Raw genomic sequence first — 71060 nt, forward strand, 5'->3', positions numbered from 1 at the left:
AACAGGCTTTATGTGGTTCCGACCTTAATGGGAATAGTCATCCACTGGGCTCACACTAACCGGACTGTATGTCACCCAGGCATTGCCAAAACTCAATCTGTGGTCGAACAGCGCTTTTTGTGGCCCAATGTTAGAAGGGATGTTATCAACTATGTCAATGCTTGCCAGGTATGTGCTGCTAACAAGCCCTCTCGTAAACATCCTGGGGAGTTGCGACCCCTGCCAATGCCACAACGTCCTTGGTCAGACATCTCCATAGACTTTATGACGGGATTACCGGCCTCTAAAGGAAATACCACTGTTCTCACAGTCGTGGACAGGTTCTCTAAGATGGCACACTTCATTGAACTTCTCAAACTCCCCTCAGCAAAAGACACTGCCAAGTTAATGATACATCAGGTATTCAAGTTTCATGGTTTCCCCAAGAATGTGGTATCTGATAGGGGTCCCCAATTCATTTCGTGATTTTGCAGTCTCATAGGTGCTACCGTCAGTCTGCCATCTGGGTTTCATCCTGAAACCAACGGACAAACCGAGAGGCTGAACCAGGACCTGGAGAATGGGCTCCGATGTATCACTGCACAGGAGCCACAATCCTGGTCTCAGAAACTGGTTTGGGTTGAGTTTTCTCACAATTCCCTCACCTCTGCATCCCGTGGTCCATCGCCTTTTCGCTTTGTGCATGGTTACCAACCATCTCTGTTTCCTGCCATAGCCCCAGAGTCCACGGTTCCAGCTGCATTGACCTTGGTGAGACGCTGCAGGAGGACCTGGGAGCGAGCCCACCAGATGCTGCTGCGCCAGGGACGGTCCTACAAAACCGCAGCTGACCGTAGGAGGACACCGACCCGAACTACAAAGTGGGTCAGCAAGTTTGGCTCTCTACCAAACATATTCCACTCCGGGTGGAGTCCAGGAAGCTCTCTCCCAGGTTCGTGGGGCCCTTCCCCATCACAAAGATCATCAACCCGGTCACCATGAAGCTTGGGCTCCCATGGTCAATGCGGGTCCACCCTGCTTTTCACGTCAGCCTGCTCAAGGCCGCCCGGGAGTCCCCTCTGGTCCCGCCTTCCAGGCCCCCGCCTCCCCCCCGGTTCGTGGATGGGGGCCCTGTCTTCACTGTGAGGCAGCTGTTGTCGTCTCATCGAAGGGGGAGGGGGTTTCAATATCTGGTGGACTGGGAGGGCTACGGGCCTGAGGAACGTTCATGGGTGCCGTCTGCGTTTATTGTGGATGACTCACTCATTCGGGACTTCCACGTTGCGCATCCTGGGGATCCGGGGCCGTCTGGAGCCGGCCGTTAAGGGGGGTTACTGTCATGAGTGTGTGTTCTGGTTGTTGTCTTCCCCCTGTCTCGTACACACCTGCTCCTGAGAGCATCTTCACCACCTGTGCCTCGTTCACCCTAATTACCCCTTCCATTTAACCTCTTATCTCATTCGTTCAAGTCGCCAGTTTGTTGTACCTTGTCGTCGCGTTCCAGCATTCCTTGTTTCCACGTCACCGACTCACAGTAAGACGAGACCCTGTTCTGATTATCGACCTTGCCTTTTTGCCTCACGTTTTTGGATACTGTTACCTTTTCGGATTGCCTGCCTGTGTACCGACCTCTGCCAGTATATTAAACCTCTCTTTTTGAAACTGTCCATTTGCAGTAGAGTCGTGCATTTTTTGGGTGCTATCCTGTTCCGTTCATGACAAATAGATTTTTGGGAAGTGGAAGGAAACTGAAGTACCCGGAGAATACCTACGCAGGTACGGGGAGAACAAGAAACTCCACACAGGGAGGCCGGATCTGAGATTTGAACCCCAATTCTCAGAGCTGTGAGGGAGACCTGCTAACCAGTGGTCACCGCGCTGCACTGTCTTCACCTTCTTTTCACACCCAAATTAATTAATGTTCAAATGTGCATACATACCCACACTTCAATACTTTGTGAAAGCCACATGCTGGCTCATTTCCTATATGACATTTAGCATTGATGCCAAAGAGTTCAGTATTGCTTTCATAGGACTGGCTTCGGTCTAAGTCACTCTACCATTTAACACTGTTGGGTAGATTACTTTGGAAATGTAGTTGGTTACAATTAAGTTACCTTACTGAAAATGTAATAGTCGTGTAACTAGTTCACTTACTTTCTCAATGTAAAACAACTAATCGTATTTGATTACTTTTCAATGAATGCATCAACAGGACCCTTGGATGTTTCCTCTAAAAAAAGTGGATTCAAACCAGAGCTCATTATTTTGGAACTTAAACACATATTCGTTCTTTATACAAATAATAAACTGATAACAAAACATGATGAAATGTAAATACATGATACAAAAAAATGTGTTGCATTATATGTACAGTATACAACATGTGTAAAACCACCATGCCATACAATGTTGACCCAACGACAAATGTGGACAATTTAGACGTATGACAACACAGATAAGTAGATGTTCCATAAAAAGCCCAAAATGATATAGCTGAAACTGTTCAAAAGTCAATGTTCTTCTGTGTTCAAAAGAGTAACTATGAGTCTAACCTTTTCAAAAACTCTGACAAAACTAATAGATTACACCACAAGGTCATGTTTGAGACTACAGCAGAATGGCACATGATCAGCGAGAGCCAATCACAGGCGTCGGCTTGAGAAGGAGGCAGTGATATGAAAGAAATCTGAGCTTCTGTGGCTGTTTTTCAAATGTAACTAAATTTGTAATCATGGAAATTTCCAAAAGCAACTGTAATTTATTAGAGGGAATGTACATTTTCTCCAAGTATTGTAATGGATTACAATTACCTCACAGTTCTGAGCACTGGGGTTCAAATCCCAGCCCCACCTGTGTGGAGTTTGCATGTTCTCTCCGTGCCTGTGTGGGTTTTCTCCGGTTACTCCGGTTTCCTCCCACATCCCAAAAACATGCATGGTAGGTTGATTGAAGATTTTAAATTGCCCTTAGGTGTGAATGTGAGTGTGAATGGTTGTTTGTTTATATATGCCCTGCGATTGGCTGGTGTCCAGTTCGGGTGTACCCCGCCTCTCGCCCGAAGATAGCTGGGATAGGCTCCAGCACCCCCGCAACCCTAGTGAGGATAAGCGGATTGGAAGCTGAATGAATGAATGGTTACATGTAATAAGTAGTTTTCTCCTTAACTCAAACTCCATTTCATGATCTAATTTCCCCTCCTCCTCTCGTTATTGTCGATGACTAGAGTGTTAATGATTGCATCTGGCGGTGCCACAAATTAATTCCTGCCTCTCTGGCAAAAAGCTGTTCCCCACCTGATTATGCAAAGCAGGCCTATATTCTCTCTCTTTGAAGTGGTGGAAAAGCTGCTTAGAGATTCCCCTCTAGGAACGGTAGCAACATGGGGAACATCAACAAACCAGAGTTCACACAGAGGTCAGTAAAATGGCAAACCACTTTGTTCCCTCACTTCATCGCCTCATATCATCCACACACATGTTTTGCCTTCACGTAAGACACATTTGGACAAGATACGGCAGCCACATTTCAAAGAGGGTCAACAAAAGTACAACCCCAATTTCAATGAAGTTGGTACGTTGTGTTAAACATAAATAAAAACAGAATACAATGATTTAAAAATCATGTTCAACCTATATTTAATTGAATACACTATAAAGACAAGTTATTTGATGTTCAAACTGATAAACTTGATTGTTATTAGCAAATAATCATTAACTTAGAATTTTATGGCTGCAACACGTTTCAAGAAAGCTGGGACAGGGTCATGTTTACCACTGTGTTACATCATCTTTTCTTTTAACAACATTCAATAAACGTTTGGGAACTGAGGAAACCAATTGTTGAAGCTTTGTAGGTGGAACTCTTTCCCATTCTTGCTTGATGTACAGCTTCAACTGTTCAACAGTCCGGGGTCTCCGTTGTCGTATTTTACGCTTCATAATGCGCCACACATTTTCAATGGGAGACAGGTCTGGACTGCAGGCAGGGCAGTCTAGTACCCGCACTCTTTTACTACGAAGCCACGCTGTTGAACACCCACCTGTTCCCAATTAGCCTGTTCACCTGTGGGATGTTCCAAACAGGTGTTTGATGAGCATTCCTCAACTTTCTCAGTCTTTTTTGCCACCTGTCGCAACTGTTTTGGAACGTGTTGCAGCCATAAAATTCTAAATTAATGATTATTTCCTAAAAGCAATAAAGTTTATCAGTTAGAACATGAAATAGCTTGTCTTTGTGGTGTATTGAATTAAACATAGGTTGAACATGATTTGCAAATAATTGTATTCTGTCTTTATTTATGTTTAACACAACGTCCCAACTTGGGAATTGGGGTTGTAGAACCTACAATAAAAATAGCCAACGAAATGTACTCATTGGTGTCTGTTCACCCTTTGAAGGTGGATGGAACAGATACGGGGCAATTGTATTCAGCACACTATCCTTCTTCAGTAGGGTCTGCTTTATCACCAAGTGTCAGTGTCAGTTTACCTTTTGTTTGAAAATATTTAATTGGTAAGGCACCAACCACTTAGGCAGGCTACATACCAGGGGGGGGGAAAAAAAAAAAAAAAAAAAAAACACGACTGATTATCCCAGACAACTCAAATAATTTTACTTCATTGCAAAACTAGAAAAGGTCACTTAAAAAACAATACTACTTTAGCTAGTAGTAAACACAGCAATTTATTTTCTTATTTTGTTTGGTGTGCAGCCATGCCCACCAGGCTATTTGGTGTGAGGATTACAGATTTTTTCCCCCCCCATCTTTTTCAAACTTATATTCAGTACTTCAGGCGCTAATGCATGAATCTTAATCGCATGAATCAGCCACATCAAGGAGGTCAGCGTCTATAAAAGTGTAGTATTTTGTGCTTATTCAAATTTGGACTGTTTGGCCTCGTCCACTCTACCTGCTGCCATTTTAGTGCTGAGAAGAGTTGTATGCTGTAGTCAAGGCTATTTTGTAGTTAAGGACTGAACATTTCTGGCCGGGTAATTGTTGCACTGACCACTCTGGCATGACAGCACTCAGGTGATGAGCTTCTGGGGGATGATAGAACTTGATGATTTGTTGAAGGATGTATAATTTGATGTAGTGGTACTTAAGTGGTGCTAATCTTGTGTAGGACACCACAGGGGAGCTTTAACTTCAACTCTTACATTTTCTGGTAGCATAAGAGGACATGTTTTAGAAATCACATGAACAGCTTCACATATTTCCAAGTACTACGTTATTTTGATAAAAGTGCACCTCAGTATTCTGACTAAAGGCACAGACCCTAAAGAATCATCCTTCAAATTTAGTTAAATGATCAAAACAAGACATGTACAAGACAAAATCTCCATTCATTGTCTGCAGTTGTGTTTGACTTCTAATTGAGAGCAAAGGGAATTCATATAACAGCATCTCTAAATGATTGATTTGCCTTCAAATAATGAAACATTGCACAGTTGAAAATTGGATCTTTGTTATTGGTAAATGAATGAACTTGTTAATTGAAAGCCAGATGTAAATATTTAGCTTTTTAGGACGCATAAAAGGCGGCACCGTAGCTGACTGGAAGACTCGAAATTGTCCGTAGGTGTGAATGGTTGTTTGTTTATATGTGCCTTGCAATTGGCTGGCAACCAGTTCAGGGTGTACTCCACCTCCTGCCCGAAGATAGCTGGGATAGGCTCCCGCGACCCGCGTGAGGATAAGCGGTTCAGAAAATGGAATGGAAAGAACAAAAATGTAATTAAATACTTTCACAAATCTTTTTCTGAAAAAGACACATTATTTCCTCTTTTTAAGCCGAGACAAAAACATTGGCCCCCAGGTTTTACAAGGCTGGGGAATGACTAGAATGCCCAGTGTGCGGTTATATGAGGATACGCGGCCACACTGTGGCTGCACAGATTGGGTGTTAGATACCAGTCCACTAACACAGTGAGCAGGGCTAAATGTGAAGTAGCTCGATAAGGGATTTGCAATCTCCTCCCAAAGGTCCTCGGGTTCGGCTTCAGGACAGTCTTTGAGCACCGCCTCCACCACGGCAAAGTTCTCTGAGCTGGACATCGTGCATGTTGAATAGACCACTATTCCCCCTGGACGCACAGCTGACAATGCGGACCTGCAGGGACAGGACCACCACCGCACTTCAAGACAAATAGTCTGACAATAAACCTTTTCTGACATTTTGTCCTACGCTTACCAGCCACTGCATTAGGTGCATCGGATGCGATCTAACACAAGGGATAATAAGGCTCAGAGGGGTATTCATTTTCTAATGTTTATTATTGTGGTTGTGGTTTGACATTTAGAATTGCAATGCACCATACTGAGAGTTGTTTCTAATATTCTGACTCGTGTAGATAAATATTTTAAAACTCTCAGTATGATGCAGTGCAGTTGTACAGCATTGCAACTTCGAGAATAAAAATTGTTCAATTATTACCTCTCTGACACATTTCTAATTATTTTGATTAACCTAATGGCCAGTGATTATAATTGAGCGACTCCAATGTGATTTCACTTGATCACTTTTCCCCAACTCCTTCTTCTTGTGGGATTCCTATGCATACAGGTAGATAATTTGTCATTTTGACCAGAGCAACGTCAGTAGTTTGTTAGAAAAGTACAACTCTTGTCCTCGAAATCAAATCTTGGAAGACTCTGCAAACATTTTGACTTGCCGTAGAAGTTGGACTTGGAGCTGCGGCAGCCTGCCTCTTTCCCTTAACCTCTGTTCCACCTGCTGGCCAGCAGACGAGAACAGCCAGCTCCTGTCATTGGAGCATGGAGCGTCAACCAGGACCTGTCACACACACAGCGACATATGCAAGTGAGATGTTGTTCATGCTCTGCTGCTAATCCAGCTTTTCTATTGGTTTGCTCAGAGCCACGCTTTGCTTCCAGACATGAAGATATGACACCCAAGACCCAATCTTAACCCACACAGCACATTTCCACTACGCACCCCCACCCCCTTTTTTTTTTTTTATAACTCTGATCTGTATTCTTAGTAAATGCAATCCCAAGCAACACTCTGATGAAAGTTTTCTCCGTAAGCCCTCTGAAATCAATAAACCTGCAAAATATAATATGATCCAATATAGGAGTTTAAAAACAAAATAACGCTACTTGGTTTTGATCGACACTTTGAGAGAGGTTTTTTTTTAACGTTTAATACTATGGTAGTGGTTTGAGTGATTTGCATTGTGCCGAGAACCATTTATAATATTGTCGCCCGAGGTAAATACAAAACATGTAGCTAAAGGTCATCAAAATATCAGAATACTGTTATCAATAATAACAATAATAATAATAATATCTCTCTTCTTGCATGTGGGGTCAGGTCCTCAATGTGGCATGCAACAAAAATATGCAGCATAGTGAAAACTGAATTTACTTTGACGGATAAATCAGTTTGATAAAATCAAAAACAAAATAGTAAATGTACATGATTAGTAAGCAAATCTGCTCTGATTATCTATCTCATTGTTAAAATTATTTTCATTTGTTAAACTGTTTTTTTTTATTGGTTGCTATTATTTTTGTTGAATACAATGCATGTTATCATAATTTGTAAAACAATGTACTAGTACAAACAAAGATTAACTCCATGCACATTACGAACATAACAGCAGTTCTTTGCTTACTTTGTCATAAATCCCCGCCTCACTTTGCCCAAAGGAGCGTCCATCCCGGGCTGAGACAGCCACTCTGCTGCTCAATGAGTGCGGCAGGAACGACTCCAAGGTTTTAGCCAGCCTGCCGCGTCTGTGACTATCGGGTTCATTACAGAGGAGTAATGCTGGATATTGGGACAAAATCAAAATAACAGCAGATAAAAATACCGGAGGAATGTTCAACTTTCAGCATTAAAAAAACATTTTGTTAAAGGTAGTGTGGTGTGGTGGTATTTAAATATAAAACCTAATAATCATCAATCACAGAGTGAAATATTTGATTGAAATTTTTTATAATTTTGATGATTATATCTTGCAGCTAATGATATCCCAAAATTCACTGTCTTCATAAATAAGAATACTGAGGAGGAACAATGAAAAATTATTTTTACAATAGAAATTAGATTAGATAATTAATTAGATTAATTAGATAGGGAAATACTTTTCAATTCCTATGTGTTTAATTAATCTTTGCAGCTTTCCATTTGTGTATGCATGTGTGTGTGAAAGGGTAAATGTGAGGCTTTGTAAAGCGCTTTGGACACAGGATGGCGTAGATAAAGCACTATAGAAGTCCAGTCGATTTACCATTTGACCATGTATAATACATGTTTTTTTTGTTTTATGAAACTACTGAAATAAATATTTTTTTCTACAATATTCTAATTTACTGTGATACAGGTCACCTGTATACTGTATATAGTATGAAAATAAAAATATACAATCCTCAAATTGTTGATTTTTTTTCTTAGCTGCGCCAGGTACAACATATGACTGTTATGACTCTCAATTAAAGTGAACAAACTGTGCTCCTGTGAAGTTGTTTGAGGATTAATTCTTAAAAGGCTGCTTAAGTGAAACAGTCACCTGGGGTGGCACACTGCATTATAGCAAAAGCTTTGCCCCCGGGAGCAGCGCAAAGATCCAAAACCTTCTCTCCATCTCTGACTTGCAAAGCGAGCACTGGGAGCAAGGAGGCGGCGTTGAGGAGGTAGTACTGCTTCAGCTGGCCCGGCCTGTGAGCCTGGGATGGAAAGCGCAGCGGATTTGGGTGGATGTAACACTGCGGTGAATAGGAGGGCGGACCGAGGCGAGGTTTTGATTGAGCCTGCTGAATGGGCGCTTGAGAGCTGTTGTCAAGCTGGAGATGGGAGTTATCACTAGGAGACTTGGACGTTTGACATTCAGCACTGAACTCTGTGCGCAAAACACCAGGCGATGCCAGGGCGTCTTTCTGAGGCAGTAGTGTGGAAAAGCCTTTTGACAAGAGGACACGCTTTATGTCTGTCACTACAGTGAAGCGATTGAGCAATACCCCATATTGCCACGCTGGAGGGTCAAGCAGCACAGATCTGTGAAACACAAACACTAACAGTAAGCAAACATTGTAGGGAATAAAAACAACGCATTAATATTGACAACCATATTGACCTCACAGATGTCCACAAATCCCCGAGCTCTTCACTATACTGCTGGTCAAAATGGTCCAGAATTAGCTGACATGAAGATCTTGCTTTTTTACTTCTTTGGATTACCTGTTATGAAGAGAATGCCATCAGTTTCTTATTTAGAGGTATCACCTTAGATGTAACTGACTAGCAGCAATCCATAGGAATAGCACTCTGAATGTTTATACAGGGATGAGTCATCCATCCTTGTGACCTTATTTGATTCCCTACCAGGAGGCGACAAGAAAATATGTTGCCATTCATAGAATTCTCCTGCTCGCACATTAAGGTTATTTTTGTCCAGAGTACATTTACATAAAGAGACTGGAGACTTGGTTAAATAAACATACTTCAGCTAATGCAGAGTGAGGTACTAGTACCACAAGTGGTATGCCGGCTCTCTCTAATGGCACTTGAAAGAATCATTGCCTGAGTAATAAGTACAGTTCAGTTGTATATAGCGTTTGAATAAAATCCGTTTGCATTTGAGATTTAAGAACTATTGATCTTGAAACTTTTTTAGGTCTAACTCTTATTTGTTTTTATTTGCAATCAATTTAAATTGAATTATTATGCAAGTGCAGTTTTGTCCCCCCCCCCCCCCCATCACAGAATTTACTGTAAAACGCAGTGTTACTGTTCAAACTGTGCGTCATGTTATAGTGGTTTACAATAATATCAAATCATACGATAGTAAGGAACAAAAGCTCTGTCACATTTTTGATGAAGCTGGAGAGATATTTTTTTAAGGTGGTACTAAAAAGTTTGAGAACTACTGATCTAAAGAATAAAAAGTAGTGTTATTAAAACGTTTAGTATCGACAAAAATATTATAATCACCTCCATGTGGGATGCAGAGCATTCCAAACAACAACAACAAAATATTGATACAATACAATGTTAAGCATGTTGATATAATGTTATTATGTACCTGATGGACTGGCAGTCTGTACGACAGTCAAAAGCGGAGCAATATTATCTTCTTTTTTAAACTCGACTTGTAGCAGAACTCATTTTTATGTCTCGGTTTTACTTTAAGGTGTAATGTAGTGGCGACACCTGCTGGGAAAAAGGGTGAAACATACCATGCAAGGATTTACATCGAGGTCAAACTACTTTTTTTTTTTTTTTTAATCAATGCTGACACTCTAATTAACACATTTGTGCTTAGCTTTTGTAATGAGCATAATAAAAGAGCAGCGAGTATAAAACTTTGTCTCGTAAAATAATAACAGCGACACGTGTTGAGACATAAAGCATCTCTCGTAGGCAGAAAAGTCAAGTCGAATTTGAATTTGATCGGTTTACCTGCGGGACTGAGGCTTGTTTTGGCTTCTTATGTTTTCGAACGTCATCGCGAACTGGATGAGCGGCTGACGAGCACAGAAGTCTCGACGTCAGCTTCCCACTTCTGCCGTTTAATATCCTCCGTAAGTATACTGGAAATGTCAACATTTGATTGTTCCATGAAGACCTAAATGGAAGCACAGTGGTGAGCTTTAAACGTATCATAAACCACCGGCATGTTACTGCTGTTACTTGCTGTAGTTTGGAGGCTTTGAGAGCGGACAGCGCCATCAGGTGGACTGGAGTATACAGGCTCCAGCTCACCCACGACCCTAATGAAGATGGCTGGACAAGGCACGGTGGCACATTATTTTGAGTGTGCTTTTTGCCTGGAACGGGCCCGCGAACCAATTCCTGATCCAGACCCAGCAGTTGAGTATCGCTGCTTTAGACCAGCGGGCAACATACGACTCTCCAGGCACAGGCACACATTGACCCTCAAGCACCTCCCATTTCGCCCTGGATGAAAAAAGCGCCATTTTTGCTGCAGCCCATTTTTTTCCTTCATTCATACATTTAAATAAAAATAAAATTAGCCTCTGTCATGAATTCCACCCAAAGTGTTTTGATATTTGATGGTCTTTTTTTTCAATCTTTGGGAGAATTGTACATATAATCCCACCTTTATTTATTTGGGGTTCATCAGCGGCACTTTAAATGGTGGCAAATGTGTGTTGACCCCCATTTAATATGAGCTTGAAAGTGATTTCTTCATTCTGGAAACAGTCACATCCCAATTTATTAGGGTGTGTGTACTTGTGCAACCACATTATCTCAGTTGTTCATTTCACTTCCCCTCTCAAATATATATTTTTTCAATTGAGTCATAGAGGACACAAGTTCACTAATAGTGGGGAAAAAAGTTTTTGGTCTCATTTCTGTAAACAAAAAAAATCTGCCTTTTGAACAGGGGTCTGTAGACTTTTTAAATTCACACCACCTTTGTTAATAGTTGTTTTAGTGACTGTGTTGATTATGTTAACAGCAATAAATACAAATGTAATATAGCATTCTGTTTTTCCTTAATATAAATCATTTTGGCGATGGGAGCACTTTTTTGGCCTTGAGCGCTTGCCCGTAAAAATGTCTATGTATATGGCTGCGGCTCGCTCCTTTCGAAATCTGGCAGTTATATTATCACGAGTCCTGTAATATTTGTTACATTAATTTTCCCTTTTTTCACCATAAATTGGTTCATTAAAATTCATGTATTCAATTTGTATTCATTCATCACATAAAATAATTTGCTAGTTGATTTATTGAAGATAAAATAAAAACAATTAGTAAAACAAACAATTTAAAATATAGGGTTAACATTCTCGAATGCATTTTATTACATAATTGTTTTAGCGATCATAATTTAACATAAATATTACAATTGAACATTTGATTTACATTACTAATGCTGTACCCTTGTAATGTTGCTTCATTAATGTGGCTTATTTTCCTATAATTGGTTCACTTAATTTATTAATTTTATTATTCATTGATCTCATTATTATTGATTTACTTGTAAATAGAAAAAATGAAAATAAATATTGCATTTAGATATAACTATTTTAAATGTATTGCTGAATTATTGCATATATTTTACATACACATTTAAAGCTGGTCCATCTGTTCGTTTTAAAAGTCAAATGTGGCTCATATTGATCTGATATTGGCGCTTGTTTCCGCGCTTCTGAGCGCACGCACCCAACACCGGAAGTCAACCGAAGGGTTCATCGCGCATGCGCAATCCTCTCTCTCTCTCTCGCGTTCGACCTCCACTCGTCACCGGTAAGGGCTTAACTCTTCTGTCACAGCGCCGTTTAAATTATAATTTCAAAACAATATGTGTCGCCTGTACGCTACATTTTCCACTTCAAACAAGCAACATTGTTCTGTTGTGTTGCGCTAGCTTGTTGTCAGCCACATTTTCGCTTGTATTCAACGCTGACCTTACTTGTTTGTACAAGCCCACTCTTCCACTAGCATTGTTCCTGTGCTGAAGCAAGTTGCCTTCAGCATTTCAATGAATGTGTACCTTGTGATGTTTTCAATGGATTTTGTCTGTCATTGTGCAGCCCTCTTAATCATCTCCAGCTCCAGTGCTTGACCCGACGAGGACGTCCTATCGTCATGTATGCCTGTGCTAAGTTCGTCTCGACGCCCTCTCTGGTGAGGCGACGCAAATTGCGTGGAAATGACAACGCATAGACGTCAATGTGACATTTCGTTTCGAGTTCGTGGCAGCTCCATGAGTTGAATTGTGTTCGGAGCCTTTCTGCTCTGTAGTTTGCTCGATGCGTTGCTCTGCCAGTGACCCTTTGCTAACGAGTTAGACTGCGTGAGCAAGGACGACGCAGTCAGTTGGCCGACCACTCTCAGGGTTAAACGCATTCAATTAACAACAACGACGAAAATCTTCATCAGGGGTGGGCAAGGTTTTGTGCTCGAGTGGCAGACAGAAGGGCCAAGTTATTTGTAGATGACGTTTAAAAAAAAAAAAAAAAAAACAAAGTCAATGCAAGATGTGTAAAAGGGTTTAATTCAATAATTTCTCATGTTGTATTTATAATTAATTATAGCGAACCGTATATGTAAAATAGTTTATTTTGCTAATAGTTTGTATTTTGGTCTTTACAATTAAATTAAATTCTTTGATTAATACATTTAAATGATAGGGGAATGGCTAAATTAGTGCAACAAATATTACAGGACTCTTGAGAATGTAAACAGTTGGTGGGCCAAATGAAAGACTGAAGCAAGACTGTTTTGTGGCCCATGGGCCATACTTCGTCAAACCGTTGTCTATGTTGTGCTTGGATTCTTCACCTTATATCAATATTAGTACTGGTTATTGGGGTCTAAAAAAAGTATATTGCATTTCATGCAGTACATATACAGAATCCAATCAGCTATATACGGAACCTACTAACCCATTCGGCAAAACGGGTAAAAGCACGTTGTCCTCGCTCGGGGTGAATGGCGAAGGGGACCGTGACATAGCAGCCATGTGAATTTTAAACATCTATAATGTCTTCTTTTTTTGTTTGTTTTTGTTTTTAAACAAGATGTCACCACAGAGCCAGTGATGACATTATCCAATGTTTAGGCTTCTTTTGTGTTTACATATCTCAAATCAAAAGTCAAACTTTGTCTACAGAGCATTTTTCTGTCCAATGACATGCAACTCAAAGTGCTTCACAGTTCAAATCAATCCCCTCCCACCACTCATCCACACAGACATCATAATATGTTTGTATAAATAAATGATTTGCGGGCTTGGTCCCGATCATCATGAATAGTGGGGGTTTACAGTAAAACATAAATACTGTAGATTAAAGGTTGGAAGCTTTGTACTGTGTACAAGGTTTCCTCGGTTTAAGAGGGAGTTGCGTTCCTACAACAGACCCATCATAGCCTTACAGAATTAACATATACAACAAATACACATTTGTATGACAAACACTTCAATGCCATAAATATAACCTTCGTCTTGGGTGACTCCATATTCTGACGCCAATGCGCTAAGTAGTTCAGTGCGAACCGTTGGAACCTCAGAATGTATGTCAGTACCACTATAAACCAAGGGCCGTCTGTAAAATGTATACATTTTCTCTGAATTTGATCAGACTTGCACCACAACTAGTGTCTGTTTAGACAATTATGAGCGCTCTATTAGAAGATGAATTATTTTACTACATCACGACATCGTTCCCATGTTCTGTTCCTCTTTATACAGGTCCGTGCAGGATCTCGGGCTCTGTACAGGCCACTGTCAGCAGCTGTAGTATCGGATGGTAAGAGGGCAGAGGTGAGCAGCTATCTATACTGTAATTTTGCGCAGTTGATGTCATTTTTATCAAGTGGGATTTAATGGACAAAGTTCAGAGTAACAGCATTACAATTCCAAATAAAGAACTAAAGTTGTAATACCTTTTCTTCAAGTGATTCATAATGGATTATACTGGCCTTTGACTGTTTATTGCTTCATTGCTGTTGATTACCTGTAATTAATTTTATGGGGGAAATCCCAGAGGTCAAGCTTTTAGAGGTCACAGCTGAGCTGACCTCAAAACTTTACGGTTTGTTTGGGATATTCCATTAATTATTGCATGTTTGAAGCACTTGGGGGGGCAAATATATTCACTCAAATAATTTTAAAAAACTGCTAACAGGATTAGAATGTCTACTGGAAAACAGAGATCATTAGGGGCTTTTCCACCAACCAGCCCAGGAACTTTGAGTTCCTGGTAGTAAAAGGTTCCTGTGGCCCATGTGGTTTGTTTCCATCGCACTAATTAGTTCAGAGTAGCTTCAGCAAATGAGGCTGATGTTGCGCATTACTGACACCTACTGAATCAAAAAAATGCTGGCATTTCAAGCTTTCAATGTAAATTTCAATTATTTTTGATACCTTTAAAACTTTACCCTTGATCCAGGTGAGGCAATTGAGAACTGATTCACATTTGCAATGCCAACCTGGCACCAGACAGTCTTTGAGCTAGGGAGTTTTATTATATACATGTACATTTCAATAAATTTGAATATATTTATTCAATTTCATTGAGATGACATACCTAAATGGATTGCGGAACAGAAGCTTGCAGATGATGTGATTTATCAGATGGAAAATGCAATAGGGAAATGAGCCTGAAGCTTTGAACAGTTCCACTACAAATTAATAAATCACATCTATAATCATCTGCAGCCTTCTACATTTATTTATATACTTATTCAAAAAGACAAGTTTTTCTCATGTCTTGGCATTCAGGCGTTTATATTTTTCTTCATGCAAGTTCTCCAGCTTTAGAGAATAGCCGCTCAGATGCCTTTCATGGAACCTTTATTCAACATGTACTGTGATGTAATAGTTACCTTGTTACTGTATCACATTGTACAGTTTGTATACGCATTTGCTTCTATTCTGTCTGCAGACAGGTTGTCATTGCAAATACCTTACATGGATAGGGTTCAATAAAAAAATTAATGACTTCATGAACAGCTCCTACTCAGTTTTTAAATACACCAGTGTGTAGTATTTATCTGTAAATGTGTTTGCATGAAAAAATAAAGACAGTCCATTGCAAATATTTATTTGTAAACTTAAGTTTTTTTTTGTTTTTTTTTTGTATTTTTTTTTTTTTTCTCCCCCCGTGACTGACTGGATTGTATCAGTGCTTCCCCATCGGTCAGCCTCACGCCGGTGTTCGTCTCCTCTGGCGCAGCCGAGGAATGACGCACACGCCCGCTTGGGCTCGCACCTCCGCTCTTTAGCGGGACCAAGTCGGCCAGCGGTGGACATTGCCGCCGGGGCGGTAGCAGATCTCTCCGCAAGCTTGTGGCAAGGTCCGCCGCCGCGAGGTCTGCCACGTTCGATCGGCGATTCGGAAGTTTTTCTTTTCAATGTATTTTGATGCTCTCATTTCGAGCCTTGCGTAACACCGCATAATGGCGGCTGTGGATGAAAAAGTAAATGCCTACAGAGGTCTGTCAACCAATCAGCGTTCGTCAGCACAGCTTGCCCCCTCAAAGAGTTCCCGGTAGCTCTCAGAAGACACCACCTGCTGGGAGGAACCAAATAATCCAGGGGGGACCTTCCGTACCGTGGTATTTTTTTATTTTTTTTGGTGGGGACAGGGGGAACTCACGCTACCAGGGTAGCTAGGGAAGTTCCTGCAAAGGTTCCTGTGGTGGGAAAGGCCCCATTATTGAAAGACCTGTGACCTTTACTTTAACTGGATTATTTTCTTTTTCTAGACTACTGCATTCCTCCCACTACATGGAATTGCCACCTCCCAGCAGCAGGTGTTGCTGCGTGGATTTCAGACCAGCGCGGTGAGCCGTGACATCGACACTGCTGCCAAGTTCATTGGAGCTGGAGCTGCCACTGTCGGAGTGGCAGGATCTGGAGCTGGTATTGGGACAGTGTTCGGTAGCCTCATCATTGGATATGCCAGGTAAACCGTGTTGTACCAACATGGTTGGAATCTCTCTGCCAAATGTAAAAAAATACATATATATATATATATAAATATATAAATGTGATGGGTAACAGAGAGGTCATTTATAGTTTGGGGTGTACAAGGGAAGATGTGGCATGTTTTTGCCAAACATTTTAATTTGTAAATACTGTTATTTTTTTTCTTCACAGGAACCCTTCTCTGAAGCAACAGTTGTTCTCTTACGCCATCCTGGGCTTCGCGCTCTCCGAGGCCATGGGTCTCTTTTGTCTGATGGTTGCGTTCCTCATTCTGTTTGCAATGTAACCCATTTTAAGATTGCTGCAGCCAGGGACGTGTCACAATGTTAGCAAGAATGAGCAGTCTGCATGTCCGTGAATGGTACAAGAACTCAATCATGGTGCTTAGTCCTCATTGTCTGAAATGATTGTGAACAGTTGGCAAACCCACCATTTTTAATGGCTTTTGCTAATATATTTAATCCTTTTTTTTTTTTTTTTTTTTTTTGGTTAAAGATCTCACAACAAAAGAAACCATTGGATCAGTGAACTCTGTTTGGGCATTTTAATTCATGTATTTTGAAACATTTCCAGGTTAATTTGAAAATGGAAATCAATCTCAGTATGAAAATCTAGTTTTCATGCAGCGATATGAGGGAATAATTTGACAGTAAAAATTTACTTAATTTTGGGAATCTTTCACTTGTAAATTGCAGTGGCGGGTCCTGCATTCGGTACCTTTGCCTTCGGTGAGGGCTGGCCTGACCAGCAGTCACATTTTGTGCATAAAAAAGTCAATACAATACAAAAACACAACATGCAATTTCCACGCATTTCATCTTGGCTCCAACAAGTTTTGCCCTGCCAACCAATCGGAGGATGGAAAAATGACGTCATTGATGAGGTGAGGTTGATTTTGAAATCTGATTGCTTAATTAAACAGTCTCATTGCAATGTAGTTCACATTAGCCAGCACTACTGATTTTGAAAGCCCCAGGCAGTTTAGATTGTCATTGCAGCAAATAGAGGCTCAACTCTAATAGGACAAAAAAAAGTAATTCAGTATGACTGGAAGCAGTACAGTCAAGACAAATGTTATGAAATGAAGATAAACAAAGGGGGGGGGAATACAACTTCATGAAAAAAAATATGACTTTGTAAACGTGGGTCAGTCTTGCTATTGTTTAGGCCAGCAGAGAAGGTCCTGTCCTGTCCTCTGGCAAATTGTAAATGCCAAAGGCACATTGGGAAGAGCAGTTGGTTAATTTTAAAAAAATAGAATTACACTTTTTATTGTACAACCTTAAACTGCAGTGTCTTAAACAGGTATAACTAATACATTAGTACTATGGAAACAGGAATCACAGCAAAGTCTTGGGATAAATTGATCCGATGGTCCAAGTTTCTTGAAAAAATTATGCAATGCCACAAGAGGTTCAAAAAAGCTACAAACACCTCTCAGTATGATGCAGTGCACCTGTGAGTTCACAGTCTCACAGTTCTAAGGCTTATGGTTCGAATCCTGGGTATGGCCTTCCTGTGTGGTTTTTCACCTCGGGTCTTGAGTGGGTTTTCTCCAGGTACACCGGCTTTCTCCCACATTCCGAAAACAATGCATGTTAGGTTAATTGAAAACTAAATTGTCCATATGTGTGAATGGGTGTCTATACTGGCTGGTAACTAGTCCAGGGTGTACCCAGCCTCTCGCCCAAAGTCAGCTGGGTGAGGCTCCAGCTCACCTGCAAGGCTGTGACCCGAATGAAGCAGTATTGAAAATGGATGGATAAAGTATATCATCAACCTACTCATAATATTAGCTAAATTTCATTCTATTCATTGTATAAGGACCAAGTTTTACTGTATATTTCATATCGGGATAATTTTGAATAATTCTATCCACCCCAGGCTATAGATGAGGGCCAGAAGATCATGAACTCGATCATTTAATTAAAGAAAATATTTTTTGAAAAGCTTATGTTTATATGTAGCGGCACGGTGGACGACTGGTTAGAGCGTCAGCCTCACAGTTCTGAGGACCCAGGTTCAATCCCCGGCCCTGCCTGTGTGGAGTTTGCATGTTCTCCCCGTGCCTGTCTGGGTTTTCTCCGGGCACTCCGGTTTCCAACCACATCCCAAAAACATGCATTAATTGGAGAGGCTAAATTGCCCGTAGGTGTGACTGTGAGTGTGAATGGTTGTTTGTTTGTAGGTGCCCTGCAATTGGCTGGCAACCAGTTCAGGGTGTACCCCGCCTCCTGCCTGATGACAGCTGAGATAGGCTCCAGCACGCCCGAGACCCTAGTGAGGAGAAGCGGCTCAGAAAATGGATGGATGGATGGATGTTTATATGTTTTATTTATATGTTAAGCTCCGTGTATACTACAGTCCCCTCCAAAGATACTGGAACAGCAAGGTCAATTCCTTTGTTTTTTGTTATATACTGAAGACATTTGGGTTTCAGATCAAAAGAGGAACATGAAACAAAAGTTCAGAATGCCAGCTTTTATTTCATGGTATTTACATTAGATGTGTTAATTCAGGACTGAGCAACTTTTGTTTGAAGAACACCCACTTTTCAAGTGAGCAAATGTATTTGATCATGTGACTGATGGGTGTTTTGTAGTTGCTCAGGTGTTACCTTTTAGATTGATTGCTTAAACATTAGCGCTTGTTTTTGTCTTTGGGTTTCACCTGTGAAAACTGCCTTTGCTCTTAAACAAACATGAAGACCAGAGAACTGTCTATGGGAGAAAAGCAAACCATTTTGAAGCTGAGAGAAGAGGGAAAATCCATCAGAGCCATTGCACAAACCAGTGGGGATAGCCAATACAACAATTTGGAATGTCCTGGAAAAGAAATAAAATACTAGTGTACTGAGCAACAAACATCGAACAGGTTGGCCAAGGGCATGAACAGCAGTTGATGACAGAAACATTGTGAGAGCTGTGGAGAAACACCCAAAGACAACAGTCAGTGACATCACTGCCAACCTTCACAGGGCACAGGTGAAGGTACCACAATCCACTTTTTGAAGAGGACTTAGAGAGAAGAAATATACAGGCCATACCACAAGATGCAAACCACTCATCAGCAAAAAAAGAATCGGAAGGCCAGATTGGATTTTGCAAAGTAGTATAGAGATGAGCCACAAAGGTTTTGAAACAAAGTTTTATGGACCCAAGATTAACCTCTACAAAAGTGATGGAAAGGCCAAAGTATGGAGAAAGAAAGGATCTGCTTGTGATCCAAAACACACAAGCTCATCTGTGAAGCATGGCGGAGGTAATGTCATGGCTTGGGCATGCATGGCTGCTTCTGGAACAGGCTCACTAGTCTTTATTGATGATGTAACTCATGATGGTAGCAGCAGAATTAATTCTGAAGTCTACGAAACCATTTTGTCTGGCAATTTACAGACAAAAATGCATCCAAACTAATCGGGAGAAACTTCATCATGCAACAAGACAATGACCCAAAATACACTGCCAACACAACAAAGGACTTCATCAGGGGGGAAAAGTGGAAGGTCTTAGCAAGTCAATCACCGTCAATTATCCTTGACACAATAAGTATGCATTTTACCTCCTGAAGAGGAGACTGAAGGGAGAAACCCCCAGAAACAAACAAAAAATGAAAGAGGCTGCCGGAAAGGCCTGGAAAAGCATTTCATATGAAGAATGCAACAGTCTGGTGAAGTCAATGGATCGCAGGCTTGATGCAGTTTTTGCAAGTAAGGGTTATGCCACCAAATATTAAGTTATTCACTTTAAGTTAATTTATGGCTGTTCCAATACTTTTGCTCACTTAAAAAGTGGGTGGTTTCAAACAAAAGCTGCTCTGAGTTGTTGAACACAGCTAGATGGAAATACCAGAAAATAAAAGCTGTTATTCTTAACGTTTGTCTCCTATTCATCTTTTTATCTGAAACCTGTTTGGTAATCTGCTGAAGCCCACGGTCATCTCTTTTGCTGGTGCATCTTCTCCTGCCACATTTTCTCCTTCCACTGGACTTTCCATTGATATGCTCTGTGAACAGCCAGCCTCCTTGGCTATGAACTTTTGTGGCTTACCCATCCTATGGAGGGTATCAATGATGGTCTTCTGGCCAGTTGTCGAGTCTGAAGTCTTCCCCATATTGAACTGAAGCAATTTAATGACACCTGGGGAAACTTGTGCAGGTGCTTTGAGTGTAGTAGATGATGAGTGTGTGACACTCAGTTTAAAAAATTCATGGCCTGCAAAACTTGGGTTGACTTCTTCACAGTATTCTAATTTTTTGAATTCCGGATTTTTTTTGGGTTTTATGAGCTGGAAGGCCAAATTATGTAAAAAATAAACAAAAAAATCATTGAAATTGTTTAAATTGTTGGCCCTGAATCTATAATGTATGAAAGTTTTACTTTTTGAATGGAACTATGGAAATAAATAAACCTTTCCATGATATTCAAATTTTTGGGAAGGGTCTGTACATGTCCTGGCTAAACAATGTTTAGTTGCAAATGTGCTCATTATTCCTATTAAATGTAACTTTTTAATTAATCAAATCAATGATTTAAATAGACCACAATTTGCTTTTGTAAAGAGAATAATCTGCACCAATAATATTAAAAATAGTATAAAGGAGTTTTTTTCTATTCATGTCCAAAACATGTTGCTAACTAGTGCTGTGTTAGCTGTTGATGTTTGGTGACTGAGTTGTGATGACTAGTTTAGCTGGCCGTTGTTGCCTTAACTTCAAGACATAGCTGAATGTCCTTAAATCTGGCCTGCACGTCTTGGATGACAGCATGTGTTCAGTCCACCATTATTCATGACTCACTTTTAAAGGAATGGACCATAGGAGGCATGAAATGCAGTACATCATGTTGCCACAAGAGAGAGCCAATAGCTCACACTTGAATTAACTATTGGGCCATTCACCATGCACTGCCCAGAGGTGAAGTACAGTACGGGGGGAGATGACGTAGGCCTACATTCAATGGCCAAAATATCTGGTACGCGAGAAAAATGAGATCCACCAAATTGCGATGTTGGTATCAAACAATATGGATTTGCATCACATGATCGATGTTTATTTTGCCAGCCAGATCAACGTAATACAGTATTTGGCCTATTGACGAGATGTTCTAATTTGTCATTTCCCCCTGGCATCTACTGTACTACAGTTGTGTTCTTAACAAGATGTAATAATGCATGTTTTTGTTGATATGTGCCGACGGAGAGCGTGCATGACTCACAAACAGCATGCACGTTTGTTTTTCTGGATTGCCAGCACGTACCGCTCAGCTTCTCCAAATGGACCTGGCCAATGAAATATTGATATCCGTCAGGCTTTTAGTGGGCTTTCCCTTCCCAAATATCGGCGTAGGAGGAGGATGCTCCATTTGGCTTGACGGAAGGGAAATTCCTCCGCTCTTCCAGCCACCCCCCTCCGCCGCGCGAGGCTGCCATTACGCACGACTATAATAAGAATGGGCCGCGAGTCTGCGTGACGTCACATCTGCTTCTGTATAAATAAAGTGAGCGGCGACCACTGAAAGAAAGGCACGACTGCGGGATTCCTGAACCAGGCATCGTTGGATTTATTGGCAGCACCTAGTAAGTGATTTCATACATTTTTGGTTTGAGATAATAAACTGTAGGTCGTGATTTGATCGACCTTTAGCCGTACAGGACCACACCGATAAGTCTTGGTCCATGTGTCCACAGGACCTCTGTTTTAAGCAATGACTTTGAACAAGAGCGACAAATTGCGCAGCATGGACAAGAGGAGAGGCAGCACGCCCTTCCCCGTGAACATGGCCAACCTGCACCGCAGAAGCATGCCGGTGGACGACAGGGACCTGCGCGCCACCGCCGTGGACCCGAGCGGACAAAACCACGAGCTGTCCAAGATGCTGCGCTGCACCACCTACTCCCAGAACGAGCAGCACCGGGGCAGCTGCGCCTCCGACTCCTCGGACTCGGTCATCTCCACCGGCAGCGAGGCCGACTCGCAGGTGCACAAGGTGGTTCTCCTCGGGGAGCACGGCGTGGGCAAGTCGAGCCTGGCGCGCGTCTTCGGCGGAGTTGAGGACGCTGCTCACGACTGTGACGAAGCAGGTAAACGATGCCGTGCAGACAATCAGTCATCATCCCTCGCGCGGCGAGTTCATCGTGCCCTTAACTGTGTCACCAAAGGTCAATTCAAATACTGAGCAATTCAAAACGTGCAAAAGATTTCGACAGAAAGAGCCCACAGCCACTTTAAAACAGTTGACTGTGATCCGGGATACTTGCCCAGTAGTGCTGCACTCGTTTGATTTCCATGCAGGCAGTTCCCACTCATAGTGAAGGTGTTAATGAGAGTTGTGTTTCTCGAGCTACAGCTCTGCAAAAACATCCGTTTCTCTGATTTAGCTATTTACCGTAATGGTGTATGTTTGAGTAAAATAATTCCCCCCACCCTAAATCCTAAAAACAAATGACAGCATGACTCCCAGATACAAATATTGTCAATTTGAAAATGTATTTGCAGAAAATGCAAATTGTCAAAATCCCAAAAGAGCTCTACTGAGTCCAGGGTCCTTCTGCCCGATGTCCACTGGGATAGGCTGCTGTCCTTAACAGGAGAAGCGGTATAGAAAATGGATGGATGCATTCATATAACAGTTGTGTGAATCCGTGATGGCAAATTTGCTCTGATGGATTGGTTTCTTATTTCTGCGTGCAAGAGTGTACACATATTGATTATTGCTATTTCCATCTCCAGCGCTGCACTCAGCTGTCACAAACACATCCAATAATGCTGTATAACACTAAGCAAAATCTAGTGTCAAAGGCCAGCCCATAAATAGATGTCATCTCTTCCAGAATGTACATTGCAAAATAAATACATTGCTTAAATATGCTATTTTGGTGTAACGTAGTATTTGTATTTGTTTCTACCACTTCAGGGAACTCCTATGACAGATCTATTGTGGTGGATGAGGAAGAATCAGCTATTGTGCTGTATGACATCTGGGAACAGGTGATGTTCATAATCATAATTACCATTTATACAAATTAATATTCGTCATCAATATATGACGCTGAAAACTAGAATCTTTTTTTACTATAAAGGATAACAGCCAGTGGCTAAAGGAGCAGTGCATGAGGATGGGTGACGCCTACATCATCGTGTACTCGGTGACGGACAAATCAAGCTTCGAGAAGGCGTCGGAGTTGCGAATTCAGCTGCGCAGGGCCAGACAGTCTGAAGATATTCCCATAATCCTTGTGGGCAATAAGAGTGACCTGGTGAGGTCCAGAGAAGTGTCAGTTGATGGTGAGTCCTTATTTTTAACCCTATGTAGCCAAACTAATAAGACAAAGAAACTGTTTCAAGTAAAAGTTTTGGGTGAGCTGGCATTTTAAGAGATCAGCTATTTAGAAAGAAATCTCTTTTCTTAGGACTAAATGTGCATAGTTAACTTCTCAGTGAAGTCATATTTCTCCCTCGATTGTGATTGTTATTGCAGAGGGGAGTGCTTGTGCGATGGTGTTTGACTGCAAGTTCATAGAGACGTCGGCCTCCCTACACCACAACGTGCAGGACCTGTTTGAGGGCATCGTTAGGCAAATCCGCCTGAGGAAGGACAGCAAAGAGGAGAACGCTCGACGCATGGCTAACTGCAGGCGGAGAGAGAGCATCAGCAAGAAAGCCAAAAGATTTCTGGGCCGCATGGTTGCACGCAAAAACAAGAAGATGGCTTTTAGGCAGAAGTCAAAGTCCTGCCATGACCTCACAGTTCTTTGAGAACTACATTGGACACAAAGACTTTCCATCTTTTCTTGGCCTCGGAAGACCCAGCGCTGTGTGTTTTTTATTTGAACACTAACTAAAATGGACTAATAGAGCTGTACAGAAATATATTTTTGATCTTCAGACACCAAAAGCAAAGTCTATAGTAGAAGACAGACTTGACTTGTCATATCATGTTAATGGTGTTCACATGCATGAAGCTTTGCCTATTTATTTCATTTTGTCTGCCTTAATCCACAAAGGTTTTTTTTCTATTAGATTGCAAAGATTTCCTTTTCTATTTTACTGAAAGGGATCATCGATGTTAAAATAGTACCATGAATGATGCTGAATGCAACATACATACATCTCATTATGCACACGGCCATAAAGCATCACAAGTATTCTGGAGTAATATTCACTTGAAGGACGGTACGCAGGTTCGTGCCTCAGTCAAGTTAAAAGAACCTGCAGCATTAAGAGAAACTATTGCAGTTGTTCTTTAACACTGAGTTCAATTTTTGAAGCGGTATGCTGTATTTGTCTTGTAGACATTCAGGTTTTCTTTGTCTTCGATATATATTTTTTTTCAATAAATTTTCAAATGAAAATATAAAACCTCTTATTTCCTGCAGCGAAAAAAAAAAGAAACAATGTTTTGGTTGAGTGAAAGTGAGTACTGTGATTTTCACCCTCTTGAATATTCATTTGAGGCTGTCAGCGGAATGGTTGTGCTCTGGCTTTGGCTTTATAGGCAGGAAACATGGTAGTTAAGCGTGGGTATTTGAATTTGTTAAACATTAATCCGCTGAAGGAGTACAAGAGCAAGACTTTTTCCAGCCAATTTTAAACTCCGCTCACACCTCTCAAAGGGACCACACACATCATTCCAAGAAGGTAAGGATACAGCAAAATATTTCTTTAAAAGTGTTGTTTTTTTTTGTTTTTTTTAATTGCACCTTAAAACACAAGATGTAGGAATATTTTAGGATAACCTTTACGAGCCTTTCATGAATTTTTGGTCAAATGTAGCTTTCGTGAGTCTTGTGGTACTGCCGGTGAGGTGTCACTTTAATGTTTCATAGGTTACACATCAGAATGCATGAAATAATACCATGTTTGTGATGCAGTAACAAGCGAGATCTGTAGATTCCTGTCTGAAGCCATGTGGGTTTGAAATGTTATAACATTTACAGGTAGTCATCATGGCTGATAGCAGGGCTGGACCTGCGCTCATATTTGCTGTCACAGTAAGATACTTACAGTACCCTGATGCACCTTTAAATACATAATTGTTCACCACATGGAAAAGTAAAGGCTCAGTAAATAAAAAAAAAAATAAAAATAAAAAATAAACATCACTGAATTCTTCCTGTCTCGCTGTTTTGCAGGTGGTGATATACATATTTGCTTTCTGTTTAGGAGCAAATGTTAAAATAGGTGTCCCAGAGAACTATGATGGCATTTTCCCATGGTATTTATCCAAGGTAAAACAATTTTATTTTCCGTGGGTTTACAAGAGAAAAGTGCTTCATTTACACACAAGCGGATGTGTATACTTTTTTGTTGGGGTAAATTAAAATAAATCAAATTTTTAATGCTTCAAAACTGTGAAAAGAGCTATTTGTGTCACCTGGCATTACATCTAAATACGATGTTTGGCAGTCATTTTTAATCAAAACTGTCCGAGACATGCAGTATATTTTGAATTAGTGTAGAACTGCACCGCATCAAACCGAGAGGTCTTCTTAATTCTTTGGTCACCTTCTTTAACAAGGCTAAACATTAGTCAGTGTGATGCAGTACAGTTTGACAATACAGCAAAATACAATTGTAGATTAAACTATTAATAAACTAATTATGCACATCTGACAGTGTCGATCAAAACTGAGCATCATTATCAAGTAAACATATGTCTTGTACTAAATCCCATTAGATCAGCACATATGCCGTACTGATATTAGGCTGGTGAATACATATAGAAGATTAGTGCACGTGCTGCGGTCATCACCTGTCTTTTTGTTATTGCTTGTAAAACTTCACACAGCTTTTTTATTCAGTCCAGTCGGCAGGCGACATTTTGTTCCTAAATGTCCCTCAAACTGCCCATTTATTGTGCGCAACAGTATTGAGACAGGGCACTTTGATTGGTTGCTTTGTGTCATCACCCCATCTTGCATCAGCACACTGTCACTCTTTGTTGAGCGAATCGGTGTTATTAACTTTTCTAATAGATTGGAGGAGGATAATGATCCCACTTTGTGTTCTATAAATGGAACCGACCTAATAATTGTACTGTATTTAAACACTCCTGATGGTGGACAACAAAGAGACATTTTTCATCATCTTTCTACTTGTGAATGATCTCGAAAAGCTGTATTTTTACTCTTGGAGTATTATAACAGCCGAACTTGAATTGATCTGACTGGGTCCATGTACAGTTGGTAAGGAACAGGCCATTTTAGTATTCTGCTTGTTTTAACATGTGATGATGGTTATTGGTCAAATTCAATGGATGAATCAAATGTTTTCGTCTTGACAAAAAAATGTTTTGTTTTTTTTTTCTTTTTCTTTTGCAATTGTTTTTCAGACTAACATTGTGTGCTCCTCAGCTCCACAGCCTTCCAGGAAATTACAGTGACTTGGTGGTAACAGGTGATGATGAAGGTATATTTGGAGTGGACTCTCAGTTTCTTTATGCTCTAAAACCACTGGACCGAGAGAAGCAGCCATCTTACTCTCTACAGGTATCTAGGCATTATGTAGCAGTACTTCTTAAAAATATCACGTGATGCAATTTAAAAAACTTCCATTAAAAAACATGTATTTTTGCATAATAAAAAGCAGCCCGTTCCCATGGAAATGCACTAAAAAAAGAAATGGATTGAGGGCAAATAACAGTGATTACTGTAGCACAGGTGTCCGGCTGATTTTCATTGTGGGCCACACTGTCGTTATGGTTTCCCTCAGAGGGCAGTTATGACTCTGAAAATTCTATCAATGTATAGTCACTTCTGCATGCCATTATATTTTTAGCAGTACATTTTATTTTAAATCACAACTCATGGAAAATAGTAAACACGAAATATTTAAGTATACTAAATTCCCATTGGGCGGCACGGTGGCGGACTGGTTAGCACATCTGCCTCACAGTTGTGAGGACCGGGGTTCAAATCCCGGCCACGCTTGTGTGGAGTTTGCATGTTCTCCTCGTGCCTGCGTGGGTTTTCTCCGGGCGCTTCGGTTTCCTCCCACATCCCACAAACATCATGCATGGTAGGTTGATTGAAGACTCTAAATTGCCCCTAGGTGTGAATGTGTGCGCGAATCGTTGTTTGTTTATATGTGCCTTGCGATTGGCTGGCAACCAGTTCAGGGTGTACCCCGCCTCCTGACCGATGATAGCTGGGATAAGCTCCAGCACGCCCACGACCCTTGTGAGGATACAGCGGTACAGAAAATGGATGGATGGATGAATTCCCATTGTTCAATTAATGTTAAAAAAGGAAAAATACTAATAGTAATATCTACAAGGAGGGAAAGGTGAATAAAGAAATTGCACTTTTCTGCCAAAATGGAAAGAACAAATCCATACATACAGTATACTGTATATAGTATAAGTAAGAAGTCTCATAGCCTGTGAGCAGGATACTGCTTGACACCAGAGTAGATCTGGATGCTTACTATAGCACCAGGATCTTACAAAAAAACCCATTTCTGACATAATTATCTCTGCAGTATGTCTCTGTGTGCAACAGCCATTGGAAATACTATACAGACCATCATAACAATCACCAGATACAGTACCATTCCAATATGAACCAAGGATGACAGAGTGTAGTGACAGAAGTAAGTTTGGGGATGGCATGACATAAAATGTAAACAAACAAACAAACAAAAATGTATGAACAATTCTTTACTCAGTCGCACTAATTTTTTAAAAACGGTGTGTGAACTTGAAGGTCCTTAAAAGAATATAAAGTATGAACGTCATTTGATCTGTTTCTGGGTCTTACAAGGTGTCCTTCAGAATGTCAGGGCAGCACCAGAGCTTCACGGTCGAAGTCTGCGTCATCGACAAAAATGACAACGTGCCCACTTTCATTCAGGAGAGCATGAGGGGCAGTGTGCAGCTGGGGCTTCTTAAAGGTAAGAGAGCCTCACAAGACTCATCTGGATGATGGTGCAAAGAAACCCAATAATCTTGCATGAATCTGGTATTTGAATATCTCATTTAGCTGTGATCCATGTGCATGACTCACTGATGACACACTTCAACTAGAACGGCACTTGTTAGAGTGCGTACCTCTGCCAAGGCTTGATTGACTTGTCTGACTTCATCATCATGAAGGTCAAGCCAATGCTGTTCCATTCTAGCCTTGTAGGTGTTGTTCATGCGCACTACAGATTGGGCCCAACTGCCACACACAGGATTTTCGTTTACCATCGACTGAATCTAATGGGCTACTGCCCCATTTGCGCCCAATGCAAGCTGATGATACAAGCAAAAAAAATACAGATAAAGTCAAAATAAATGTGTTAATCCATATCTTGATCAGGACCTTTTGAGAAATTGAATATAAGAGTTATTCCTTGGGTTGCTGCAAAGTTTGTTTGTAATAATTTTTGTAGTTTTTGAGTAATCCTGCCAAATACTAATTTAGAGTACTTTCATGTAAACACTGTATATAATCTGACCTCTCACAATAATTTGCACTTCGTGAAGATAGTTACTTAAATACTTTTCGGATGCAGATTAACTTGCAGATGAAGTTGCTTTTAGTGGCTGTGGTACTGGTGAAAATCTTTTTTGACATTGTACCCACCACTTGTGTCTCTCAGGGATACCCTTCATGCAGGTGGAGGCGCTGGATCGTGATGACCGCAACACTGCCCACGCTGAGCTGCGTTTCCGCCTGATGGAGCAGACACCCAGAATCCCCTCCCCTCAGATGTTCTTCATTGATTCCATCAGTGGAGAGGTTTCCCTTACCGAGGACGGTCAGTCCTCAGAAGTCAGAAATTTCATTTGCATACGTATACGATACTAGCATGTAATGTATGTCCTAACCGTAAACATTATTCATTTCCAATGACTAGCCAAAGTAAGATTAAGATTTACTGTAGATTAAGGTTAAAACACATTTTATGTCTTTTAACACTGACATTGAAATATGCTTGCATCATCACCAGGAGCCTCAACACTGGACCCTGAGATGTGCGGTAGATATAAACTATCAGTGATGGTGAAGGACATGGCTGGGAAATTCAATGCTTTCTTCACCACCGGCATTGTCACTGTTGAAGTGACAGGGAATACTTGGGCATCACCTGACCCCGTACGATTGCAGGAGAATCTTCCAGGCCCCTATCCCATCCCCATCTCCCAGGTAAAACAGTCCAAACTTTCTTCAACACGTATTCTAGCTGATATACTTGAAACAATTGAACCAATCAAACACTGCAATATTCGAGCTATTTGTATCTTCCTAACGTGATCAGCAAACTACACACACTACACAGATTACTTGACACCAGACAGTTTGTGCAGTTCTATTTATAATATCATTCATTCATTCATCTTCTGTACCGTTTATCCTCACTCGGGTTGCGGCTGTGCTGGAGCCTATCCCATCTGACTCTGCCAATCGCAGGGCACATATAAACAAACAACCATTCACACTCATATTCACAGCTAATGACAATTTAGAGTCTTCAATTAGCCTACCGTGTATGTTTTTTGGGGATGTGGGAGGAAACCGGAGTACCCGGAGAAAACCCACGCAGGCACGGGGAGAACATGCAAACTCCACACATATGAGGACGGATTTGAACCCAGATCCTCAGAACTGTGAGGCAGATGTGCTATATAATATCATATTACAATGAAATCAAATGTCAATAACCTGGATGGAGTCAAGTGGCATCACATTGCCGGTTGCTGTTTTTAGGTCCTCGCACCTCTTCCTAAATAACCAAATACTGAATTATTGATGCTGTTCATAGATCTTTTCAGGTTACGTCCTGGCTGAGTCACTTTAACTCAGAATTATCACTTACTTGCCTTTTCTACTACTTGTATACCACTTTGAGTGTTGTTTTTTTAATGCAAAATTAATCTTGCATGCCTGCATGTGTTTTGTCTACTATTCTGTGTGATGTGAAAAAGATAAAGCAATGTGTAAATTGAATTTCTTCTTGATTTATCTTCTTTAAATGAGTAAAATCATTAAATAGGCTCCAATTGCATTCGTCATTCTAGCAGTTTACAGCTTTGTTTTTGTTTTTTGTTCCCTATCACAGTATAGCTAATGGCTGACTCGTGCCTGATGCCACAACTACTGCATTTACAGTATAAAAAATCTTACAAGCTCCTTTATATTTTATTGTGTTGTTACGATACCTATCAATAGTATTTATTATTTTTTAGAATTATCTTATGAGATTGATAACAAAACACACACGCACACACAAAACAGTCATTCAATGGAGTTAAGGTTCTTCCAATATTGCAGCAGGTTTTGAATTCTGTGGTTTGAATGCATGTTTCCAAGAGTCAGTGAGCTCAGCTGGTAGGTCAACATCACAAAACCCTCCCTCCTCCTCCTGCGTTCTGTCTCCACCCCCACACTCGCCCCCCGCCTCTCATCTCTCCTGTTATTACAGCCCCTTCCACCCACTGACAGTGTGTGGATCACAAGTGTAGGCACTTTAGATTTTCATAGGCACAAATAATTGCATCTCATTTAGGTTTGCCAGTCCATCCATCCATCCATTTTCTGAGCCGCTTCTCCTCACTAGGGTCGCGGGCGTGCTGGAGCCTATCCCAGCTGTCATCGGGCAGGAGGCGGGGTACACCCTGAACTGGTTGCCAGCCAATTACAGGGCACATACGAACAAACAACCATTCGCACTCACAGTCATGCCTACGGGCAATTTAGAGTCTCCAATTAATGCATGTTTTTGGGATGTGGGAGGAAACCGGAGTGCCCGGAGAAAACCCACGCAGACACGGGGAGAACATGCAAACTCCACACAGGCGGGGCCGGGGATTGAACCCGGGTCCTCAGAACTGTGAGGCTGACGCTCTAACCAGTCGGCCACCGTGCCGCTGGTTTGCCAGTCATCAGGGTTAATAGTACACGTTCCTTCTTTTTTATACGTAAGTGAACAAGGAAAGTGGCTATATATACAGTATGTACATTACATTTTCCCACTGAAATAAAAACATTGATCATGATAAATATAGAATAAATTGGAAATAGAGTATCCATCCATCCATCCTTCCATTTTCTGAGCCGCTTCTCCTCACTAGGGTCGCGGGCGTGCCGGAGCCTATCCCAGCTATCATCGGGCAGGAGGCGGGGTACACCCTGAACTGGTTGCCAGCTAATCGCAGGGGACATACAAACAAACAACCATTCTGACTCACATTCACACCTACGGGCAATTTAGAGTCTTCAATTAACGTGCATGCTTTTGGGATGTGGGAGGAAACCGGAGTGCCCGGAGACCAGTCTTCCACCATATATATATATATATATATATATATATATATATATATGTTTAGTATATGTTTAGTAGTAGGACTAACCACTCTTATGACATGAAGGTAAACATGTTCAAGGACTTACTGTATGAATTCTTCCGCTGCTTTATTCTCTGTAAATGGACGATGTAGCCATGTCCGCCATCCAGCAACGGGCCTTTTATACTGGTGATAACTTGAGTTTTCATACATGCTTAAATACATTTTCCTCACAATAGTTAGTTGTGATCAAAGTAATATGTGGCTATTATTTTTATCATGAAATCCCGACTGTTTGCATCTATATTTGTGGTTGTGATGGCTTATTTCATTCTGTTACTTAATGCAAGCCTTAAATTTCCTGCCTGAAATTGTGATTGTGGAAAGCAATCAGTAAAAGCACTTGGACTTAGTAATGCAATCTAGTGAGGCATTGAAATGGAAGTGAGGCGTCAATCTCTGTGAATGGTTGAGTCAAAGCGCTTTACTGCATTAAATCACTCATTGCAAATCTTTTTTAAGCAAAATTGATATGCGCCTCTTGACATTTGTCATAGCCACTTAAACTCTCATCAAATCCCAAATGATATTCATAACCACGTGCAGCTCATAAACTCTAGGTGTCCGAGGTTCAGAAACACACTAACACTGAGGGGCACCCAGCTGGGTAATGTTTTGATCCAGTATGTATACAAAAGCATAGCATTTGGGGACTCATCTCCAGAGACAGTGTGACAGTGAGTTGAGGCGATACACATGTGCTGTGTGTGCATTGGCTTCACAAGCCTCCTCTCCTTGTTGGGAGCTGCTGGATTGCAACTGAGAATCTTTCAGCCCCACTGCACAGCACTCCGTCAAGGGCTGTAAAGAAGAACGGAAAATCCCCTCCAGCCTGTATGATTAGTTTTGGCTACACGCTGTTCCACATCATTGTCAGTGCTTTCCGCTGGCTCCTTATCATGTAAACAACTGGTAGCTTCGCCTCATGCATTGCTTGAAGAGTTTACAATAAATATTCACTTTTTATAACATATGCAAAGCATGGTCCTATCTTAATGTGCTGTATATTTTTCAAAGTTGCACAACACAATTCATTTAATTGATTTAACTTCATTTTGAGTGTCAATGTGCATGTTTATCAAGGTGAAATGGAGTGGAAGTCAAGCAGAGTACAGTTTAGAGGGGGAGTTTCCAGAGATGCTCTTCACCGTCAATAGAGAAGGAGTCATTTACCTCAACGCACCTCTGGACAGAGAAACGCAAGACCAGGTCTGTAAATCTGGAAGCTAAACATCTCCAGCACCTAATAATGAATGTTGTGCTTATAATTAATGTTTAAAATATGTAAACAATGTTGTGTAGGTACATGCCACTGTTTACGCGTTGGCAGTAATATCGTGTCAAAGGCTGTGATGTGCCCCAAAGCAGCAGCATTTGAATCTTTACTAAAAAGCTAGTCGCTCTTAAGAATCACTATTTTAAATATTTTTGAAATAAAAAAAACAAACAGAAACACAAATTATCACAATATATTGTCCATTTAGCAATGTTATTTTGGAGCTTTTGAATGCTCTAAGGGCCTACTTGAAGCAAGTCACAAGAAGGAATCATGCCATAGCTTCTATATGACGAAACTGCATTCAACTCTGCACTGTCCACTGGACAGTAACAGTCTATCAAGTTTCTAATTATGACCTCCAAAGTCAGTCGTGAGTTTTTTTATACAGCATATTTAAATTACTTAAATTTTAAATAAGCATTCTTCTCTTTGCTGAGTCAGTTCCTCATCAGCATTGTGGTGGAGCGTCCAGATGGCCGAGAGATTGCCAAGCCGGTGGAGTTACGGGTAATGGTGGGTGACGCCAACGACAACAGACCCACATTTCCACAGGCACAGTACCACACAGTGGTCAAGGAACTGGCAGCTCGAGGTGGGTGACCACTGCTTTCTTATACAGTATAATGAACAAAAAGATTGAGGCTACAACAGTTTTGGCATTTTAAGCATCTTTTTTGACACCATTCTGAAAATATTTTAACTCCAAAATGTTGTTTTGTTTAACAGAAATATCGGCAATACATTGACACTGCGAAAGATGAATCCCCTGTGATATAGCGGGGAATTACTGTGTCTTCTCATAAAAGACACTTGAGACATCATTGTGGTCATTATAGGATTGCTAAAACAACAAACCAAATAGCGGGATATGACAGGATTTTTGCTTTAAATATTTTACAAAGAACATACAGGAAGCTTTTTGTGAAGTTTGCAGAATTGTGTTGTTGCAATGTTGCTCTTCTTGCCCAGTGCATCATCATATAAATAATATAACCTTGTAGAGCATTCAAATGTGTCAGTAGTTGAAAGCGTTTTCTTGGAGCAAATACACACTGTATTTAGTATTCTGAAGAATTAACAAAATAAAAAATACAATCCACATACCTTTGATAAAGACATATAGTTAGAGAAGGATACTGAAAAACATTGTTACTCCCTTGTAAAAACCTTGTAAAAAGCACACATGGTTGTGACACATCAGGTGCTGCAATAAAAGCTTTTTTGGCCAGGCCTTTGCATTTATGATTTCAAGGAAAAGGTACTCTCCCATACCTCTTGCCAAGACTAGTGGCTCAAAACTGACTTGTGTATATTTTACTTTATCCCCAGGAATGGAGATCTTGACAATTCAGGCAGCTGATAATGACGATCCCAAGACGGATAATGTGCGGATCTTCTACCGCTTGGTTGGCCAAATCCCAGAGAGTCCTCGCGCTCTGTTCAGAGTGGATCGGGACTCGGGTGTCATCTCGGTCCAAGCAGACAGCATGGAGGGAACAGCACCGCAGTACACACTCACCATCACTGCTGAGGATGCAAAAGGTGACTGAATAGTTCTTATTTCCAGAAAGGACTGGGTATATTCATCCCCCAAAGAAATGTCATGCACTTTTGTTAGCAATCTTGGATTGGCTGCTACTGAAACTCAGGACATTTCTTGGTTTGACATTCATAATATCCAAAGAATCTGACTTTACATTCTGTGATATTACCTCTCACCTTAGAACCCTCATCACCTTGTGCTGGATGTCGTTCAGCTGATTAAAACATTATCTGATTACTAAGTTAAAAGCTTATTTGAAAATTAAAATGATGTAGAGCGTTTGTTTTTTGTTGTTGTTGTGCCATCTCCATGTACTGTATATCTGTATGTCTATATTATACTGCCCTTGGGTTACCAAGCAGGAGCAGCACAATATTCATTGAATTGAAGCAAAATATGTGGAGAAAACTGTTTAATTCTTTACATTCTATTCAATGATGTCATTTCTGTATATTTGTATGAACTACAATATTATAGACTGCTATTTTTCATTGTTAAAAAAACAATTACAAAAATATTTGTTTTTGGGGAGTTTTGAACAGATTAATTATATTTCCATTCATTTTAAAGGGGAAAGATGATTTGAGATACTGAGTATTTTGAGTATTTTGAATGGTCATGGAACTAATTGAATTTGTATCTCACCAGTTTATTTATTTATAACTCAGGAATACACTAATAATAATGACATCATAAGGATTTTTCTTTGCTTGTTGATTGGGCAAGGGTAAACCACTTTGCTCTGCTGCCTTATAATAAGGCGTGTGGCATCCATGGTTTCACGTCATGATTCAAAAAATTAAAAGACGAAAATATATGCAGTATGTTCACATAAAAATCTCGATAAGTGAAAATGTTTGTGATTCGGAAAAGACAAATACATCACATGACTGCCATCACCGTGCATCAACCTAAAAAATACAATACAATAGCCATGTTAACATTAAAAGATTTGACGATGAACAGGAAGTAAGCATCTGCCGCATGAGTCATGCATGAGGATGAGATGGAGGCAAGATTAGGTACTTGCTGTTCCTTCCTCATCTTTTATTGGTATTCTGGCCTGACCCTGAGTCACCAATAGAAGGTTTACTGATGTCCCTGGCAGGTCTAAACAGTTCATGTACTGTGGTGGTGACGGTGCAAGATGAGAACAACAACCCACCACTCTTCTCCCAACATGAGGTAAGACAAAACACACTACAGTGAACATGTTCATCAATACTTTTGGCAATAAGGGTAACCCAAAAAACCCAGACTAATAGAAGTGGCTCTTTAACTGCAGACCATGACTCTGCAGGTCACTGATCTAATTTTCCTGGCGGGGAACTAAATAAAGCCTGCCCTCTAATCCAAGGCTCATGGAGATGGCAACGTGTTATCTGAGTTTTATTTTGTTCTTTGTATTCTAAGTAGACAGTGCTCTTGTAATTTAATCACATTAGCCTCCTTTGGAGAGAAGTTTCCACTACACTGATGTATTTTTAGAGCAGCCCACCATCATCCCTGCAGGAGAACACCATCATGTTGAAAATAACATCAGAAATTATTTCATAACTGACAGTGTCAATCAAAACAGATCTCATTTGCCTGTCTAGGTAAATCTAACCTTCTGGCCAGTAAGTGTACTTTGTGTCAGACTGATTGATCTGTATTGGGTGACTCCGCCTCTCATCCAATCTCAGCAAAAAAATAGGTTCCTGTGACCCTGCACAGGATAGATGCTGTTAATGATGGATGGCCCAAAGGCCATTAGGCAGAGCCCCCTCACTCCCACCCACATGTGCCATGCAATAGGAAAGAGAAAAGTCATGATGGTTGAGTGATGCGTGGGAGAGCCATCATGCTGTTAAGTCATTCTGTTTTTCTTTCTAGTCTGTAGTAACTCTTTAAGCCTACACAGGCATTAGGAGCAATGAAAGAATGTGATTTAACCCAAAAGGAAAAGTATAACAGCAGGTCGTTAGAAAATCTGCCTGGTTGTGAGGCTCTGGGCTCGAGTCTCAGCACCGATCTTCCTGTGTGGAGTTTGCACACTCGCCCTGTACTTGCATGTTTTTTTTCCCCCTGGTACTCACTCCTCCCCCTTTCCAAAATCTTGCATGGTAAGACTAAATTGCCCAGTGGTGTGAATGTGAGTGTGAATGGGTATTTGCTCATATGTGCCTTGTGATAGGCTGACAATCAGTAAAGGGTGTACCTCACCCTCTCGCCCAACACCAGCTGGGTTATCTGCTGCTCACCTGCAAGGCTGATGAAGACAACAAATGGACGGATAGATGGAAAGTGAAAAGAACCAAAATGAATCTTTCTTCAAATGCATGGATAGATAAAATATGTGTTGGTGTCACACTATATTTACCCATGAAGTCCCAATTCTACAGTATGCCACTGCAGATCGCCACACACTAACAGCGAGGTGGAAAATGCTCTTGAGTAGGTCACGCCTGAGCAGTGTAGCATTTTCCATAGCCTTGTGAAGGCAACGCCAGGCTGATGTGGGAGGTGAGTGGTGACAGGGCTGGGTTCAGCGACCCTGCAGCTGGGGCAGCCAGATCAGAGGCATTCTGCTTCACTAAAGGACATTAGTGAGTGGCAGATTAAAAAGGCAGTCTAAACTGCTGTGTTAATAAAGGTTAGCCAACACCAACAGGGCAACAGGCCACAATACCGGGTGGGCCAATGTAGGTATTGACTTATTTTAGATTCAGAAAGACCGTGGCTCCTAAAGTAGAATTGGAGAGGTACAGAAGGAAGAAACGAAAACCGAAAAGTAGTTTTAAGCAAAGGAAGAAAAAATGGAAAATGAAAGGTGGGTCTGAGGGAAGATGGGAAGGAAGGAACGGTGGAAGAAAGGACGGTAGGACGGAAGGAAGAAGGTCAAGACAGAAAGCGGTAAAAAGCAGGTCTGAGGTGCAAGAAAGGAAAGCAGAAAAACAGGTTTAAGTAATGGAAGGCAGGAGGTAAGGATGCACTGATAAAAAAAAAACACAGGTGTGATGGAAAGCAGCAAAGAGAGGAAATATGTAAGGATGCGTGATTAAAAAGTAGGTCTGGGGGAATAAAGAAAAGAAAAATGAAAGGTTGAAAGGAAGGAGGGCAGAGAAGTGGTCAGAAAGGATGGAGGGAATGTAGGAACAAAGGAAGGAAGGCAGAAAAGTAGGTTTTAGTGCAAGAAGAGGCGAAAGTAAGGATTCTGGAATAAAAAGTAACTGAGAGGAGTCAGTATGGAACGATGCCAGGAAATTAACTGTAAATGAAATTAAACAAAAAACACTTTACTTGATATAAGACCTGAGAGAGGCCTGGCTCAGTTAATCTCAAAGGCGTTTGATGGGTTCAGGTCCTAAACTGTTCCCACAAAAGCTAGAAGCATAGAATTGTCCAAAACTGATCAAGATTATGAGCTCATTTTGACTTGTGTTGAGGAAAATGTCACTGAATAATACTTAGATCTAGTAAACTCTGCTTTTTATATACAGTAATGCATTTTCTGCACTTCCCCGGCAGTATGGACCTTTCCACATTCCCGAGGACGCTCCGGTGGGCACCACAGTAGCAGCTGTACTGGCGGGGGATGCGGATGTTCGAGGTGGAGACAGCTGGCAAGTGAACTATCGTTTAGAGTCTGGAAACGAGGAAGAGGTCTTCTCATTACTTACAGACAGGCAGACCAATGAGGTTTCACTTGTCCTTTCAAAGGTAAACAGTCCTAAAACCTATCTTCTTCTTTGCCTTTATCTCTTCCTTCAAGCACATCGATATTAAAGTTTACATAAAACATGGATTCCAATCAATAATATTTAAAATTGATTCTCATAATGGATTTATTTCTTTATTATTTATGATTCTTCTGATGACATAGTCTAGTCTAATGCGCTATTTCCACATCAAATCTAAAAGAAAACATGGTTTCCTTTTGGCAAGAAAACCCCAAATTCTAGGTCTGGTACAAAATTAGTTCAATAGTTAGTTTGTTATCACCACACCCTAGTATGGTCGCTCAGGATAATCTTTCAGAAATGTCTGCGAATCAAATTTGACCTGATTATCAGTATGTGTGTATCTCACTTACGGTAAATCCCGTTGACAATGGAATCTTTTAGCCCAGTAATCTCTCCTGTCCCCGCGGCACATCACGTCGGGCCTGGATTATGTAATCCAACAGGGTGTTTTTGGCAACAACCTTCCTATGGTAGCTGTTAAATGGGTTTGAACTGTACAGAAATAAATGTCTAAAAGCCCAACTTTCGTTATTTTTTAATGTGATATCAAACAACTGATTTGTTTTGGTTTCATAGGTTAAGGATTTGATTTTGGCATATCCAATTGTTTTCAAAGCATTTTAACAATGATGTGGATAGAGACATTTTAAAATGTTATTTGTTAATTGAAATTTACTAAAAATACAAGTAGAGGCCCAGTGGAAAAAGATGCGCTCTCAAAACTAACTTTAATTTATTGCATCACCGTGTGAGTTCATTGCCGGAAGGCAGACAGATTTCATTACTCGAAATCACATTGTTCACAGCCAGAGAAAATAATTAGATTGTATGTGCAGAGAATAATGACAGTTAAGCACACAGGCTATAGGGCCGGAGTTTGAGAATGAGGGGTGAGCTGAATATGAATCTAAAATAATTTGGTTGACATGGAAATTAATACAACACTTCAGATGACTCTTAATAATGAAATCAGCTGTGGAAATGGTTCAATTGCATTTGTAGATGTCTGTCCGTATACCACTTGCACTGGGCTGACATATAGAGACAACCATTCTCCCTTATATTCACACTTGTTCACACTTCACACTGGCAACGAACCAAACGTACATGGTTTGGGACTGTTGGGAGGAAGATGTATTGCTTGGAGAGAACCCACACAAGCATAAATGGAACATGCAAGAGCTACACAAGAGGACATTTCATATGGCAATGCGACAAACAGCTAACAAAAATGTTTCTTTGTTGTTGTTTTGTCACTTTGTTCAGTATACTCACAATGCACGTATCTGTTAGTAATGAGGGACTTTGAAAAAACATTGCCTGACATTCAGTATATAGTTTTGACGTCAAGTATAATCCATTGTGGACAGGAGTCACTTAGATGACTGTATTCACAAGATAGTGGTGCACATGTTCTGATGTGCTGATGCACAATGAGTAGTTTGATGCGTCACTTCCAGTCAGTGGCAGTTACCCATACGTCCCCCGCCAAAGGTCTGTTTTCTCTCTCCCTGGCAACAGAGACGCACTGAGCGCGAGCAGCCTGATGTCAGACAGCAGTTTGATAATGTCTTGTTTCATACTGCTCCTCTGGGTGATAGTATGCATGTTGTGCGCAGATCTGAGTAGAGTAGTCAAATATTGTACTCAGGTAAAAGCACTCCTAACCTTACATTAATATGACTCAAGTAAAAGTAAAAAGTAGTCCTCCAAATATTTACTTAAGAATACGAATGTACTGAGTGGAAGAAAAAAACTTCTCAAGCGTAACTGGTGAGTAAATTCTGATTTAAAAAAAATAGAGCATGAATGTATGCGATTGGCTGGCAACCAGTTCAGGGTGTACCCCGCCTCCTGCCCGATGATAGCTGGGATAGGCTGCAGCACGCCCGCAACCCAAGTGAGAAGAAGCGGCTCAGAAAATGGATGGCTGGATGGATAGAGCATGAATGTCAAATAAAATCAAGAATAATAGTCCACACACACCTGCCACCATTTCGACTTTTAAGTGCAAAGACACCAACAACACATGCTTGGGCCCGACAGAAACATTATTTGCTTTATTCACTTAAATGACTGAATGAAGAAGCTATTTTCTGAACAGACTTATATATCCATCCATCCATCCATTTTCAACACCGCTTATCATGGTTAGGGTCGCGGGAGCCTATCCCAGCTGACTTCGAGCGAAAAGGCGGACTACACCCTGAACTGGTCGCCAGTCAGTCGCAGGGCACATATAGACACGGACACCCGTTCGCACACACACATTCACACCGTCACTGATTGGGAACTGAACCCCCGCTGCCCGCACCAAAGTCAGGCGAGTGTGTGTATATATATGTATATCCTATTTGTCTGGTGAAGGACCAGACAAAGCACAGCTCCAATAACCCCTATGATGACAAACATTTCAGGAAGACGTTTTCCCTTGCCCGGATGTGGGTCACCGGGGTCCCCCTCTGGAGCCAGGCCTGGAAGTGGGGCTCGAAGGCGAGCACCCATGGGGCCCGGCCGGGCACAGGCAGAAAGGGTAACGTGGGTCCCCCTTTCCATGGGCTCACCACCTGTGGGAGGGGCCATAGGGGTCGGGTGCAGTGCGAGCTGGCGGTGGCTGAAGGCAGGGACCTTGGCGATCCGATCCCCGGTGATAGAAGCTGGCTCTAGTACGTGGAATGTCACCTCTCTGGCAGGGAAGGAGCCCGAGCTGGTGTGTGAGGTTAAGAAGTTCCGACTAGATATAGTCGGGCCTGCCTCCACACACAGCTTGGGAGCTATCAACTGATCACCACCTGGTGGTGAGTGGGCTCCGATGGTGGGGGAAGATGCCGTTCCGACCTGGCAGGCCCAAACGTACTGTGATGGTCTGCTGGGAACGTCTGGCAGAATCCCCTATCAGAAGAAGTTTCAACTTCCACCTCCGCCAGAACTTCACCCACGTCTCGGGGAAGGCGGAGGACATTGAGTCCGAGTGGACCATGTTCCGCGCCTCTATTGCCGAGGCAGCCGACCGGAGCTGTGGCCGTAAGGCAGTCGGTGCCTGTCGTGGCGGAAATCCCCGAACCCATTGGTGGACACCAACGGTGAGGAATGCCGTCAAGCTGAAGGAGTCCTATCGGGCCTTTTTGGCCTGTGGGACTCCTGAGGCAGCTGATGGGTACCGGCTGGCCAAGCGGAATGCAGCTTTGGTAGTCGCTGAGGCAAAAACCAGGGCATGGGAGGAGTTCGGTGAGGCCATGGAAAAAGACTTCCGGATGGCTTCGAGGAAATTCTGGCGTCTCAGGAGGGGAAAGCAGTGCACCACCAACACTGTGTATAGTGGGGATGGGGCACTGCTGACCTCGACTCGGGACGTTGTGAGTTGGTGGGGAGAATACTTCGAAGACCTCCTCAAGTCCACTGACACACCTTCCCATGAGGAAGCAGAGTCTGGGTTCTCTGAGGCGGGCTCTCCTATCTCTGGGGTTGAGGTCACCGAGGTAGTTAAAAAGCTCCTTGGTGGCAAGGCCCCGGGGGTGGATGAGATTCGCCCGGAGTTTCTAAAGGCTCTGGATGTTGTGCGGCTGTCCTGGTTGACAGGTCTCTCAACATCGCGCGGACTCGGGAATGCCTCTGGATTGGCAAACTGGGGTGGTGGTCCCCCTTTTTAAGAAGGAGACCAACTCCTTCCAAAGCGCGTAGTGTTCCAACTACAGGGGGATCACACTCCTCAGCCTCCCTGGTTAGGTCTATTCAGGGGTGCTGGAGAGGAGGGTCTGTCGGGAAGCTGAATCTCAGATTCAGGAGGAGGAGTGTGGTTTTCGTCCTGGCCGTGGAACAGTGGACCAGCTCTACACGCTCGGCAGGGTCCTCGAGGGTGCATGGGAGTTCGCCCAACCAGTCTACATGTGTTTTGTGGACTTGGAAAAGGCGTTCGACCGTGTCCCTCGGGGAGTCCTGTGAGGGGTGCTTCGGGAGTATGGGGTACCTAACCCCCTGATACGGGCTGTTCGGTCCCTGTACGACCAGTGTCAGAGCTTGGTCCGCATTGCCGGCAGTTAGTCGGACTCGTTTCCAGTGAGGGTTGGACTCCGCCAAGGATGCCCTTTGTCACCGATTCTGTTCATAACTTTTATGCACAGAATTTCTAGGCTCAGCCGAGGCGTAGAGGGGGTCCGGTTTGGTGGCCTCAGAATTGCATCTCTGCTTTTTGCAGATGATGTGGTTGTGTTCGTTTCATCAAGCCGTGATCACCAAGTCTCATTGGAGCGGTTCGCGGCTGGAATGAGAATCAGCATCTCCAAATCTGAGACCATGGTCCTCAGTCGGAAAAGAGTGGAGTGCCCTCTCCGGGTCAGGGATGAGATCCTGCCCCAAGTGGAGGAGTTCAAGTATCAAGTAGTATAAACTGTAGAAAATGGATGGAGATATATATATATATATATATTGTGGGTGGCACGGTGGCCGTCTGGTTAGAGCGTCAGCCTCACAGTTCTGAGGACCAGGGTTCAATCCCCGGTCCCCCCTGTGTGGAGTTTGCATGTTCTCCCAATGCCTGCGTGGGTTTTCTCTGGGCACTCCGAAAAACATGCATTCATTGGAGATTCTAAATTGCCCGTAGGTGTGAATGTGAGTGCGGATGGTTGTTTGTTTGTATGTGCCCTGCGATTGGCTGGCCCACGACCCTAGTGAGGAGAAGTGGCTCAGAAAATGGATGGATGGATGGATATATAGTGTGTGTGTGTGTGTGTGTTTGTGCGAGTGCGTGTACATAGGTGTGTGTGTGTGTGAGAGAGAGAGAGAGAGATATTACAGCATGGCACGTATCCTCAAGAAGCATGATTTACAGTGACTTATGATCGTAAAATAGGGCTAATGTTGCCAGATGCACTGCCAAAACAACAAACATCTGCAACTTGGTGTTTTCTCAAGTTATAAATGGGCTGAAATATCCAAGTTTGGCCAGACGCAAGACAACACTGCATCATATAGCTGTTGTTTTTCGGAGTCTGTAAACACTCACGCGGCGTTTTTTTTTTTTTTTTTTTTTAATCATTCATATTGATTGGCCCGCGAAGGCTTCGTATGCAGTCATGTGACTGCCTTGCTGTCTGATCGATGGATTGGAGTCAAATGACACTAGTGATTACATTGGATTGACCCTATGCGGAAGTCAAAGATCAAGTCTAAAAATAGATTGCACACGCAATAATGGATAAATAAAAGTAGCGAGTGGCATGTCGTTGTAATGGGGTAAAAGTATCGATTCTTCACATAAATGCTACTCTGACAGGTGCAATTTATCAAAAATGTTACTTGAGTAAATGTAATGGAGTAAATGAAGTGCATTACTACCCCGCTATGCTTGTGAGTGAGCTAGCTGGGTCTCATCACCCCTTCCAATCCTTTCCTTTCCTCTCCATCCTTTTTGACGTCCCTTCACTTGTGTGCCTCTGGTGCACCTCTCCTTATGGCACTCGGAAATATGTTTGGCCTTTTCTTACTTTTATGCCCCACACCTGCTGTTGACTTCCCATAACATTTTAGAAATATTTTTGATATGTTTTTTTCACTTTCGTGACACTGGTACACTTTACCAATTTACTCCCATTTGAAAACTTTTTCTTTTTTTTTTAACCTGCTATTGTCTTTCAGAGTAGCACTCAGAAATATTTTGGCTTCTTGTCACCACGTCCTGGTACACCTCCTATCATAGCACTCTGAAATATATTATTGCTTTTTCACACTTTTGTGCCCCTGGCCCCTTTCTTTGTGCCCCTTGGCTCCTTTTGTGTCCCTGTGACTCCTCCACGTGACTGAAGTAACTTGCTAAGGTCGTTGGTGTAGTGAGTTTATTTTTCCCCCTTAAGAAATGTAATTCTCCTTTTAAACAAATGGGAAGTAAATTTGAGCTCCAGGCATGTGATATCCTCTGCAGTGTCCAACGCATCCACTTTTGTGATCTTAATTTTGAGTAACAAACAATTTGTGTTGAACAAGTTACAAACCAACTTGTGGTGTGAAAAGGGGGGGGGGGGTTGCATTGGTACCCCCTCCCTCCAGGGTACCGATTTTCGACGGGCATCAAAAATTAATTCGGTCCTGGGCGACGAGTGAGTTTTGCACACCACTGCGAATAACTCAACTGAATGTTGTGCTTTCCCTCTGTTTGGGCAGGTTATAGACTTTGAGCGTGAGAGCGAGTACATCCTCGTTCTAAGTGCCCAGAACCCAGTCGCTCTGGTCCGGGGCCGCTATGGTCCTTCATCAACGGGAACTGTATCAATCTATGTTGATGATGTAAATGAAGGTCCAGTTCTATCTCAAAGTCATTATGAGGTGACCGTCAGAGAGGGTGAAGAACCCGGGCGGGTTATTGCCACAATCAGAGGCTATGACCCTGATTCTCACCCAATTAGGTAAATCTCACTCTCACCATTCTGGCACAATTATCCTCATTGTAGCTCCACAGAGATGCATGTGTTTTTCGTTCTAGATATTCTCTTCAGGGGGACACCAAGAAGTACTTTTCAATTGGGAAATATTCAGGTGAGCTGAAAACTGTGCAAGCATTGGACAGAGAGGAGAACAGCACATACACAATGGAGGTTATTGCAGTGGATGGACGTAAGTTGGATTTCATTATTAGTCATTACTGCACCACAATGCATTGATTGATTTACCAAATAATGAATATATAAAAATGATAAATGAGCACTGAGAGCACAGACCATTTTCTAAGGCAGAACATTCTTGATTTACAGTAGATTTTCACCAAGCAATTCACCTTCACAGATATAGGGCATACATACATTGTTCCGTGCACCGTTGATTAATGCCTTTAAGAGATAAAATAGCATGTTAATTGTTTCAAATCTAGAGTACTTATGTCATGATTTTTTTATTTCTTTTTTTTTTTTCAAGGAAACTCCTCCTTATCTGCGTCAACCTTGGTCACGGTACAAATTTTGGATGTGAATGACAACAGTCCAGTGTTGGTGGGTGACTATTCCTGGAAGTACCTGTGTACACCTCGCTGGGAAGACCAAGCACTGGTGCTGGCCTCACGGGACAGTGATGGCCCACAGCATGGAGGAAGACTCAACTTCTCGCTGAGGAGTGATGCCACAGTCCGACGCAACTGGAAGCTCACTCCCATCAATGGTGAGGTGCACTGGACATAACTATGGCATCCCATGATTACCTTACAGTGAGAACACAATGAAATAGAAAACAAAAAGCATAAGCCCCTTTTTTTGGAGGGTAGAAATTCAAATTTTAATATCTCACACACAAAAGCTAGATATAAACACTGTACAAGCATAATCCTATGGACATGCATAAACAGAAAACTGGAACTTTTGTCTCTGACCTTTCCATCCACCCATCCATTTTCCGTACCGCTTCTCCTCACTCGGGTCGCGGGGCGTGCTGGAGCAGCTATCATCGGGCAGGAGGCAGGGTAAAACCTGAACTGGTTGCCAGCCAATCGCAGGGCACATACAAACAACCATTTGCACTCACATTCACACCTATGGGCAATTTAGAGTTGTCAATTAACCTACCATGCATGTTTTTGGGATGTGGGAGGAAATCGGAGTGCCCGGAGAAAACCCACGCAGGCACAGGGAGAACAAGCAAACTCCACATAGGCGGGGCGGGGATTGAACCCCCGGTCCTCAGAACTGTGAGGCTGATGCTCTAACCAGTCATCCACTGTGCCGCCTCTCTGACCTTTCATGTTCTCAAAATAGCCAATTGGTGTGAAAATAGTGTGAAAGGTCGTCTATAGTATGTCCACTGTGTGTGATTGGCAAACAGTCCAGCGCATCACAGCCTTTTCCAATTACGGTTAGGAAACTAAACACCCACAAAATAATGTAATTATATTCTCCCAGAGGAAACCAAGGTGATATTATGTCCATCCATTTCTGGCTGTGGCGTTCTCTTTTTGTTCACAACACAGGTCACAGTTTTATTTAGATCATGTTGTATGACAGTAACAGTACTTGTGATCTCAACATGGACCGAAATGCAATCTCTTCCTTTAGTTTTGATAATGTTACTATATTTTTTTCTTTTTGAAGACACTGGTGACAGTATTCTGACAGACTGGTGACAGTATTGTGCCTTACAGGCAGAGCCTTTTCTCTGTAAGTGAGGTAGCAGGCATTGACTGGTTTGAAAGGCTGAGGGGGACATATGTTGGGTCTCTGGAGTACCTGCTCACTCATGAACTAAATATTGTATTTGTTGCCTGTTTCTGTGATGTCACAATTCAGCAAACTTATAAAAAGCATTTCACCCATATGTTATTAAGCTATCCGGGGACTCTTTTAAATGGTGAAAAAGCGCATATTTTGTCTCCTTCAAGGTAAACAAAAATTTCTAAAAGATAAAGAATTAAATATGCATCAAAGTAGCTCTGGTGACATTATAACTGTCGGTCATAAAAATATAAAAATTCAGCCAATTCTTCTATCCATCAGAGGTGCATTTTGTCACCGTTTTTTAGTTGGCAGATGTATGATAATGCACAAAACAAAGAAACTGTAGAAACATAATGATGTATGGTGTTGCTGTGATAAAGCTTATAAAATGCACCTTTGCATGAGAAAATCGACATTCTATCCCCTTTTTATTACATTAACCTATTAAAATGAATATTATTCTGAGCAGATTATTCTTCTTTTCCTTTCGGCTTGTCCCGTTAGGGGTCGCCACAGCGTGTCATCCTTGCCTGCCTAAGCCTATCTCCTGCATCATCCTCTCTAACACCAACTGCCCTCATGTCTTCCCTCACAACATCCATCAACCTTCTCTTTGGTCTTCCTCTAGCTCTCTTGCCTGGCAGCTCCATCCTCATCATCCTTCTACCAATATACTCATTCTCTCTCCTCTGGACATGTCCAAACCATCGAAGTCTGCTCTCTCTAACTTTTTCTCCAAAACATCTCCCTCTGATGAGGTCATTTCTAATTTTTCAAACCTGGTCACTCCTAGAGCGAACCTCAGCATCTTCATTTCCGCCACCTCCAGCTCTGCTTCCTGTTGTCTCTTCAGTGCCACTGTCTCTAATCCGTACATCATGGCTGGCCTCACCACTGTTGTATAAACATTGCCCTTCATCCTAGCAGAGACTCTTCTGTCACATAACACACCTGACACCTTCCTGCACCCGTTCCAACCTGCTTGAACCCGTTTCTTCACTTCTTGACCACACTCACCATTGCTCTGGACGGTTGACCCCAAGTATTTAAAGTCCTCCACCCTTGCTATCTCTTCTCCCTGTAGCCTCACTCTTCCCCCACCACCCCTCTCATTCATGCACATATATTCTGTCTTACTTCGGCTAATCTTCATTCCTCTGCTTCCCAGTGCATGCCTCCATCTTTCTAACTGGTCCTCCAGCTGCTCCCTGCTTTCACTCCAGATCACAATGTCATCAGCAAACATCATGGTCCACGGGGATTCCAGTCTAACCTCATCTGTCAGCCTATCCATCACCACTGCAAAAAGGAAGGGGCTCATCCCTGATCCCTGATGCAGTCCCACGTCCACCTTAAATTCGTCTGTCACACCTACAGCACACCACACCGCTGTTCTGCTGCCCTCGTACATGTCCTGTATTATTCTAACATCTCTGCCACGCCAGACGTCCGCATGCAGTACCACAGTTCCTCTCTGGGTACTCTGTCATAGGCTTTCTCTAGATCAGAATCAGAATCAGAATCAGAATCATCTTTATTTGCCAAGTATGTCCAAAACACACAAGGAATTTGTCTCCGGTAGTTGGAGCCGCTCTAGTACAACAGACAGTCAATTTACAGAACACTTTGGAGACATAAAGACATTGACAAAAAACAACAACAAACAACAATTGTGCAAAAAGATGCAGAGTCCTCAGTTCGAATGGCTAATGACGCAATAGTCTGGTGCAATGACCATTGTGCAAAGGGCACTGAGACTTCAAGGAGTGTATGCGGTTTAAAGTGACGAGTACTGCGATAATCTGGGACAATGGTTGTGCAAATGTTACAGATACTCCTCAATCAGTGTGCAAATGAAGCAGATACTACTCTGGCATGAGTGGCCACTATATGCAAATAGCGCAGCACGGCGAGACAACTACAGTGAGTGCACGAGTAATACATAATACAGAATACAGAAATGTGACAACGAACTCAAGTCAAAAAATTGCCAGCTTGTTGTAATGGAATTGTAAGTTAGCTGTTCAAGAAGTTGATTGCAAGAGGGAAGAAGCTGTTGGAATGTCTACTAGTTCTAGTTTGCATTGATCGGTAGCGCCTACCTGAGGGAAGGAGCTGGAAGAGCTGGTGACCGGGGTGGGGAGGGTCCGAGAGGATTTTGCACGCCCTTGTCTTAGTTCTGGCAGCGTGCAAGTCCTCAAGGGTGGGTAGGGGGGTACCGACAATCCTTTCAGCAGTTTTGATTGTCCGTTGCAGTCGGAGTTTGTCCTTTTTTGTAGCAGCACCAAACCAGACTGTGATGGAAGAACACAGGACTGATTCGATGACCGCTGTGTAGAACTGTCTCAGCAGCTCCGGTGGCAGGCCATGCTTTCTCAGAAGCCGCAGGAAGTACATCCTCTGCTGGGCCTTTTTGAGGACGGAGTTGATGTTGGTCGCCCACTTCAGGTCCTGGGAGATTGTAATTCCCAGGAACTTGAAGGTCTCGACGGTTGACACAAGGCAGCTGGACAGCGTGAGGGGCAGCTGTGGCGAAGGATGCCTCCTGAAGTCCACGATCATCTCTACAGTCTTGAGCGTGTTCAGCTCCAGGTTGTGTCGGCCGCACCACAGCTCCAGCCGCTCCGCTTCCTGTCGATATGCAGACTCGTCGCCGTCCTTGATGAGGCCGATGACAGTGGTGTCATCTGCAAACTTCAGGAGTTTGACAGTCGGGTTCGCTGAGGTGCAGTCGTTCGTGTAGAGAGAGAAGAGCAGCGGAGAGAGGACACAACCTTGGGGCGCCCCAGTGCTGATGCTGCGTGTGGATGAGGTGGCCTCCCCCAGCCTGACCTGCTGTGTCCTGCCCGTCAGAAAGCTGTAGATCCACTGGCAGATGGCAGGTGAGACGCTGAGCTGGAGAAGCTTGGATGAAAGGAGTTCAGGGATGATGGTGTTGAACGCTGAGCTGAAGTCCACGAACAGGATCCTCGCGTAGGTCCCTGCACTGTCGAGGTGTTCTAGGATGAAGTGCAGTCCCATGTTGACTGCATCATCCGCAGATCTGTTCGCTTGGTAGGCAAACTGCAGGGGGTCCAGCAGGGGACCTGTGACACTCTTGAGGTGGTCCAGCACAAGACGTTCAAAGGACTTCATGACCACAGATGTCAAAGCGACAGGCCTGTAGTCATTCAGACCCGAGATTGCAGGTTTCTTGGGGACTGGGATGATGGTGGAGCGTTTGAAGCAGGATGGAACTTCGCACATTTCCAGTGATCTGTTGAAGATCTGAGTGAAGACTGGCGCGAGCTGGTCCGCGCAGACTTTGAGGCAGGATGGAGACACGTGGTCCGGGCCTGCCGCTTTGTTAATCTTTTGTTGTTTGAAGATGCGTCTCACATCCTGTTCATGGATGGTTAACGCAGAGGTCAGAGGTGTGATTGTGGTCGCGGGTGGGGCCGGGTTGGTGTGTGGTGTGAAACTGTCCTTTTCAAATCTGCAGTAGAAGGTATTCAAGTCGTTGGCTAGTGTGCTATTGTTCTCAGCTTGGGGGGATCGTCGCTTGTAATTAGTCAGCGACTGGAATGCATGCCAGACTGATTTAGAGTCGTTTGCGCTAAACTGTTTTTCCAACTTTGCTGTATAGATCCTCTTTGCAATGTTAATTTCTTTGGTCAGCTGGTTTCTAGCTCGATTATACAGGGCCCTGTCCCCGCTCTGATATGCGTCCTCCTTAGCTTGGCGAAGCTGCTTAAGTTTAGCAGTGAACCACGGCTTATTGTTGTTGAATGTGCGAAATGATTTTGTTGGAACACAGACCTCTTCACAGAAACTGATATAGGATGTGACAGTGTCCGTATATTCATCCAGGCTGCCAGCTGAATTTTCAAAGACACTCCAGTCTGTGCAGTCTAAGCAGCTTTGAAGTTCCATCTTGGCTTCATTTGTCCACTTTTTGACTGTTTTCACTGTAGGCTTCGCACATTTAAGTTCTTGCCTGTACGTCGGTATTAAGTGAATTAAGCAGTGATCAGACGAGCCCAAGGCTGCACGAGGTATAGCACGGTATGCGTTTTTTACCGTGGTGTAGCAGTGGTCTAAAGTATTATTTTCCCTGGTAGGACAGTCGATGTGCTGCTTGTATTTAGGGAGTTCGTGGTTGAGTTTAGCTTTGTTAAAGTCCCCGAGAATAATGAGGGGTGAGTCGGGGTGTTTTTTTTCAATTTCGTTGACTTGATCGGCGAGCGTTAGCAATGCGGCGTTCGTGTTAGCTTGAGGCGGAATATAGACGGCAGCGAGAATGAATGATGCGAACTCACGTGGCGAGTAGAATGGTTTACAGTTTACGAATAGCGACTCCAAATGCGGGCTGCAGTGTGTGCTGATCACCGTGACGTCCGTACACCATTTTTCGTTGATATAGAGGCATATCCCGCCGCCCTTTGTTTTCCCCGATGATTCCATGTCGCGGTCCGCTCGATGAATGTGGAAACCGGGATCTACAAAGTCACAATGTAGCTCCTTCTGACCTTCTCTGTACTTTTCAATCAACATCCTCAAGGCAAATAATGCATCTGTGGTACTCTTTCTAGGCGTGAAACCATACTGTTGCTCGCAAAATACTCACTTCTGTCCTGAGTTTAGCCTCCACTACTCTTTCCCATAACTTCATTGTGTGGCTCATCAACTTTATTCCACTATAGTTCCCACAGCTCTGCACATCACCCTTGTTCTTAAAAATGGGCACCAGAACACTTTTCCTACATTCCTCAGGCATCTTCTCACATGCTAGAATTGTATTGAACAAGCTGGTCAAAAACTCCACAGCCACCTCTCCTAGATGCTTCCATACCTCCACAGAAATGTCATCACGACCAACTGCCTTTCCATTTTTCATCCTCTTTAATGCCTTTCTAACTTCCCCCTTACTAATCATTGCCACTTCGTGGTCCACCATACTTGCCGCTTCTACTCTCCCTTCTCTCTCATTTTCCTCATTCATTATCTCACTTCTGTCCTGAGTTTAGCCTCCACTACTCTTTCCCATAACTTCATTGTGTGGCTCATCAACTTTATTCCACTATAGTTCCCACAGCTCTGCACATCACCCTTGTTCTTAAAAATGGGCACCAGAACACTTTTCCTACATTCCTCAGGCATCTTCTCACATGCTAGAATTGTATTGAACAAGCTGGTCAAAAACTCCACAGCCACCTCTCCTAGATGCTTCCATACCTCCACAGAAATGTCATCATGACCAACTGCCTTTCCATTTTTCATCCTCTTTAATGCCTTTCTAACTTCCCCCTTACTAATCATTGCCACTTCGTGGTCCACCATACTTGCCGCTTCTACTCTCCCTTCTCTCTCATTTTCCTCATTCATTATCTCCTCGAAGTATTCTTTTCATCTAGCTAGCACACTGCTGGCACCAGTCAACATATTTCCATCTCTATCCTTAATCACCCTAACCTGCTGCACATCCTTACCATCTCTATCCCTCTGTCTGGCCAGCCTGTATAGATCCTTTTCTCCTTCTTTAGTGTCCAACCTGTCATACATGTCATCATATGCCTCTTGTTTGGCCTTTGCCACTTCTACATTTGCCCTGTGGCGCATCTCAATGTATTCCTTTAGCCTCTCCTCGGTCCTCTCAGTGTCCCACTTCTTCTTAGCTAACCCTTTTCCTTATATGATTTCCTGTACTGTGAGGTTCCACACCAAGTCTCCTTCTCTCCTTTCCTGCCTGCCTCTCTGATCAACTTGGCTGCAGAGGTCCAGTCTTCTGGAAGCTCCTCCTGTCCACCATGAGCCTGTCTCCCCTCTTCCCAAAAAGCTGCACAACACTCGTCCTGTCTCAGCTTCCACCACATGGTTCTCTTCTCTGCCTTTGTCTTCCTAATCTTCCTCCCCACCACCAGAGTCATCTTACACACCACCATCCTATGCTGTCTAGCCACTCTCTCCCCTACCACTACCTTACAGTTGGGAACCTCCTTCAGATTACATCGTCTGCACAAGATGTAATCCACCTGCGTACGTCTACCTCCGCTCTTGTAGGACACCCTATGTTCGTGCCTCTTCTGGAAAAAAGTGTTCACTACAGCCATTTGCATCCTTGTTGCAAAGTCTACCACCATCTGTCCCTCCAAGTTCCTTTCCTGGATGCCGTACTTACCCATCACTTCTTCATCACCCCTATTTCCTTCACCAACATGTCCATTACAATCTGCACCAATTACGACTCTCTCTCTGTCTGGGATGCTCAGAACTACTTCGTCTAGCTCCTTCCAGAATTTCTCTTTCACCTCTAGGTCACATCCTACCTGTGGGGCATAGCCACTAATCACATTACACGTAACACCCTCAATTTCAAGTTTCAGCCTCATCACTCGATCTGATACTCTTTTCACCTCCAAGACATTCTTAGCCAACTCTTCTTTTAAAATAACCCCGACTCAATTTCTCTTCCCATCTACACCATGGTAAAATAATTTAAACCCTGCCCCTAAACTTCTAGCCTTACTGCTTTTCCACCTGGTCTCCTGGACACACAATATATCAACCTTTCTCCTAATGCTCATGTCAACCAACTCCTGAGATTTTCCTGTCATAGTCCCAACATTCAAAGTCCCCACATTCAGTTCTAGGCTCTGTGCTTTCCTCTTCTCTTTCTGCCAAAGAACCCGCTTTCCACCTCTTCTTCTTCTTTGACTTCGACCCACAGTAGCTGAATTTCCAACGGCGCCCTGCAGGCTGACGGCACCGGTGGCGGACGTTGTTAACCCGGGCCACGACCGATCCGGTATGGAATTCTTTGGATGAACGCTCATATTTGTTTGGCAAAGTTTTAAGCCGGATGCCCTTCCTGACGCAACCCTCTACATTTATCCGGGCTTGGGATCGGCCTACAGTTTGCACTGACTTGCAGCTGCATTGCCCCCCATAGGGCTGCATTCACTTCCACAATATTCTTAGGAAATCACAATTTCCTGTCACTGGTGAGCTTTTTTTTTTAAAAACAGGCCCATGGGCTACTCACGTGGTCCTTGGGGGACTCGATTAAAATAAATTACTAAATTAGAGGCTTTGTAATTAATTAATCTCGATTAATCACATTTTTTATAATATCACAATATTTGTCCTAAAAAGCAACATTGTTTATGAAATGTTAAACATACAAAAACAGCAGAAAAATGTATAGAAAATATCCCTGGCCTAAATTAAACAGACCTAAAATAAAAAATTATGAACTATCCATTAAATGACTGTTACAGGTTCACTGAAGACCAAAATATCCACTTTTTCAATGTTAACCCTTTTTTCCCTAATTTAGGTTTAGGGCCAAATTTGACCCCTTGGGCTTTAGCCGTATAATTTCAAAGAATCACAATAAAAAACACCGTCAATATAAACTGTTTTAAATTTAGGAAAATAATCACTCAACCACACAGCTACATTTAACAATGTTTTTTTTTTTTGTTTGTTTGTTTTTTTTTGCTTTATTTGTTGCATGTTAGAACTGGATTTCAAATGTACAAACACACTTTGGCCAATGGAAACAAGAACACAAGGCCAAAATCACGACTGAAAAAAACTAACACCGTGGGTCTTTGCTTATCCAAAAATCTGTTCTGCTAGAGAGAGGAACTCACACTAGACATTGTGGTGATCTTTGAAACAATTTCTTTTTTTGTTGATGCAGAGAGGAACTGCACATTTTTCACAGTGCATTTCCGTTTTGAGGTTCTTGCACACAGAACATCGACAGCGATGTTCCTCCTTGACGGGGCAATGGGCGATGCGGTCTGTACTACTCAGGTAACTTAGTAAAATATCCATCCATCCATCCATCCATCCATTTTCTGAGCCGCTTCTCCTCACTAGGGTCGCGGGCGTGTTGGAGCCTATCTCAGCTGTGATCGGGCACGAGGCGGGGTACACCCTGAACTGGTTGCCAGCCAATCGCAGGGCACATATAAATAAACAACCATTCGCACTCACATTCATACCTACAGGCAATTTAGAGTTGCCAATTAACCTACCATGTATGTTTGTGGGATGTGGGAGGAAACCCACGCCCGGAGAAAACCCACGCAGGCACGGGGAGAACATGCAAACTCCCCCGGATTGAACCCCGGTCCTAAGAACTGTGAGGCAGACGCTCTAACCAGTCATCCACCGTGCTGCCTTAGTAAAATATATACAAATGAATTTATTTCAAGGCTTTAGCCAAATGCAGGACTGTCACCAAACTCCCAAAGTCACTCACAGAACCAAAGGGTCATTTTTGACCCAACAGTTTTTAACCCATACACCCAGAGGGTCATTTTTGGCCCATCGTTTTTTTAAATTAGCTCAGAGTAGCTAATTTATCAAAAACAAAAGAATATAAAATGTACTTCTCGGCATTCTGCAAGCTAAAATTAAATAGATTATCAAAAATACAGAATTTTACCAAGCGCTGGTTTTCTGAGAAGACGATTCTGTTTGGGTAGGTTTCCAGCTCAACAAAACAGCATGTGGTCAGCCATCTTGTCACTACCACTTTGGCTCATGTCAGTTCAATATTCATCCATTAAGTGTCTCTATGCAGGGGCCAGAAGTAGCACTCTGGGCTTTTGAAGTTAAATTTGACAATTTTGTTTGTTTGTTCATTTTTGGTAGCAGCAATTAACGGCGGCCAAATTCGACCCCATGGATTCTCCAGGTTAAAGTGCGATTTTTTGACAGTTATTTTAGAACAGTATTGCCTTTAAATGGTTTCTGCGTGGCAGTTGAAAAGTTGGATCACATGTTGGAGGGTTCAAGTGCTTTGTTGGTATCAAAACTCCTTGTTGCACAATTTTAACCACGGTTATCGAGGCTTCCATAAATAAGGGAGTTTTTGTTTTGTTTTGTTTTTTTTAAAAAGAAATTTCCCCCTCATCAGTTCTAGCAACGCTGTTTCATCCAATTCCCCCATCTTGGTAGTCAAGCTATGACGTGTGCATCAGTGTAATCAGTGTACCAGGATAACGTGCACTGAGAAAGGTTCTGCGTTGTTTGGAACACAATATACTATTAAAATGTATTATTTTTTTATAATTAATTAATCATGATTAATGCATTAAAGTCCAATCCCTATTTTTTTTTTGTAGAAAGATGTAAGCACTATATAGGTGCATTACAAGAGGTCAATTTACCACATCTCAACCATTTTCCTCTGCGGTGTTCCATCTTGTGCTTCCGCTCTCCTGTTGCTGTGGGTATTGATTGAGCTCACCTGTAATTACAACTCGCAACTGAACTGCATAATTTCTTTGCCGTCATCAACTGGTTCTTTCCAGCTCAATGAGGCTTAAACAGGAATCGCGCAGAAAGTGTTGCACCTAGTCATCAATGGTTGGTGTTTTTGTGTCGATCGATGCAAATGAGGCCCTACAAATGTCTAATTTCCGCTCGCACTGAGCGGCCATGACTCATCTATTATGAATTTGATTCATTTAATGTGATTAACCTTTGGCATTGTAAAAGCTTACAAAACAAACCTGCAGAGTGTTGCGCCACATATATAAAACAGAGCAGAGAGGAAAACAAAAGAAAACCAGTAAACTGGATTTAAGTGCCGCACAGCTCTTGTTGTTTTGACTGGCAAATGGAACATGAAGGGGGTTGATGGTAAGGTACAAGTGTAAGAACCTCTGATAAGAGTTCAAACAATTTGATAACCGCTTCTCTTTACAGGGCTAGTCTCACGTCATACAGCCAGCCGTGTATTTTAAACTGATTTGCACAGATAAGATAAAGACCCCCACTCGAGCACACGCCACAAAAGTGTATGGGTGTTATGTCTCTGGTGAATTCTGAAATGTATTTGCAGTGGAGACGGACAATGAGATTTTGGTGTGTGTATGTGTGTGTGTGTGTAGGTGTGTGTGTGTGTGTTGTAAACCTAATGTATGTTGTCCTTTCATCAGTTGTAGTTCAATGTGTTTGGGATTTGAGGTCAGGTACTGTATCTCAAGTTCTTCCACACCACACCCATGCAAGCATGATATTTGGGCTTTTATCTAGTCACCACCCAGTCACAGTCAATCAGTTCCGTGCAATTCAGTTTTGTTTGGTCAACACACACTGCACATGTCACACTTAAATTTGCCATTTCCAGCAGAGATCTGAAAACACATTAGTCTATGCAAGTAAATTTGTTTTTGTTTTGTTTTTTCTCTTCAGATACTCACACCAACCTATCCCTGAACACACCATATCTGGCCCCCGAGGTTTACACCGTACCCTTCACCATCTCTGACAGCAGCTCACCTCCCAGGAGCACCTTCATAAACTTACCAGGTAGCTAATAGCTACGCTCTTATTGGTGACCAACCGCCAGGGAGGTTATACTTTGGCACAAGGGATAAACCAACCCAGTGTGCCAATTTAGCCTAGTTCTATTCTAGTGATGCAGGGGGACTCCCATTGACCAAATAGTCTTCAGCCATTGACATCCAGCTGGCCCTGTCTATTTATCTATCTATCTATTTTATTTTATTTATTTGTTTTACTTTTCATGTACCAGTACTTCAAACAAATGTGATAAAGAGATGAGGGAGGTAATTGGAATGCCTGTCAATGTTATAACACTTCTCTACATGGTTATCTCACACAATTGTTTATATAAACCATTACAGGAGAAACATTTTTGTTCTGTAGAAAAACTGCACATTCAATTTACATGACTTCTAAAGAATGGACGTCAAATCCCGAGCATTACATGTATTATAGCCTGTCTCTAATCTGAATGGTTATTGTGCTATGTGGTACGATGACTGAGTCGTTCTATCCTCTCCTTTCAGTGACGGTGTGTCCTTGCAACATCAGGGGGAACTGTAAAATGGCAGCCAAGCAGCTGCAGGGCATGCCAACTATCCAGTCTGCAGTCGGCATTCTGCTTGGCACATTTGCAGTTGTAGGTCAGTACTTATTACACGCATACTTTGAAAGTGACATGTAACATCACAATTATTGTCAGATAGAAATATTGTTGATGGATTTGTTTATGCTTTCCTCCTAGTCTTTCTATATTCATTAAATATGTGACATTGTGGTGTGGTTTATTATCTCAGGTTTTCTTATTGTGCTTGCTTTTTTTTTTTTTTTTTAAATTAGGAACAATCCTCGTTGTTGTGTTTGTGCGACTGTCCTACCAGAACCCCAAAAAGCCAGGTAACACAAACCAGGAGAGAGTTCCATTGAAAATGTCCATCTAAACATTATGATCACATCCAATGCACAGATGGAACCATTCTGCTTTCTGAAGTGATGCTGCATTTCAAGTTCTGACATTCTGTAGAGTATTTGTAAAACTGTGAAGTTTTAGGTTTACCTGTCTAGGGGACATTATGATGTTTGTTACATATTTAATGTCATTGTATCTTTAGTTGTTTAAACTTGTACCTTCTTTACACTGCAAATATGTTTGTAGCTTGTAATAACAGTCAAAGTTTCTTTTTTACTTTATTTCATATCGTCTGAAATTTATAATAAATTGTTGTAAATGATCAGATTAAAAAAATAAAAAAATTAAATGCTGGTTTTGTATTTTTTTTCCTAACACTTCAACTACTAGAAAATTAAACACACTTTATTGTCTTTATGACACAATTTGCACAAAATTAAGGTGGAGTCAAAAGATTAAAAGATTATGCATATCATCACGACGCCATGATGGACAACTGGTTAGCGCATCTGCCTCCCAGTTCCGAGGACCAGGGTTCAAATCCCAGCCCCACCTGTGGAGTTTGCATGTTCTCCCCGTGCCTGCGTGGGTTTTCTCTGGGTACTCATTAGTCAGATATTTCACATTAATACGCGCTCATGTTTTGTGTTTAAGTTCATTCTGGTTATGGTTGTGGGGTACAAACTGGTCCAGAAGCGTGTGGCTTGTGTGTTTATAGATCTGAATCTCTTTCCACGTGGCAAAACTTCAAAAAGGTTATAGGCAGGGTGGAAAGGGTCTTTGAGGATGTTGTGTGACTTCTGCAAGGAACAGGTGGTGAAGATGTGGTTCAGAGGTGGTTTCTGTGAGTTGAGAATGTGTTTTGCAGTTTTTCTAATTCTCTGCACTTTTGTCATGGGTGTACAGGGAGTAAAGGAAGGGACTTAGCACACAGCCTTGTGGGGCACTGGTGCTCAGTGTCAGAGTGGAGTAGGGGTTAGTGCCTATGCTGACTGATTGAAGCCTGTTAGTCAGACATTCCTTGGTCCACACAAAGATATTGTGCTCCATGCCCAGGTTGTGCACTTTGAGGAACCGCCTGATGGGTAGGATGGGATTGAAAGCATGGCTTTAATCCACAAACAACAGCCATGCATAGGTCTTGGGTTATTCCAGGTGGTGCAGTACACAGTTTGGAGGGCAGTGCAGATGGGCAGGGTGGGTGGAAGACAAGCCTTGATGTGATTAAGCAAACATTTCTCGAGGCACTTCATGATTGCAGGTGTTAATGCCACCAGCCTGTAATCATTTAGCTTAGTCACTGCAGCCTGCTTGGCACTATGGTGGACGTTTACAGACACGTGGGGACAAAGCACTGCAACAAGAGAGAGGTTGAAGATATTAGTAAATACCTCAGCAGCACCTTTTGGGTGTTGATGCTCTGAAGGGTACATATCACATCAGCAGTTTGCAGATTGAGTGGCTGGCTGTTGATGGTTAAAGCTGGAGTGACAGTTGTCGCTACATCCACCTCAAAAGGGCTGAAGAAATGCTGCTATGCCAAGGAGTCACTGCTGCTGCTGCTCCTCCTGCTGCGGCTGGTCAGGCTGCTGTTGTGATTCTGTCTGGTGATGTCTCACAGACCTTGGCATGCATAGTGGGGGACCGAGTTTTTGAAGGATGTTCATTTCCTCCTTTGCCTTGATTGTGATTTTGCTCTATGTTCAGACTGTCATTAGTTCCAGCTTTCATCTGTTATTTCCCTCCCTACTGTTTGTGGATCTTCAGCCAGCTGCACACCGAGCGATGTGGCTGAACATAACTGAACTATTCAGTCGCGTCGCGCAGATGCTTGGTTTTGCAAATTTCTTTAGTTGCAGACCGTTTGCAACCACTTTGGCAGTGATTCCACATGTTGAATGGCAAATGAATGGTGTCACATAGTGCGATGGGTTCTATGGCACGATGTAAGAGCACAGATGTTTACAGCCAATCAAAATGCTAGCTACATATGAAACAGAGTAACCAAAAGACCAAGCATCGCATTTTTTGTTGCAGCGGTTTTGAGATGTTTGTTTGTGTGCGAGGGTCAGTTGCCGGCTGTAATTTGTCTGCAATTGTCCTGTTCACCCCAGTTTAGTCACATCGCTTGTTGTCCTGATGGCTTTCACCAATCATTTACTTGACTTCCCTTATCTTCTGCTCACCTGTGCATTGTAGTGTCATTAGTATGAGTGGAGTTCATTTCCTGCATCAGTTCAGTCATGCGTAATGCGCAGCTGCAGTAAATCTATGTCTCTGCAACATGATCTCATACTTCTTTTGGTTTCCTGCATCAAGGGCGTGCAAAATCCTCTCGGACCCTCCGCACCCCGGTCACCAGCTCTTCCAGCTCCTTCCCTCAGGTAGGCGCTACCGATCAATGCAAACTAGAGCTAGTAGACATTCCAACAGCTTCTTCCCTCTTGCAATCAACTTCTTAAACAGCTAACCTATAATTCCATTACAACAAGCTGGCAATTTTTTGACTTGAGTTCGTTGTCACATTTCTGTAGGGCCAATTATGTATTACTCGTGCACTCACTGTAGTTGTCTCGCCATGCTGCACTATTTGCATATACTGGCCACTCATGCCAGAGTAGCATCTGCTCCATTTGCACACTGATTGAGGAGTATCTGTAACATTTGCACAACCATTGTCCCAGATTATCGCACTACTCGTCACTTTAAACCGCATACACTCCTTGAAGTCTCAGCGCCCTTTGCACAATGGTCATTGCACCGGACTATTGCAATATTAGTCATTCGAAATGCTCTAAGTGCTAGAGGACTCTGCATCTTTTTGCACAATTTTTTTTTGTCAATGTCTTTATGTCTCCAAAGTGTTCTGTAAATTGACTGTCTGTTGTACTAGAGCGGCTCCAACTACCGGAGACAAATTCCTTGTGTGTTTTGGACATACTTGGCAAATAAAGATGATTGTGATTCTGATTCTGATTGTACTTGTTGAATAATCCAGCCTTTATGTTCATACGGTTACAGTAAATGTCTGAACTGGACCTTTTCAATGTGTAATGACTCACCGAATATTTTGACAAACCTGCTGATGGCCCACACACCTATCACCCATTTATAATGGACTAATTATGTCCGTAGAGGAAAAGAACCTTGAATGGGATGGGAGGACAGAAGGGAATAGGACAGTTGTGGCATGGGATCTTCTTTCTAGAGGGAAATTAGCCATGCCACACCAATGTTAAGGGGTGAAAGTTGAAATCACTTCAAGCAGCTTTGAAAAAAAGAGCTAAATCCCCTGTCAGGGATGGGCACTGAAGGACGGAAGCAGTGTTCATTCAGTTTCCCCAAATGGCCGTTCTATTTTCCATTGCTGATTAACAGATATAATCATCCCCTCCCTCTGTTCCTTCCAATGCTCTGATTATTTTAATCTTTGTTGTTTTTTTGAGGGGGGGGGGGTTCAATTTGTATACAGAGGTCATTGGCAATAATAGTGGTTCACTAGGCTGGCTTCTATGCAGCTGGTATAGGATTTATTCCACAATCACAACACCCTATAATTGACTGTTGATCCGTCACAGTGTTTCCCAACAAGGCACTCATTTTACATTAGAGACATCCCATGACACACTCGCAAACACAAATATCACAGAAAGTATTCATACTGAAATAAGGATGATCTTGTCCCAATTTACTCACAAATTGACTTTCTAAGTGTGAATGTTGTATGAATGAATGTTGTACACAGGCTCATTATAGCTTTGACCATCTAATGGAAGAGCATTTAATTTATCTGCCTGTCACTATACTGTCCGTCAATGGCATAGATACATGAACAAAGGCGTATTTGTACTTAATAATAATTTTTGGATAAATAAGGTTAAATTGGATGAATTCTGGCGGCACGGTGGATGACTGGTTAGAGCGTCTGCCTCACAGTTCTGAGGACCGGGCGGGGTTCAATCCCCAGCCCCGCCTGTGTGGAGTTTGCATGTTCTCCCCGTGCCTGCGTGGGTTTTCTCCAGGCACTCCGGTTTCCTCCCACATCCCAAAAACATGCATGCTAGGTTAATTGAAGACTAAATTTCCCAGATGTGAATGTGTGCACGAATGGTTGTTTGTTTATATTTGCCCTGCGATTGGCTGCCAACCAGTTCAGGGTGTACCCTGCCTCCTGCCTGATAATAGCTGGGATAGGCTCCAGCACTCCCGCGACCCTTATGAGGATAAGGGGCTCAGAAAATGGATCGATGGATGGACGTATGAATTCTGTAGCACCCCTGATAATCTCACACGGCACACGAGGGTGCCATTGCACCCTGATTTGGAATCACTGGTCTAGGATGCAGTCTGACTTTTATCTAAAGTCGCTTGGGATAGGCTCAAGCTCTACCATGACTGGATTTACATTCCAGGTCCAAGTGTCCAAGTCCAATTTAATGCCTGTATTAGTTTTTTGTAATAACATTTATTTACATGTAGGTTGTTATTTTTTACACTACCATGATGCATATCCGAACTTTGCCACTTGACAGCAAAAGATGAGAATTGTGTCATGAACCATGCAGTATTCAAATCATCAGACCCTGATCAGGATAAGGGGTGTAGAACATTGATGTATGTTTGGTGGATGGACATGGGATACAAATATTTCTTCCACTGTCACCCCACCCATCCCCGCCTCCACTGTTGCTGTACAGGTAAGATCAGAATTACTCATAATAAAATGGAAAAGTTTTTGTTAAAGCAAAGCAAAGCAAATTTATTTATATAACGTATTTCATACACAAGGTAACTCAATGTGCTTTACATGATTAAAAGCATTTAAAAACAAAGAAAAAAACATCATATAAACATTTAAAATTAAGAGAAAAAAAAATAAACAAAATAAAATAAAAATACTGTTAAAACAGCATACAGTGCAAGAAATATCTTAAAAGTGGAAATGCTATAAATAGCACGGGTGAAAAAGAAGAGTTTTTAACCTGGACTTAAAAACAAGCAGACTTGGGGCTGACGTCACTTCTGTTGGCAATTTATTCCATTTGTCTACAGCATAGTAGCTAAATGCTGCTTCACCATGTTTGCTTTGGACTCTGTGCTCCACTATTGGACCTGAGTCTGTCAATCTCAGAGCCCTACTGGGTTTATATTCCATTAGCATTTCATTAATGTATTCAGGACTTAAACCATTTAGTGATTTATAGACCAGTATCAGAACTTTAAAATATATTCTAAAGCTGACTGGAAGCCAGTGTAAAGACTTTAGAATTGGTGTAATATGCTCTGACCTCTTTGTTCTGGTCAGAACGCGAGCCGCAGCATTCTGAATGAGCTGCAGCTGTTTAATTCTCTTTTTAGGGAGTTCAGTCAGAAGACCATTGCAATAGTCAAGTCTACTTGAGATAAAAGCATGGATGAGCTTCTCCTGGTCTGCTTGACACATGCAAGCCGACACCCTGGATAGGTTCTTCACATGGTAGAAGGCAGTTTTAGTAATTGATTTGATATGACTATTGAAAGTCAAGAACACCAAGGTTTCGGACTTGGTCTTTGTTTTTTAAAGTGCGTGACTCCAGGTATTTACTAACCGCAATTGTCTTTTCTTTATTGCCAAAAACAATTATCTCAGTTTTGTTGTGGTTTAATTGAAGAAAATTTTGGCTCATCCAGATATTTATCTGTTTTAGACAGTGACACAATACCTCAATTGAACTGTAGTCATCTGGAGACACTGCTAGATATAACTGTGTGTCATCTGCATAGCTATGATAGTCAAGATTAAAGTTCTGAAGAATTTGACCCAAGGGTAGCATATACAGGCTGAACAGGAGGAGTCCAAGAACAGACCCTTGAGGGACCCCATAGGTCATTTCCATTCAATGAGATTGAGCACTTCCAATGGTTACAAAATAACTCCTTTCCTCCAGGTAGGACCTGAACCATTTAAGGACTGTTCCATTTAGTCCTACCCATGTTTCCAACCTGTTCAGCAGTATAGGGTTAGCCCTACACCAGCATGTGACAATATATTTTAGGAAAGTTGTTTTTAAAGAAAAGTACTTGTCATTATCATTGTTTTTAAGAAAATACCAAAAAATACAGCACATTTTGAGGAAATGCAATCTTTGAAAATAATAACAAAGGTGTTGGTTCATTTCCAGCCAAAGATGACCAATTCATCAAATAAAAATCAGTTGACCTCAAAACCTTTCTCAACTTTTAATTAACCTTGGGTTTAACTTGGGCTGTGATTAGCACGTGCCTCACATAGGGGCCATATTCTCCTGTTTAGCACATCCACTCAAATCTGTCATTTATGCACCCGCAAGCCAGGTACACCATCTGGGTGGAACAACACTAAACTGTGAGCTTTCCCTGACAGATCTTTTCCTGCGCGCATTCTGGTGACATTCTTCTGTGGACTTAAGCACTTTTCCTCTTCGGCACTCCAGAGGCTGTAGTAAGTCTAACACCCCGTGAAAATGAAACATTTTGATTCAGTTAAATGCCCGCCAACGGCCCGGCGTGCAGTTATACCGGTAAGGCGTGACAAAGTAACGCATTCCTCCAAAAATCTGCCATTTTGAGGAAAGAGCGAAGTAACGCGTTACTTTTCCCAGGAAAGTAATTAGACTACAGTTACTTCTTCAATCCAACAATAGCTACTTTTGCATTATCAATGTCTCTCATCAAACAGTAATTTGTAGCTGGTGATTCAAACAAAAGCTCAGAAAATGGATGATGGATGGATAGTTACTTTGAAAATCAAATAATCAGCAAAGTAACTAAGTTACTTTTAAGCTCAAGTAAGCAGTAAAGTAACTAAGTTACTTTTTCAAAGGTAACTGTGGCAACACTACTGGCGTGATAGCTGACTCGTGCAGATGGTGCGGGACACACCTAGCCCAGAATGCTTATCTACGTTCACCAATTGTCCAACAGCCATAATGTGTCCCTTATATCATATTAATTGGCAAAAAAATATAGACACCAGCAGACGTTTTTTCACCAGCGAGGAGCTTTTCCACTTCAAATATGCTGCTGGCGCTTTTAAGTTTTTTTTGTTTTTTTTTAAGTGTAGGGCTCCCACTAAAGTCCATGTCAGGGCGCAATGGTGAGTTACATATTGAATAATTTATTCATTCATTTTCCATACCGCTTATCCTCACGCAGGTCACGGGTGTGCTGGAGCCTATCCCATCCATCTTCGGGAGAGAGGCGGGGTACAACCTGAACTAGTCGGCAGACAATCACAGACATTTTGAATCATTTGATTTTATTTGCTCTTTGTTGGTCATAAAATATGTTAACGTGACCTCCAAACATGAGTTCAGCCATAAGTATAGTATTCTGATTAAATTTATTTCATGCCGAATTAAAAACAAACATGCTCTCCTTCAAAGTGATGGAGCTGTGCACATCCACTACGGAATTTATTTTCACATTTAAAGTGTGTTATATTTTCCAAATGATTTAAATGGCATTCACATGTTTCAGGAAAACTGCGTTCGCCATGATTTACAGCAAGTGTCAGACTTCAATGAGTCACGCCTCTGAAGCAGTTGCGCACACATTTCCCAGTTACTCACAGTGGGTGGGCCAGAAATCTGGATGGGAGGATGTGCGTAGCTGAAATGTGTGTAAGCCAGGTGCATAATAAAAAGGCGCACGAATGGGAGAATATGTCCCATAGTTCTTAGGTTCAGCTCTCTGCACCCTTCCGCTATAGCACAGGTGTCAAACTCATGGCCTGGGGGCCAGATCCGGCCCGCCACATTATTTCATGTGGCCCGCGAAAGCAAATCATATGCGTCGACTTCATGTCTCTTGCTAAAATACCAAAACTGCAGATTGAGATATTGCAAGCCTTTCTTTCTTTTCTTTTTTTTCCAATCACCTTTAAAATTAATTGAAAAATGTATTACTGAAAATGTGTAAAATATTTTATCACTGTTTGCACTCAGCATACAGTATATGATTTACTTGGGCTACTGTCAAACAAAACCAGCTCTCAAGAGAAATGATGGATGTCTGATTTTTATTTAAAGTGAGTTTATGAAAACGTACCAAATCCACATCCACTGTAATCTTATCATACACTTCCCAATACCAATGTAGTTCAACATAATTGTTTAGATTATTTTGCTTGGACCATTTATAAGGTTGTAGCTTGAAACAACCTTTTGGTAGAAAAACAGCCTTTTCCATATACTGTACATTTCCATCAACTCATTTAAATCCTGCAGGAAGCATATTGCAAAGATCTATTATATTAAAACCTCAAAATAAACCAAATAAGGAGGCCTGTAAAAAAACAAATACAATTAAAAAAAACTAAAATACCCAGTCATAGCCCTGAGTATGTGCTCGCTGTATAATTTGGTTGAAATCGTTTTAAATTGCTTGACAAAAGAAACAGACATCTGACACAGTATGTGCGTCACTCGTGCTATTTCTGGCACTTTAGACTCTGTAATCACTCTTACAGTTCTAACCACAAGACAGGTAACTCGAAATTAACAATTTGAATCGACAACCAGCAGGATAAAAGCATGTAAAAGAAAAGTGGGTTCTTTTTTTGTGGAAGCGCTATACCCACTAACTCCAATCAATGGCAGATCAGAATTGAATTTAAATGACATATTTATTGTTTATGTGAACAAAAGTGTCAGCAGCTTGGCAGCATAGTGATTTTACACGTCTGCTGAACAGTCAAGAGGTCAAACATTGCTGTGTTGTGTTTGTACAGTATGTTCTCTCGATGCTTATGTGGGTTTTCTCCGGGTATTCTGGCTTCCTCCCACATTCCAAACCAACCAATCTGTTAAAGAAGAAAAGCACAATGTATTGCTGTGAAGAAGTGTACCAGGGGGTCGCATATTTTTCATGGTTACTGAGTTGAATTGAATTCTTTATTTGGAACATGGGCGGCATGGTGGGCGACTGGTTAGAGCGTCAGCCTCACAGTTCTGAGGACCCGGGTTCAATCTCCGGCCCCGCCGGTGTGGAGTTTGCATGTTCTCCCCGTGCCTGCGTGGGTTTTCTCCGGGCACTCCGGTTTCCTCCCACATCCCAAAAACATGCATTAATTGGAGACTCTAAATTGCCCGTAGGCATGACTGTGAGTGCGAATGGTTGTTTGTTTCTATGTGCCCTGCGATTGGCTGGCTACCAGTTCAGGGTGTACCCCGCCTCCTGCCCGATGACAGCTGGGATAGGCTCCAGCACGCCCACTTGGGGGGATGTGGGAGGAAACCGGAGTGCCTGGAGAAAACCACGCAGGCACGGGGAGAACATGCAAACTCCACACAGGCGGGGCCAGGGATTGGAACCCGGTCCTCAGAACTGTGAGGCAGACGCTCTAACCAGTCGCCCACCATGCCGCCTCGTGTGGGTGTATTTTGCATTTATGCAATATGTGAGGATAGGAGGTGTGGGTTCTTGTATATTTCTTGCTATTTTAATTGTTTGTTTGTTTTTTTATCTCCATAAAGCATTTTGTTTTGCATTTTAATGTATAAAAAGTGCTGTATAAATAAATTCTTTGATGTTATATGTATTTATATTGACAGTTCTTACTCCTCATATTTCGTCATTCCTTTGTATTTGCGAGCTAAGTTGTCTGGGCCTTTATGCCCCTGGCAGGGTCACCCATGGCAAACAGGTTCTAGGTGAGGGACCAGACAAAACACAGCTCAAAACCCCCTATGATGAGAAACATTCTTGGACAACCTTTTGCCTCACCAGGTCCTGGGTGACCTGTGGAGCCAGGCCTGGAGGTGGGGCTCGTGGCCGACCACCTGGTGGCCGGGTCTGCACCATGGCACAGCCCGAAGAGGCAATGTGGGTCCCCTTACCATGGGCTCACCACCTGTGGGAGGAGCTAAGTGGGTCGAGTACAGTGTCAGCTGGGCGGTGGCCGAACACAGGGACCTTGGCATTCTGATACTCAGCTACAGAAGCTAGCTCTAGGGAAGAGCCTGAGCCGGTGTGCAAGGTCGAGAAATTCCAACTAGACATTATTCAGGCTCACCTTGACACACAGTGGTACTCTGCGGCACCACTGTGGCAGACCAGGGTGGTGGTCACCTTTTTAAGAAGGGGGACCGGAAGGTGTGTTCCAACTATCAGGGGATCACACTCCTCATCCTCCCTGGTAAGGTCTATTCGGGGGTGCTGAAAAGGAGGATCCATCAGGAAGTCGAATCTCAGATTGAGGAGGAGCAGTGTGGTTTTCGTCCTGGCCGTGGAACAGTGGAGCAGCTCTACACCCTAAGCAGGGTTCTGGAGAGTGCAAGGGAGTTCACCCAACCAGTCTACATGTGTTTTGTGGACTTGGAAAAGGCATTTGACTGTGTCCCCCGGGTGGTCCAGTCGATGGTCTCCAGGATTACGGGTACCGGCCTGCTTGATAAGGGCTGTTCAGTCCATGTATGACTGGTGTCAGAGTTTGGTCCACATTGGCGGCAGTATGTCCAATTTGTTTCCAGTGAGGGTTGGACTCTGCCAAGGGAGCTCTTTGTCACCAATTCTGTTCATTACCTTTATGAACAGTTTTTCTAGGCGCAGCCGAAGTGCTGAGAGTATTCGGTTTGGTGACCTCAGCATTGTGTGTCTGCTTTTTGCAGATAATGTGGTTATGATGGCTTCATCAGGCCATGAACTTCATCTGTCTCTGGAGCAATTTGCAGCCAAGTGTGAAGCGGCTAGGATGAAAATCAGCATCTCCAAATCTAAGGCCATGGTCCTTAGTCAGAACAAGGTGGAGTGCCTTCTCCGGGTCGATGGAAGAGATCCTGCACCAAGTGGAGGAGTTCAAGTTTCTCTGGGTCATTTTCACAAGTTAGTGAAGAATGGAATAGAAGATTGACAGGCAGATCAGTGCTGCATCTGCAGTGGCGCGAACTCTGTATCAGTCTGTTGTGGTAAAGAAGGAGCTGAGCCCAAAGGCAAAGCTTTTGATTTACGGGTTGATCTACGTTCCTACCCTCACCTACGATGATGACCTGTGGGTCTGTCCTCCACATCGAGAGGAACCAGATGAGATGGCTTGGGCATCTAGTTAGGATGCCTCCTGGAGGCCTCCCTGGTGAGGTGTTTCAGGCCTTGGAACAGGCTGGAGAGACTATGTCTCCTGGTTGACCTGGGAATGCCTCACTATCCCTCAGAAGAGCTGGGGGAAGTAGCTGGGGAGAGGGAATTCTGAGACTTCCCTGCTTAAATTGCTGTCCCCATGACCAGATCCCTGATCCTCAGATAAGGAAGATAAACGGATGGATGGATGGATGGACGGACGGACGGACGGATGAACGGACAAAAGTTGTCATACTGTATATGTCTGCAACTTTTAGTCAGTCAATCATTAATGTGAATGACAGTTGGCAAGCTAATTTAATGTCCGGATAAGCATACAGTATTCAGAATATTGGTACAGTTTATTTTGAGAAAAATAATAATTTAGGTAATGTTTCAGAGTAAGTTTTGACAAATACAAATTATTTACAGCCACGGTTAATGAATATTCATGGTGAAAGTGTCTCTTCAAGGCACTTAGCTCCCCCAACTGCCACCCACTGTTCTGTGTCATTTGTGTATTGTACTAATTAAATTTGGAATATGTTGTATTTATTATAATTTACAACTCTGCTGTATCTTTTTGTTGCATGCCACCCAGAGAAGCAGACCACACACATTTAGACATACAAGGAAAAATGTCACAGTAATGGGTTCATCATTTATTTTCATTCATTTAAAGATGGAAAAACAACAAAAGAAATCTGATTATCTCTTAAAATAAAACATATTGGAGAATATTTAGAGCACTCCTGATAAGATCCAGCATCTATTGGGAAGGCTCCAATCATTCCTTCAATTTCAGACACCCTCATCCCACGTACATCATATACAGGCACTGACATATTTCCATTTTGGCGCGAGTAAGTACATGACTACAAATGTTCACACTTGATAACAAAGGATTATAAATAACAAGAATGACTCATTTTTCATTGTTCTACAAAAATGTTTCACACATAAAAAGTAACAGCTACAAAGAGACATGGCAACTCCGACGTTGACTGTGAGTGGCTTCGTCTTAAAATGAGAATCATAAACCAACCGCCACCCTCTCCCCTACACCCACCCAACATATACAGTCCACCTCCACTTTCTGAGTGAACGCAAGATGAGACAAATGGCCTCTGGCATCAGTCATGAACTAATCCTTGAGTGGGATGAGCCCTGCTGTCCTTTGCTCTGAAATAATGTAGACCAGAGAAAGAATTTAGTTTGAAGTGAACTCATTTTGCCTCACTACCGCTAATACAAACAATCTACCACTTGTTAGAGTTATTATTTTCATGTAAATCAAACATCTTACATCTATCCATTTTATATCACCTGTCCTTGTCACAGATGAAATGGAGCCTATCACAGTTTCTTTGGCCAAGAAGCAGCGAACACCCTGGATTGGTCACAGGCTAATCAACAGCCGTTCACACTCAAAACACACCTATGAAAAATTGTTGCGTCTTCATTCAACCTGACATGCATTCTCTTGGACTGTGGGAGGAGGCTTGCATACCTGGTGAAAACCCACACAAGCACAGAAAAACATACAAACTCCGCACAGAAGGAGCTGAACTTAAAACTTTACTTCATGTAAGAATATATCCATCCATTTTCTGAACCACTTTTCCTCCCTAGGTTTATCAAAACATTTACCACATGGTAGAAGAGAATTAGTTCTCAAGTATTATTTACCAATTTTTTTATTGGTGTCATTGAAGCAGTAGCTACATTACATATTTTACAGGCCATTGATTCATCCAAAGTCCGGATCAGATTCCAGCCGAAGGAAGTTTTTCAAATAAAAGAAACACCTGGTTTATAAGACAGTGGGGAGGGCTCACTGCGGACAGGTCACCAGTCTTTCATATGTAATGGTTAAAAATGAAAATGTGTAACAGATTCAACAACTCTGTTATTTTACATTTAAAAAGAAGAATTGTGTGGTTGTTGCGTTTTTTCAACTAATTAATAAATTAATGTTTTTCCCATTGCCAAGCTCCATGCGTTAAAAAGTAAACATAACAAAGGACAGTGAAGCGGACACATTGACCTAATAATCAAATAAAGCCCTATTTGTTCGTTTCTCTATATTTAGAGCCTTTGTGTAACAGTCTAATAGTTTGGGTCACTTATAATAATGCCAATCATAGTTTGACCAAAGTGCACGCTTATCTGCTGTCTCAACAAAGCTCCATAAACACTAATTGGATGGAAAGAATCTGAGGGGAACAATCACCAGGCTGTGAACTCAACAGCTGTTGTGCCGTTTGTTTTTCAAAGTAATGCAGACTGACCAGCAATGGAGGCCCTCT

General features: G+C 42.3%; 4 protein-coding genes across 10 annotated transcripts; 3 read left to right on the forward strand and 1 right to left on the reverse strand.

Annotated features, from left to right (window-relative positions):
• Nucleotides 1–4555: 4555 nt before the first annotated feature.
• nsun3 (NOP2/Sun RNA methyltransferase 3) lies at nt 4556–12579 on the reverse strand. 4 transcript variants are annotated; one of them, XM_061763741.1, is made up of 7 exons: nt 12475–12579; nt 10410–10575; nt 9085–9188; nt 8521–9005; nt 7624–7778; nt 6658–6779; nt 4556–6095 (listed from the first exon to the last, which is right to left on the reverse strand). In XM_061763741.1, exons 2-7 carry the CDS (start codon nt 10554–10556, stop codon nt 5759–5761), a joined length of 1350 nt encoding a protein of 449 aa, XP_061619725.1. In that variant the 5' UTR covers nt 10557–10575; nt 12475–12579; the 3' UTR covers nt 4556–5758. The 4 variants fall into 4 exon arrangements, with proteins under 4 accessions (XP_061619725.1, XP_061619721.1, XP_061619712.1 ...); XM_061763737.1 differs by lacking the exon at nt 12475–12579 and adding an exon at nt 10645–10761; XM_061763743.1 differs by lacking the exon at nt 12475–12579 and adding an exon at nt 6177–6207 and having other exon boundaries at nt 5837–6095; nt 10410–10638.
• LOC133472638 (ATP synthase F(0) complex subunit C3, mitochondrial-like) lies at nt 12121–16799 on the forward strand. The gene is made up of 5 exons (XM_061763768.1): nt 12121–12227; nt 12515–12608; nt 14176–14247; nt 16194–16393; nt 16588–16799. The coding sequence occupies exons 2-5, from the start codon at nt 12570–12572 to the stop codon at nt 16700–16702; spliced, it is 426 nt and encodes a 141-aa protein (XP_061619752.1). The 5' UTR covers nt 12121–12227; nt 12515–12569; the 3' UTR covers nt 16703–16799.
• A 5041-nt stretch (nt 16800–21840) lies between these two features.
• rrad (Ras-related associated with diabetes) lies at nt 21841–25518 on the forward strand. Its single transcript, XM_061763754.1, has 5 exons — nt 21841–21993; nt 22105–22497; nt 23331–23404; nt 23497–23701; nt 23895–25518. The coding sequence occupies exons 2-5, from the start codon at nt 22122–22124 to the stop codon at nt 24170–24172; spliced, it is 933 nt and encodes a 310-aa protein (XP_061619738.1). The 5' UTR covers nt 21841–21993; nt 22105–22121; the 3' UTR covers nt 24173–25518.
• Nucleotides 24928–58032, forward strand: cdh16 (cadherin 16, KSP-cadherin). 4 transcript variants are annotated; one of them, XM_061763673.1, is made up of 19 exons: nt 24928–25054; nt 25354–25407; nt 25549–25644; nt 26770–26904; nt 28177–28306; nt 29000–29158; nt 29351–29547; nt 32829–32954; nt 33466–33616; nt 34354–34566; nt 35676–35752; nt 38078–38269; nt 44449–44690; nt 44768–44898; nt 45196–45435; nt 56676–56792; nt 57296–57412; nt 57609–57665; nt 57736–58032. In XM_061763673.1, exons 2-19 carry the CDS (start codon nt 25363–25365, stop codon nt 57780–57782), a joined length of 2472 nt encoding a protein of 823 aa, XP_061619657.1. In that variant the 5' UTR covers nt 24928–25054; nt 25354–25362; the 3' UTR covers nt 57783–58032. The 4 variants fall into 4 exon arrangements, with proteins under 4 accessions (XP_061619657.1, XP_061619675.1, XP_061619667.1 ...); XM_061763691.1 differs by lacking the exons at nt 25354–25407; nt 25549–25644 and having other exon boundaries at nt 24949–25054; XM_061763683.1 differs by lacking the exon at nt 24928–25054 and having other exon boundaries at nt 25358–25407; nt 57609–58032.
• The last annotated feature ends 13028 nt before the right edge of the window (nt 58033–71060 follow it).

Source organism: Phyllopteryx taeniolatus, chromosome 2 (genome assembly GCF_024500385.1).
Source record: "Phyllopteryx taeniolatus isolate TA_2022b chromosome 2, UOR_Ptae_1.2, whole genome shotgun sequence".
NCBI classification, from domain to species: domain Eukaryota; kingdom Metazoa; phylum Chordata; class Actinopteri; order Syngnathiformes; family Syngnathidae; genus Phyllopteryx; species Phyllopteryx taeniolatus.

Excerpts from the sequence above, each read along its gene's own strand:
- cdh16 (XM_061763673.1), top strand. The coding sequence starts at position 25,363 with ATGGCTGATAGCAGGGCTGGACCTGCGCTCATATTTGCTGTCACA. Across the intron at positions 35,753-38,077 it reads CACTCTTCTCCCAACATGAG|TATGGACCTTTCCACATTCC; the intron begins GTAAGACAAAAC and ends CTTCCCCGGCAG. Across the intron at positions 38,270-44,448 it reads TTTCACTTGTCCTTTCAAAG|GTTATAGACTTTGAGCGTGA; the intron begins GTAAACAGTCCT and ends CTGTTTGGGCAG.
- nsun3 (XM_061763728.1), bottom strand. The coding sequence starts at position 10,613 with ATGATACGTTTAAAGCTCACCACTGTGCTTCCATTTAGGTCTTCATGG. Across the intron at positions 9,006-9,084 it reads GATTTGTGGACATCTGTGAG|ATCTGTGCTGCTTGACCCTC; the intron begins GTCAATATGGTT and ends TGTGTTTCACAG. Across the intron at positions 6,096-6,657 it reads CTCCAAGTCCAACTTCTACG|GTCCGCATTGTCAGCTGTGC; the intron begins GCAAGTCAAAAT and ends CTGTCCCTGCAG.
- LOC133472638 (XM_061763768.1), top strand. The coding sequence starts at position 12,570 with ATGTATGCCTGTGCTAAGTTCGTCTCGACGCCCTCTCTG. Across the intron at positions 12,609-14,175 it reads TCGTCTCGACGCCCTCTCTG|GTCCGTGCAGGATCTCGGGC; the intron begins GTGAGGCGACGC and ends CTCTTTATACAG. Across the intron at positions 16,394-16,587 it reads CTCATCATTGGATATGCCAG|GAACCCTTCTCTGAAGCAAC; the intron begins GTAAACCGTGTT and ends TTTTCTTCACAG.
- rrad (XM_061763754.1), top strand. The coding sequence starts at position 22,122 with ATGACTTTGAACAAGAGCGACAAATTGCGCAGCATGGACAAGAGGAGA. Across the intron at positions 22,498-23,330 it reads TCACGACTGTGACGAAGCAG|GGAACTCCTATGACAGATCT; the intron begins GTAAACGATGCC and ends CTACCACTTCAG. Across the intron at positions 23,405-23,496 it reads TGTATGACATCTGGGAACAG|GATAACAGCCAGTGGCTAAA; the intron begins GTGATGTTCATA and ends TTTACTATAAAG.